We start from the raw sequence: 55121 nt of genomic DNA on the forward strand, positions 1-55121 counted from the left end.
TCATCAATTACCATTTGTCTCACTGATTATTAAAGCATTTATTGAACCCACCTTCACTTGAAGGCATCAAGGCATTGTATAAGAGTAACTTTTTCAAAATTAATTCATTGGTTGTGAAGCACCTGATCCGATCACCATATTTCATAGAACATACAGTGCAGAAGGAGGCCATTTGGCCCATCGAGTCTGCACCGACCCACTTAAGCCCTCACTTCCACCTTATCCCCGTAACCCAATAACCTCATCTAACCTTTTTGGACACTAAAGGTAATTTATCATGGCCAATCCACCTAACCTGCACGTCTTTGGACTGTGGGAGGAAACCGGAGCACCTAGAGGAAACCCACGGAGACACGGGGAGAAGGTGCAGACTCCGCACAGTGACCCAGCGGGGAATCGGAACCTGGGACCCTGGCACTGTGAAGCCACAGTGATAGTCACTTGTGCTACCGTGCTGCCCATTTCATGTGGGTGTTGACTGTAGTTGAACAGCCTGCTTCAGGGGCACTGCAGCCAGATCCACAACCGTTCTCTCTCTCTCTCTCTCTTCTCCCCCGCCACACACATTACTGGTTTAGATCAGCCAACAGTGCAGACAAGGGTAGCTGCAATCCCAATTATCATGCCTCACTGATAAACCATTAATCGCTGTAAAACAAGATAAGTTGCATTGCCAGTTAGGGGTCTTGCGTCAATAAATGGTGTCTGCTGTATATAATTCAGAAAAAGCAACTGATTTACAGGCCAAGCACCCTTAATGTGCATTATTTTTTTAAAAAGCAAGTACCGGTGCAGTGATAAAGACACTCCGGACCAGGCTTTGCATCCCTCCAAGTTAAGTTTTACTATTTCTTAACAAGGTTACAAGATGAGGTAAGAGAATAGAAACACAGTCACACAGGAAGAGACATCGTGTGCACTTATCAGTCAAAATGAATCAACATTGATTAATTAAATTCCATACACACACACACACACATTCGGGATTCAGGGTTTGATTAAAATTTACAGAAAATTAGGAAAATAATTAAAATAAAAATCTGTGAATATTGTTCTAAACTGACAGTGACAATACATATATCATTTCAAGTATTAGACAACATTTTGCACGGTGAAAGTGAAGCACGAGATTTCCAAATAACAAGCAGCAGTTTTGTTTTAGCGAGTCAGTTTGTCAGGGGGCATGAAGCCCGAGTCGCCTAACGTTCTGAGTGCGACCCTGCCATTAGGGCGGATCGTGAGCCAGGTGATACTGCCATTGTTGAGACACATCCTCAACCATCCTTCTGGAGGGAACTGCAAAGCTCTACAGAAAAGAGAGAAAGAAACTGATTACTGGATAATTTATGACCCCTGGTGAATACAGTAATGTTACTAGACAGCTACCTAGAGAGCAAGGCAGAAATACCAGTTCAAGTCCTTCCAATGCAGCTGGTGAATTTAAACGCAATCAATTAACTAATAAAAAAAACCCAACTGGTTCACTAATTAATGTCCTTTAGGGACAGAAATTTCCTGTCTCTATCCGATCTTCACGCGAGTCCAGACCCAAAATAATGTGATTGTGGTCAATGCGTAACTGAGGGTATTGTATTTTAATGCACACAGTAAAACAAGGTCAATGAGCTTATTGAGCACATTGAAATGGGCAGGTACAATGTTGTGGGCATCACACAAGGTCAGGGCTTGGATCTAAACATCCAAGTAAATGTGTCCTATTGAAAGGAGTGGGGTTGGCATTGTTAGTAAGAAATGAGATAGAATCTGTAGAATGGAGAATCGCAAAGGAAAAAATACCCTGATTGGAGTTACGTACAGGCCCCGAGCAATAGCCAGGATGTGGGGCAGAAAAAAATCAGGAGATAGAAAGGCAATATTACAATAATCATGGGGGACTTCAATATGGAGATGAACTGGGAAAATCAGATTGGTAGCTGATCCCAAGAAAAGCAATTTGTGAAATATCTATGAGATTGTTTTCTGGAGCAACTTGTGGTAGAGCCCACTAGGGAACAGGCAATTCTAGATTTGGTGATGTGTGCACGGTAGCACAATGGTTAGCACTGTTGCTTCACAGCGCCAGGGACCCTGGTTCGGTTCCCAGCTTGGGTCACTGTCTGCACGTTCTCCTCGTGTCTGCGTGGGTTTCCTCCGTGCGCTCCGGTTTCCTCCCACAATTCCCGAAAGACTTGTGTGTTGGGTGGATTGGACATTCTGAATTCTCCCTCGGTGTACCCGAACAGGCGCCGGAATGTGGCGACGAGGGGATTGTCACATTAACTTCATTGCAGTGTTTAGCATTGCTGCCTACGGCGCTGAGGCCCCGGGTTCGATCCCGGCTCTGGGTCACTGTCTGTGTGGAGTTTGCACATTCTCCCTGTGTTTGCGTGGGTTTCACCCCCACAACCCAAAAGATGTGCAGGATCGGTGGATTGGCCACGCTAAATTGCCCCTTAATTGGAAAAAATTGGGCACTCTAAATTTAGTTTTAAAAAACTTCATTGCAGTGTTAATGTAGCGTGGCACTAAAAGATTATTATTATTAATGAGGCAGATTTCATTAGGGACCTTAAGATGAAGGAACCCTTAGGGGGTAGTGACCACAATATAATCAAATTTACCCTACAGTTTGAGAGGGAGAACCTGAAATCCGATGTAACGGTATTACAATTAAATTTAGGTAACTACAATGACATGGCCAGGGTTGATTTGGAAGCGGGAACCTAGCAGGGAAGACAGTGGATCAGCAATGGCAGGAATTTTTGGGAGTTATTCAGGAGAAATTCATTCCAAGGAGGAGGAAACATGGCTGACAAGGGAAAGTATTCAAGGTGGCGAGGATTAGTGGGAAACCAGAGGTAAGAATGGACATTGGACCACTGGAAAATGAGGAAGGAGAAGTAGTAATAGGGAACAAATAAATGGCAGAGGAACTGAATTGGTACTTTGCATCAGTTTTCATAGTGGTAGACACCAGTGGGATACCAGAACTTTAAGAGAGTCAGGGGACAGAGAGGCGTGTGTAGTAGCCATCACTAAGGAGAAGGTGCTGGGGAAACAAAGGTCTGAATGTGGATAAATCACCTGGACTGGATGGACTACGCCCCAGGGTTCTGAAGGAGATAGCTGAGGAGTTTGTGGAGGCATTGATGGTGATCTTTCAGGAATTACTGAAGTCGGGTGCAGAATATTTGGAAGTGCATGGTAAAATAGACTGAGCCAGCACGGATTCTTTGAGGAGAAACGAGGAAATTAGACAAAGGTGAACCAGTGGACGGGATCTATTTGGATTTCCAGAGGCCTTTGACAATGGATCAATAAGGAGGCTGCTGAATAAGGTAGGAGCCCATGGTATTCGGGACATGGTACTGACATGGATAGGGGATTGGCTCCTGGCAGAGAGTGGGAATAAAGATGCCCTTTTCAGGATGGCAGCCAGTGACTAGCAGTTTTCCGCAGGGGTCAGTGTCGGCACAGTGGTTAGCACTGCTGCCTCACAGCACCGGGAACCCGGGTTCGATCCGGACCCGAGGTCACTGTGTGTGGAGTTTGCACATTCTCCCCGTGTCTGCGTGGGTCTCACCCCCACAATCCAAAGATGTGCAGGTTAGGTGGATTGGCCACGCCAAACTGCCCCTTAATTGCAAAAAAAACAAAAAAAGTGTTGGGATATATATATATATTCACGATATACATTATCGATCTGGAGAAGGAACTGAAGGCACTGTTGCTAAGTTTGTAGATGATCCAAAGATATGCAGAGGGACAGGTAGTATTTACGAAGCAGGGCGGGCTGCAGAAGGACTTGGACAGGCTCGGAGATTGGACAAAGAAGTTGCAGATGGAATTCAATGTGGAAATGTATGAGGTGAGGAAGGAGGAATGGAGGCACAGTAGCACAGTGCTGAGCATTGTTGCTTCACAGCTCCAGGGTCCCAGGTTTGATTGCCAGCTTGGGTCACTGTCCGTGTGGAATCTGCACGTTCTCCCCGTGTCTGCGTGGGTTTCCTCCGGGTGCTCTGGTTTCCTCCCACAAGTCCCAAAAGACGCGCTGTTAGGTAATTTGGACCTTCAGATTTCTCCCTCTGTGTACCCGAACAGGCGTCGGAATGTGGTGACTAGGGGCTTTTCACAGTAACTTATTGCAGTGTTAATGTAAGCCGACTTGTGACAATAAAGATTATTATTTTTAAAAAAGATCTGGAGACGGACAGTTAGTGTTAAGGAAGCAGGGAGGTTGCAGAAGGATTTGGACAGGCTAGGAGAGTGGGCAAAGAAGTGGCAAATGGAATATAATGTGGAAAAGTGAGATTATGCACTTGGTGGGAAGAATAGAAGCAGAGACTATTTTCTAAATGGGACAAGGCTTCGGAAATATGAAGCACAAAGGATCTTAGTTCCCTTTGGTATTTGGATGCGCGGCAATTACCATCTGCCTGATCATAACATGGGTCCTTTCAGAGGGCTGAGAAGAGTTATAAGACCATAAAATATAGGAGCAGAATTAGACCATTCGACCCATTGAGTCTGCTCTAGGTCTGAAATGTTTCTCATCCACAGTCTCCTGCCTCACGATTCTCTTAAGGTTGATGTGCATGTTCAGTCGGCAGTTAGGAAGGCAAATGCAATGTTAGCATTCATGTCGAGAGGGCTAGAATACAAGACCAGGGATGTACTTCTGAGGCTGTGTAAGGCTCTGGTCAGACCCCATTTGGAGTATTGTGAGCAGTTTTGGGCCCCGTATCTAAGGAAGAATGTGCTGGGGCCTTGGAAAGGGTCCAGAGGAGGTTCACTGGAATGATCCCCGGGATGAAGAGCTTGTCATATGAGGAGCGGTTGAGGACTCTGGGTCTGTCCTCGATTGATTTTAGAAGGATGAGGGGGGGGATCTTATTGAAACTTACAGAATACCGAGAGGCCTGGATAGAGTGGACGTGATGAAGATGTTTCCACTGGTAGAAGAAACCAGAACCCGAGGACACAGCCGCAAACTTAAGGGATGTGCCTTTAAAACTGAGAAGAGGAATTTCTTAAGCTAGACAGTGGTGAATCTGTGGAACTCTGAGCTGCAGAAGGCTGTGGAGACCAAGCCAACGAGTGTCTTTAATACAGTGATAGAGAGGTTCTTGATTAATAAGGGGATCAGGGATTACAGGGAGGAGGCAGGAGACTGTGGATGAGAAACATTTCAGACCTAGAGCAGACTCAATGGGTCGAATGGCCTAATTCTGCTCCTATATTTTATGGTCTTATAACTCTTCTCAGCCCTCTGAAAGGACCCATGTTATGATCAGGCAGATGGTAATTGCCGCGCATCCAAATACCAAAGGGAAACTTGACCACAAGTAGATAGGTTTACTGAATTCAGAAGCCAGAAATTGGGATGTTAAACATTAAGTATTAAGAAAAGAAAACTTAAGGACACAAGATTACAATTACACAGTTAAAATTAATCTTACAAACATTCCCCCCAAAAGACTTCCCACTTTGTGAGACTCACAAGCAAACACTCTTTAGGCAACAATCCCTTTATAGATGTTTAATACCACAAGGCAAACACACTGCCGTTGTAGGAAAGGTCTGTTTATTACTGGAATGGTTGCCTGAGCTCTTTTTTCCATCATGGAGCAACACCAGGAGGTGTCACACGCCCAGTCCCAAACACAGCTCTCAACTACCTTTATTTCTTTCATCTTTGCTTCCAATGTCCACTCTTTGAAACTTCACTTTCCCAGAATATAAAAATCTTTCATGTTCTTCCTATTTCATCCACACTAGGGTCAAATGAAATTTAATAACTTTGTCGTATAATTTTTTCCAAGTTGTAAACCCTCTTACTCCCTTCCGAAATTTAACAGTTTGAACAATCAAACCCTCATTTATCTCCTCGTGCAAACTTCTACCCGCTTATTTACTTATACAAAATTAACTTGTCGTTGTTACTTCAAATGCATGGCTTTAACACCTATATTGTACACAATCAGTCCCCAGCTTCATTAAATTATGTTCACACACAAGCCTGCTTCACAAAATATTAAATATAATCCCCTTTCTCATCACACCTAGAAAGCCATTCAGTTGCTCTTGACAGAACAGAACATAGATACAATGCAGAAGGAGGCCATTCGGCCCATCGAGTCTGCACCAACCCACTTAAGCCCTCACTTCCACCCTATCCCCGTAACCCAATAACCCCATCTAACCTTTTTGGTCACTAAGGGCAATTTATCATGGCCAATCCACCTAACCTGCACGTCTTTGGACTGTGGGAGGAAACCGGAGCACCCGGAGGAAACCCAGGCAGAGACGGGGAGAACGTGCAGATTCCGCACAGACAGTGACTCAGCGGGGAATCGAACCTGGGACCCTGGCGCTGTGAAGCCACAAGTGCTACAAGTGGATTGAGCTGCCCAGAGGCAGCTCACCCTGTGTTAGTAATAAAAGTTTGTTTCAATGCACCATGTCCCTATTTGTGCTTGAAATCACTCCTGGAGCAAGGATCCTTTCCTCACAGTCTTACCAATGCAATAAAATATTGGTGGTTCTGTCTGATATCCTAGCAACTGTGTGGTCTTGTCCAGGATCATCTACGGACTAAGTGCTGAAAAATGGGATTAGGATAGGTGTTCGATGGTTGTCACAGACACGATGGGCCTTGTGTTGTTCTTTAAAACTCTTTGACTCTATAATCCAGGTGGTCCACTCCCAGAGCAGTACTGAGACAGTGCTGCACTGTGGTCTTTAGGGCAAGAGATTAAAATTGTGGCTCCTCATTACCATTCCTCCCACTGGAAACAGTTTCTCATTTACTCTATTAAATCCCTCAAGATCTTGGAACACTTCCATCAAATCTCCCCTGCAGTGGTCAATCCCAGTTTCCTCACATAACTGAAGTGCCTCATTGCTGCCATAATTCTGAAACAGCATTAAAACAAATTCTAAGCATTACTGAAGAGGCGTGACGCATGTTACAGGAAGTGTGAAGGAAAGACTTGATAGACAGCAGACTTTTAGACGGATACAAATTAAATGCATTTGTCAACATTATCACACTGGTGTTTACATAGAATTTACAGTGCAGGAGGCGGCCATTCGGCACACCGAGCCTGCACCGGCTCTTGGAAAGAGCACCCCACCCAAGGTCAACACCTCCACGCTATCCCTATAACTCAGCAACCCCACCCAACACTAAAGGCAATTTTGGACATTATGGGCAATTTATGTTCTGCACTTTGCATTATGGGGGCAGCAGGGTAGTAGGGGGCAGCAGGGTAGCAGGGGGCAGCAGGGTAGCATGGTGGTTAGCATAAATGCTTCACAGCTCCAGGGTCCCAGGTTCGATTCCCGGCTGGGTCACTGTCTGTGTGGAGTCTGCACGTCCTCCCCCTGTGTGCGTGGGTTTCCTCCGGGTGCTCCGGTTTCCTCCCACAGTCCAAAGATGTGCGGGTTAGATGGATTGGCCATGCTAAATTGCCCATAGTGTCCTAATAAAAGTAAGGTTAAGGGGGGGTTGTTGGGTTACGGGTACAGGGTGGATATGTGGGTTTGAGTAGGGTGATCATGGCTCGGCACAACATTGAGGGCCGAAAGGCCTGTTCTGTGCTGTACTGTTCTATGTTCTATAGGTTTCTGGGCTCCATAATGACTTCCATTAGTTTACTGAAATAGCAAACACTGTTTCCGGTTCAAAAAACACACCATCAGATAAAAGCCTGGTGTGGTGCAGTGAGGTTAGAAATTTGACTGCTACATCTGATAGCGGGTTAAGTGGATTGGCCATGCTAAATTGCCCGTAGTGTCCTAATAAAAGTAAGGTTGGGGGGGGGGGGGGGGGGGGGGGGGGGGGGGGGGGTGGGTTGTTGGGTTACGGGTATAGGGTGGATACGTGAGTTTAAGTAGGGTGATCATGGCTCGGCACAACATTGAGGGCCGAAGGGCCTGTTCTGTGCTGTACTGTTCTATGTTCTATATTATCATGGCCAATCCACCTAACCCGCACATCTTTGGACTGTGGGAGGAAACCGGAGCACCCGGAGAAAACCCACGCACACACGGGGAGGATGTGGAGACTCCGCACAGACTTCATGCAATTGGGACTCAATGGAGCTAATAGTTATTCGTAAATTCACTGTCAAGTATAAACATTTCACACTATCTCCAGTCAGAGCCGTAATAACTCAGAACATTAAACAATTACCTGCAAACAAAATAACGGATAACGTTTGCATGACAGACGATGATCTCGTAACTATCGCTCTCTTGTTTCAGGTCTGCCCGGTGGATGTAGCGACGGAAGGCAGCTTCTATCCTGGCACCATCTTCATGATACTGCTGAGGACATTTTAACAACATGTAAGCCACAGCCTTGCGTGCAGTCTGACTGCTCAAACTCAGAAAATTAATGAAGCAGTATCTGGATACACATGTTAACAAAACCCATTCATGACAACATTTCAACTAAAATAGTGCATAAAATCATAAACAGAAATAGAAAATGCTGGACAATCTCAGCAGGTCTGAGCACCTGTGGAGAGAGAAGGGAGCCAACGTTTCGAGTCTGGATGGCTCTTTGTCAAAGCTGGAAAGAACTGGAAATGGGGTTGAATTTATACTGTAGTGGGAGGGGGGGGGAATGGAGCAGTGGGGCTGGATCAGGGGCCAATGATAAAAGCATATCACATTAGGAAAAGGTATTATCCTGTGTGAAACTCCTGAATCTCATCAGTTACAGAAAGAATTTGCATTTACGCCGGTGCCTCAGAATATCTCCAAACACTTCAGCCAATGAATATTTTCTGAGATCACGTCACCTGTATGCAAACACGGTAGCAAATTTAAACAGCAATGAGATAAATGGCCAATTGACATTTTTGCATTACGTTGGTTGATGCATGGCTGTTTGCCAGGACACCTGAAGTTGCCAGCTTCTTTCAAAAAGTTAGAAAGACAGGTAGATAACACCTAACACCTCAGTTTAACATTTCCCAAAGACAGCACCTCTGGCAGTCTAGCACTCCCTTAGTACCGCACTGGCATCAATCGATTGCGTATTCAAGTTTATGGATTGAGGCTTGAACCAATGAACTTCTGACCTAGGTTTAACAGTGCTACTAGGCAAGGTGTTCTTGGGCAGATTAATGTTATTTTTCCTATTCGTGGACGATAGTTCTCCAAGTTAGCAGGTGCTTGTAAATCCCCATTTCTTGTGCATTTAATGTCAACCAATAGTACTGCCATTATTTTCCTGTATCATTTCATACGGCTCAAACTGTTATCCAGAGACCAGCAGAGCGGCAACAGAAGTCATGGTGGTGCGGCTGGACAGACTCGTTCAATATTCCTTTTGTTACATTTCTAAAACTAACAGGTGTCTGGATTGCTGAATGCTATCCCCAACAGAAATAACAACAGTCTCATTAATTGGTGCAACAGGATTTTGGGGGGCGGGGGGGGGGGCGTACTCCTGTACCTATTTAGTGTTGAGTATTTTTGGGTTAATGAAGACTCTTAGATCCACCTGGCTTTACAACAGCATGAGGCTCTTTAAAAAAGAAACTTGCCAAGAAGTTTATATATATGGAGGCTGAATAACTATTAACTGCACTGTACCAGTGGGGCGAGCATGTTTTGATTTCGATTGGAATTTTACAGCAGAAGTCGTTTAATGGAGATCACTCCAAGCTTCATTCTTACCATAGCCTCGGGTTTCCAATGGCTGACTGGTGGGATTGGTTCAATCGGTGCTCCTTCCCTTAGCAAGTCGCAACTCATAATTTCCAAATCTAGAATCCAGCATAGAATGTTCTCAGTACAAAGATTAATAATATCACATCCAAACAATACAGAATAAACACTACTTGCTCGTTTTTCCTGGTACCTCTCAGAGGGTGGGGGGGTTCAGCGATGATACCTCTTAAAACTGAATAGTTAGCATGCCATTAGAGTAGTTTTACAGAAGTTACTTTATTAAGGATTGAAAAATGAAATGAAAATCACTTATTGTCACGAGTAGGCTTCAATGAAGTTACTGTGTTACAATGAAGCCGCTAGTCGCCACATTCCGGCGCCTGTCCGGGGAGGCTGGTACGGGAATCTAACCGTGCTGCTGGCCTGCTTGGTCTGCTTTAAAAGCCAGCGATTTATCCTGGTGAGCTAGATGAATAATAGGACTGAGTAATCATTATTAACCATTAAACATGTATTTTTTAGGATATAGCAGTAATAAGTAATCAAATGGGATTTAGGATAGCTAACTTGACCAAAAGGATGTCACTTCTGATATCTTGTCTTTGTGAAACAATGCAGGAAGCTGGTTTTGCTGTCCTGCTTTTCGCAGACAATGAATGCACAGAAAATTACTAGTAAGCAGAGCTGTCAGGATGAGGATCAATCCTGCGCTGTTTGCAATTCTATTGGGTGAAGTTTAAACACTGCTTGCAATTCTATTGGATAAGTTTAAACGTAGCAGCTTCAGGGATTGGATCCCGTCCAACTGGGGTGGGCTATTGATTTTTGAACGTGTGTAAGTACTGTGTTCTGATCTTTGTTCGGCAGAACAGATCTTGGCAGATATCCAGTCTGTTCCCCGTGTACATGTAACAAGCTTGATTAAATAGCCATCTTGTCCAGATTGTCCATGTGTTTTTTCCTCTCTGTACTGAGTTAAACCACAGGGAATAACCCCACGTGGAAGCTAACTCAATACACAGGTCTTGAAACTGCTCCTACGCTCCCGCTCCTCGCTGTGGGCCCCATGTCAAGGCCGCACAAAGATCTAACCAGGTTCAGTGACCTGCCATAGGAGGAATCTATCTTCAAACCAAAGCCGTACACAAAACTTCTACCCATAATCCTACCGCTCCAGCACACAGTTTATCATTTCTAATACTTGTTTTGCCAAGGGAGAAAACTTTACAAAAGTCATTTTGAAAGAGGAGATAGCTGAGATATTAGAAGGGATAAAAATGATAAAGCAGAGAAGGTTGACAAGTCACCAAAATTGGAAGGCATAAAAAAAGACTTGCATTTATTTACATGCCACCAGGCAACTCAATAAAGTGTTTCACAGACAAATAGTAACTATTTGAAGTGTAGTCACTGTTTTAATGTAGGTATTCGCGCCAGCCAAATTCTGCACAGCAAGCTCCCACAAACAGCAATGTGATAATGACCAGCTGCTATTTGAGGGTTAAATACTGGCGAGCACACGGAGGACAACTCTGCTCTTCTATAAGTAATATCTCTGAGATATGGCACCTCTGACAACACAGCATTCCCTCCACAATGCACCCGGACGCCAGCCTAGGCTAGGCATTAAAGTCTTGGAGTCGGACTTAAACCAAAATCCTTCTGAACATCAAAGACAAGGATGCTCACAAATGTGACAGGCTGACACTAATGAAATAAATAATTAAGTACCAACTGGAATCAGGTGGTTACCAAATGTCGATGCCCCACCCCAAGATAACGTCGTCCTTTCACATCTAGGAGCAACGGAATTGCTAAACAACAAACAAATTAGACGAAGGGATGGCACAGTGGTTAGCACTGCTGCCATACAGCGCCAGGGACCCGGGTTCAATTCCTGCCTCGGGCAAATGTCTGTGTGGAGTTTGCACGTTCTCCCTGTGCGTTTCCTCCGGGTGCTGCGGTATCCCCCCACAGTCCAAAGATGTGCAGGTTAGGTGGATTGGCCATGATAAATTGCCCGTTAGTGTCCAACGGTGTGTATGTTAGGTTAGAGGGTTACAGGGATAGGACGGGCAGGTGGACCAAGGTAGGGTGCACTTTCAGAGGCTCGGTGCAGACTCTATGGGCCAAATGGCCTCCTTCTGCAGTGTAGGGATTCTAAGGTCCATCTAATTCACCTTCTACAGTCCTGATATTCATTACACAATAATTTTTTTAAAATTAAGATTACCGAATTATTTTTTTTTCAAATTAAAGGGCATTTTAGCATGGCCATCCACCTACCCTGCACATCCTTGGGTTGTGGGGGTGACCTGGGGCCGGGATCGGATCTGGGTCCTCGGTGCCATGGGACAGCAGTGCTAACCACTGCGCCACTGTACTGCCCCTTCATTTCACAATAATAATGATCTCTATCAAGGAGTTCAAAACAGACCCGCCATGACGTGAGGAAAACCTTCATGGGGGAGAGCTTTAGGAATCAGAGCACTAAGTTCTCTTTTTCCTCCCAAACTCATTTTTTAAAATAAATTTAGAGTGCCCAATTTGTTTTTTTCCAATTAAGGGGCAATTTAGCGTGGCCAATCCACTTACCCTGCACACCTTTGGGTTGTGGGGATGAGACCCACACAGACATGGGGAGAATGTGCAAACTCCACACGGACAGTGGCCTGGGGCCGGGATCGAACCCGGGTCCTCAGCGCCGTGAGGCAGCAGTGCTAACCACTGCCTCCCAAACACATTAACGCTCAACAAACATCAGATTTCAAATTACTCCCATTCTCTTTCCCGAAGTTATATTGATCTGCACATCATGGACATGCAAAACAACAACCGTCATTTCCATAGCACCTATACAATAGTAAACGGTCCCACGGCACTTCTGAGGAGTGTTATCAGCCAAAATCTGCCACCGGTAAATAAGGAGATTTAAGGAAGTGATCAAGAGTCAGGTTTCAGAAGCATCTTAAAAGGAGAGAGAGACAAAGTAAATAAACCTAAAGTTACTATGGGGTGTTAAATACGAAGAGTCTGAAAAGACACAACTTCAACATTTTTTGTGTTATAATGGATTATCAAAAATCATTTTTTTTAAAATGCTGGTCAGCAAAGTGCTCACGAGACAGACATTTCAGGGTGATTCACCTGGCAGGTATTTACTGATAATCGCCGCAGTCTCTTTCGCTCTGGTCATACTGGAGTGAATCAAGATGTCGTAATTCAATCCCAGACTTGCCAAACGCTGACCAGTTAACTCCGCCTGTTCACGTCCTGCAACAAAATAACATTTTCATCCTGAATATAACGACCAGGTTATTGCCAACAATGCTGCAAGTTGTTCGATTAATAAATCAAACGCCCTCAAATATATGTCTGATGGACTGCACTTTAAGTACTGATGACAATTAGTGACATGTGGCAAGCACCACATTTCATCTCTCAAGCTGCAACAGTAAATAGTGACCTATCAGCTTCCTTGTTCCTCTGAAGCTACAAAGCTTTGCCCTGAACATTGCTCTGCCTGTTTGAAGGGACACTCCTCCTATTTCTCCTTTAACCCTGGCCCCCAAAACAGTGGAACTTATTCATTTGACAATTGACCTTTTCCCAACAATTAAAATCCACGTTTGGCATCATTGCCACTCTATTTAATCTCTCTAATCTTCTCACCTGTGCTCCAAACTTGCTGGCATTCTTCACTGCAAAACAATATATTGAAAAGTCCCTTTTAACATAATAAAACATTTCAAAGGGCTTCACAGAAGTGTTGTAAACAAACATTACATACTGAGACAGTTAGAGATATTAGGGCCCCTGGCCAAAGCTTGATCAAAGAGATGAATGTTAATTGTGTATCAATTCTGATTCATTATATATCGGTGGAGGACATTATTGGGGTTTCACAGGAAGAGATAGTCATTGATCCGTGGGGAGGTTGATGTGCCGCTCTTTAATTAGATGTAAAACTGAGTAAAGATGGCCCCGGTACCATCTTCACCAACTGGCTTTCCTAGAAAAGTAGGTTTTACAGAAGGAAAGTGAGATAGAGTGTTAGAGGGAATTCCAGATTTTAAGGCCTCAGCATCTGAAGGAACGGCTGCCAATGGTGGAGTGGTTAAAATCGTGGATGTTCAAGATACCAGAATTAGGTGGGTGCAGATGAAGGGTTGCGAGGTTGGATAAGATTATAGACACATGCAGGAGTGAGGTGATGGAGGAACCCGAAAACAAGGGGCGCGATTCTCCGCTCCCCACGACGGGTGGGAGAATCGCGGGAGGGCCGGGCGAATCCCGACACGCCGCTCTGGCAGCCCCCATGATTCTCCCACCCCCCAAAAATGGTGTGTCGCGTTTTTCGACACGCCGCTCGGAGAATCGCCGTTTTTCACGGCGACCAGCGATTCTCCGGCCCGGATGGGCCGAGCGGCCTGACGAACCCGACCGGTTCACGCCAGCGGCAACCACACCTGGTCGCTGCCGACATGAACAGCGCGCGACAGGTAAGTGTGGGGCCTATGGGGGGCGGAGGGAGGATCGAGCACCACGGGCATGCTCATGAGGTGACTGGTCCCGATCGGTGCCCACCGATCGTCGGGCTGGCGTCGCTAAGAGACGCACTCTTTTCCCTCCGCCGCCCCGCAAGATCAAGCCGCTGTGTCTTGCGGGGGCAGCGTTGGGGAAGACGGCAATCACGCATGCGTGGGTTGGAGCCGGCCAACCTGCGCATGCGCGGCTGACGTCACCTCGGCGCCGCCGGCCACGTCATTCCCGGCGCGCCGCTTTGACGCAAGCGCCCCCCGGGGGGGAGAATAGGGTGTGAGGAGCGGGTTGGAGCCGGCCAACCTGCGCATGCGCGGCTGACGTCACCTCGGCCGCGTCATTCCCGGCGCGCCGCTTTGATGCAAGCCCCCCGGGGGGATGAATAGGGCGTGAGGAGCGGCCTCCGACGCCGGAGTGAAACACTCTGGGTTTCACTCCGGCATCGGAACTAAGTCTCCCGTTGGGAGAATTTCGGCCAAGGAGTGGAATTAGAGAATAATACAGCAAAGATGAAGACTATTCAGCCCATTGCGTCTGTGCCAGCTCTTTGTAAGAACTGTCCAGTTAGGCCAAAAGCAAAATATTGCAAGTGCTGGAAATCTGAACTAAAAACAGGACCGTTAGTCATTTAATCTCTCCTGCCCTCTACTCTATTAACGACTTTCCCCCACGTTCTTTCTCCCACTCCCCCACCCCAGTTAGAATAGAATCATTGAATTTACAGTACAGAAGGAGGCCATTCGGTCTATTGAGTCTGCACCAGCCCTGGGAAAGAGCACCCTACTTAAGCCCACGCCTCCACCCGATCCATGTAATCCAGTAACTCCACCCAATCTTTTGGACACTAAGGGAGAATTTAGCATGGCCAATCCACCTGACCGGCACATCTTTGGACTGTGGGAGGAAACCAGAGCACCCGGAGGAAACCCACGCAGACACGGGGAGAAAGTGCAAACTCCAAACAGTAACCCGAGGCCGGAATTGAACCTGGGTCCCTGGAACTGTGAGGAAGCAGTGCTAACCACTACCACCATGCCGTGTTCCTCTCGCTGTTTGATATTGTCTGACCGTTTGGGTATTTCCAGCATTTCCTAATTCGTCCTCTACTCTTTCTCCTAAGACCAGTGCAATCTTTTTTCCAAGATTTGGCCTCTGGTTTCTCTACAACATTTGGACAAGCATTACCAAATAAGACGGAATACAAACAGAAAGATCATTTACAAATGGTCTTGCGTAATAATTTGTGAAGTACAGACCCAGCGATGTCAGAATTCTCTCTTTGTCTGTGGAGGCCGAAAGGTTGTACTGGGAATGTCTGATGAGGAAGATGTGCCTTGTGGCTTTGACTTTGTAATTTTCAAGTTGAGTTGACAATTCATCCGAATCCTCTTTATTTTTCTTGTTGGGTTTAATAAGTGAAATTGGTTCCCGCCTGAAACAAAAGAAATACATTCTGCATTACAATATAACCCACTGTCCTAGCAATCTGCATTACAATATAAACCACTGTCCTAGCATTCTGCATTACAATATAACCCACTGTCCTAGCAATCTGCATTACAATATAACCCACTGTCCTAGCATTCTGCATTACAATATAAACCACTGTCCTAGCATTCTGCATTACAATATAAACCACTGTCCTAGCATTCTGCATTACAATATAACCCACTGTCCTAGCAATCTGCATTACAATATAACCCACTGTCCTAGCAATCTGCATTACAATATAACCCACTGTCCTAGCAATCTGCATTACAATATAACCCACTGTCCTAGCATTCTGCATTACAATATAACCCACTGTCCTAGCAATCTGCATTACAGTATAACCCACTGTCCTAGAAATCTGCATTACAATATAACCTACTGCCCTAGCAATCTGCATTACAATATAACCCACTGTCCTAGCAATCTGCTTTCCATCAACAAAATGCTTCACAGGCACTTCGATTCAAAACTGGTTAAACTCACTGAACAAGAACCAATTCCCTTCAGCACAAATGCTTCCACACAACTGTGTTGAACTCGGGCAGACTTTACCAACAATTTGTGCGGCAAAGTGGAAGAATCTCAGGCACCAGCGCTTGTCAAGGAGACACAGCCGGAGTGAGGCACATCCAGAGTGGGAATTGCAACTTGGTAATTTGGTGCAGTGAGGTAATTCGGTGCATAGTGAGAGAAGGTGCTTTTTCGGAGGTGCTTTTTAACCCTGGTAAGTGACTGGTAGATAGTTTTTCTTTTCATTGTCTAATTTATTTATTTTTATTTTCAAATTGTAGTTGTATAAGTTTACCTAAGGTTTAAGACATGACAGGAGATCCCAGACCCGTGTCATGCTCCTCGTGTGTGATGTGGGAGCTTAGGGACACGTCCACAGTCCCTGGCTTTCACGTGCAAGAAGTGTGTTCAGTTGCAGCTCCTGTTGGACTGCTCGACGGCTCTGGAGCTGCGGATGGACTCACTTTGGAGCATCCGCGATGCTGAGGAGGTAGTGGATAGCACGTTTAACGAGTTGGTCACACCGCAGGTGAAAGTTACTGACGGAGATAGCAAATGGGTGACCAAAAGACAGAGCAAGAGTAGGAAGGCAGTGCAGGTGTCCCCTGCGGTCATCTCCCTGCAAAACAGATATACCGCTTTGGATACTGTTGGGGGAGATGGCTCACCAGGGGAAGGCAGCAGCAAGGTTCATGGCACCGTGGCTGGCTCTGCTGCACAGCAGGGCAGGAAGAAAAATGGCAGGGCTATAGTGATAGGGGACTCGATCGTAAGGGGAATAGACAGGCGGTTCTGTGGACGCAATCGAGACTCCAGGATGGTATGTGCATCCCTTGTGCAAGGGTCAAGGATGACTCGGAGCGGCTGCAGGACATTCTGGGGGGGGGGGGGGGGGGGGGGGGGGGGGGGTGAACAGCCAGCTGTCGTGGTGTACATACAACGATATAGGTAAAAAATGGGATGAGGTCCTACAAGCGGAATTCAGGGAGTTAGGAGTTAAACTAAAAAGTAGGATCTCAAAGGTAGAAATCTCAGGATTGCTACCAGTGTCACGTGCTAGTCAGAGTAGGAATGTCAGGATAGATAGTATGAATGCGTGGCTCGAGAGATGGTGCAAGAGGGAAGGATTCAAATTTCTGGGGCATTGGGACCGGTTCTGGGGGAGGTGGGACCAGTACAAACCGGACGGTCTGCACAAGGGGAGGACTGGAACCGATGTCCTAAGGGGGGTGTTTGCTAGAGCTGTTGGGGAGGGTTTAAACTAATGTGGCAGGGGGATGGGAACCGATGCAGGAAGTTGGAAGATAGTAAAACAGGGACAGAAGCAAAAGGAAGTAAGGGGAAAAGTGCAAGGCAGAGAAGACATAGTCAAAAATCAAAAAGGGCGACGGTACAAGGTACAGTGACTGAGGGGAGCTCAGTGAATAGGCCCAGTAATACTAAAAGGAATAAAACTGGAGATGTTAAGATTCAAAACAAAGGTAAGAAGAAAAAAAAACAACATAAGTGTACTTTACCTGAATGCTCGTAGTATTCGGAATAAAGTAAATGAGTTGATGGCACAAATCATCGTGAATGACTATGATTTAGTGGCCATTACTGAAACATGGTTAAAGGATGGGGGCCTCACGGTAGCATGGTGGTTAGCATCAATGCTTCACAGCTCCAGGGTCCCAGGTTCGATTCCCGGCTGGGTCACTGTCTGTGTGGAGTCTGCACGTCCTCCCTGTGTGTGCGTGGGTTTCCTCCGGGTGCTCCGGTTTCCTCCCACAGTCCAAAGATGTGCGGGTTAGGTGGATTGGCCATGCTAAATTGCCCGTAGTGTAAGGTTAATGGGGGGATTGTTGGGTTACGGGTATACGAGTTACGTGGGTTTAAGTGGGGTGATCATTGCTCGGCACAACATCGAGGGCCGAAGGGCCTGTTCTGTGCTGTACTGTTCTATGTTCTATGGTCACGACTGGGAGTTAAATATCCAAGGGTATCAAACTATTCGGAAGGACAGAGTGGATGGTAAGGGAGGTGGTGTTGCTCTGTTATTTAAGGATGACACCTGGGCAATAATAAGGGATGACATCGGTGCTATGGATGATAAGGTTGAATCCATTTGGGTGGAAATCAGGAATAGCAAGGCGAAAAAGTCACTGATAGGAGTAGCCTATCGGCCACCAAATAGTAATGTTATGGTGGGGCAGGCAATAAACAAAGAAATAACTGATGCATGTGGAAATGGTACAGCAGTTATCATGGGGGATGTTAATCTACATGTCGATTGGTTTAACCAGGTCGGTCAAGGCAACCTTGAGGAGGAGTTTATAGAATGTATCCGCGATAGTTTCCTAGAACAGTATGTAATGGAACCTACGAGGGAACAAGCGGTCCTAGATCTTGTCCTGTGTAATGAGACAGGATTGATTCATGATCTCATAGTTAGGGATCCTCTCGGAAAGAGCGATCACAATATGGTGGAATTTAAAATACAGATGGAGGGTGAGAAAGTAAAATCAAATACTAGTGTTTTATGTTTAAACAAATGAGATTACAATGGGATGAGAGAAGAACTAGCTAAGGTAGACTGGGAGCAAAGACTTTATGGTGGAACAGTTGAGGAACAGTGGAGAACCTTCCAAGCGATTTTTCACAGTGCTCAGCAAAGGTTTATACCAACAAAAAGGAAGGACGGTAGAAAGAGGGAAAATCGACCGTGGATATCTAAGGAAATAAGGGAGAGTATCAAATTGAAGGAAAAAGCATATAAAGTGGCAAAGATTGGTGGGAGACTAGAGGACTGGGAAATCTTTAGGGGGCAACAGAAAGCTACCTAAAAAGCTATAAAGAAGAGTAATATAGAGTATGAGAGTAAACTTGCTCAGAATGTAAAAACAGACAGTAAAGGTTTTTACAAATATATCAAACAAAAAAAGAGTGTCTAAGGTAAATATTGGTCCTTTAGAGGATGAGAAGGGAGTTTTAATAATGGGAGATGAGGAAATGGCTGTGGAACTGAACAGGTTTTTTGGGTCGGTCTTCACAGTGGAAGACACAAATAACATGCCAGTGACTGATCGAAATGAGGCTATGACAGGTGAGGACCTTGAGAGGATTGTTATCACTAAGGAGGTAGTGATGGGCAAGCTAATGGGGCTAAAGGTAGACAAGTCTCCTGGCCCTGATGGAATGCATCCCAGAGTGCTAAAAGAGATGGCTAGGGAAATTGCAGATGCACTAGTGATAATTTACCGAAATTCACTAGACTCTGGGGTGGTCCCGGTGGATTGGAAATTAGCAAACGTGACGCCACTGTTTAAAAAAGGAGGTAGGCAGAAAGCAGGAAATTATAGGCCAGTGAGCTTAACTTCGGTAGTAGGGAAGATGCTGGAATCTATCATCAAGGAAGAAATAGCGAGGCATCTGGATAGAAATTGTCCCATTGGGCAGACGCAGCATGGGTTCATAAAGGCCAGGTCGTGCCTAACTAATTTAGTGGAATTTTTTGAGGACATTACCAGTGCAGTAGATAACGGGGAGCCAATGGGTGTGGTATATCTGGATTTCCAGAAAGCCTTTGACAAGGTGCCACACAAAAGGTTGCTGCATGAGATAAAGATGCATGGCATTAAGGGTAAAGTAGTAGCATGGATAGAGGATTGGTTAATTAATAGAAAGCAAAGTGGGGATTAATGGGTGTTTCTCTGGTTGGCAATCAGTAGCTAGTGGTGTCCCTCAGGGATCCGTGTTGGGCCCACAATTGTTCACAATTTACATAGATGATTTGGAGTTGGGACCAAGGGCAATGTGTCCAAGTTTGCAGATGACACTAAGATGAGTGGCAAAGTGAAAAGTGCAGAGGATACTGGAAGTCTGCAGAGGGATTTGGATAGGTTAAGTGAATGGGCTAGGGTCTGGCAGATGGAATACAATGTTGATAAATGTGAGGTTATCCATTTTGGTAGGAATAACAGCAAACGGGATTATTATTTAAACAATAAAATATTAAAGCATGCCGCTGTGCAGAGAGACCTGGGTGTGCTAGTGCATGAGTCACAGAAAATTGGTTTACAGGTGCAACAGGTGATTAAGAAGGCAAATGGAATGTTGTCCTTCATTGCTAGAGGGATGGAGTTTAAGACTAGGCAGGTTATGCTGCAATTGTATAAGGTGTTAGTGAGGCCACACCTGGAGTATTGTGTTCAGTTTTGGTCTCCTTACTTGAGAAAGGACGTACTGGCACTGGAGGGTGTGCAGAGGAGATTCACTAGGTTAATCCCAGAGCTGAAGGGGTTGGATTATGAGGAGAGGTTGAGTAGACTGGGACTGTACTCGTTGGAATTTAGAAGGATGAGGGGGGATCTTATAGAAACATTTAAAATTATGAAGGGAATAGATAGGATAGATGCGGGCAGGTTGTTTCCACTGGTGGGTGAAAGCAGAACTAGGGGACATAGCCTCAAAATAAGGGGAAGTAGATTTAGGACTGAGTTTAGGAGGAACTTCTTCACCCAAAGGGTTGTGAATCTGTGGAATTCCTTGCCCAGTGAAGCAGTTGAGGCTCCTTCATTAAATGTTTTTAAGGTAAAGATAGAGTTTTTTGAAGAATAAAGGGATTAAGGGTTATGGTGTTCGGGCCGGAAAGTGGAGCTGAGTCCACAAATGATCAGACATGATCTCATTGAATGGCGGAGCAGGCTCGAGGGGCCAGATGGCCTACTCCTGCTCCTAGTTCTTATGTTAATTCAAATTCCACCAGCACCGACCTCTGAATGTGTCACTATCAGCACCCTTCTGAGCCATGATCATCACCGTTTACATTCCCTGTCTTTTTGTCCATGACATCTCTGTCAATCTCTCCCCAGCCTCCACCTATTGCTGGCCCTCGATCCAGCCTTGCTGCTGGACCGCACCCCACCCACTAGCAGTATAAATCTCATCCTATTCCCAGTTCTCTCCAGCTCTGAAGAGTCATCCAGACTCGAAACGTTAGCTCCCTCCACAGACGCTGTCAGACCTGCTCCAATTTTCCAACATTTTCTGACCTTCTTTCCACCGACACCATATTATTTTAATAACACAATAATAGCTTGGGGGTGGCACAGTAGCACATTGGTCAACACTGTTGCCTCACAGCACCAGGGTCCCAGGTTCGATTCCCGCTTGGGTCATTGTCTGTGCAGAGTCTGCACATTCTCCCCGTAAGTTTCTCCGGGCCCTCTAGTTTCCTCCCACAAGTCCCGAAAGTCGTGCTGTTAGGTGAATTGGACATTCTGAATTCTCCCTCTGTGTACCCGAACAGGCGCCGGAATGTAGTCTGTTAACGTAAGCCTACTTGTGACAATAATAAAAAATGTTTTAAAAACTAAAACATTTCCCTTTAGAACAGCAACATTAGTTGTATACATTTTAATATTTTTCTTTCTGGAAGTACGAGCAGACGGTCATTCTGCCCCCTGCACGACCATTCTGCCATTCAATTAGATCATAGCTGATCTGCATTGTGATTCCCATCTCTCTGACTTGGCTCTATATCCCCCGGTAACCAACAACTTTGATACTAAGAGAAATCTGAGTCTCCAGAGGAGGTGAATGAGAGATGATCTACGAGGGACTTAACAACAACTTTTATTTATTAATAATAATAATAATAATCTTTATTGTCACAAGTAGGCTTACATTAACACTATAATTAAGTTACTGTGAAAACCCCTAATTGCCACACTCTGGCGCCTGTTTGGGTACACAGAGGGAGAATTCAGAATGTCCAATTCACCTAACAGCACATCTTTCGGAACTTGTGGGAGGAAACCGGAGGAAACCCACGCAGACGCGGGGAGAACGTGCAGACTCCACACATAGTGACCCAGCAGGGAATCGAACCTGGGACCCTGGAGCTGTGAAGCAACTGTGCTAACCACTGTGCTACCGTGCTGCCCATATAGTGCCTTTTATGAACTCGGGTGTAAAACACCCGAAAAGTGTAGCTGCTGTTCTAATGGAGGACACAGGGCAGCCAATTTATACAGCAACCCCCGATTTACACAAGCCTCCAATTAACGCAGCAAGCCCCCAACGTACCCAGCAAGCCCCCAACGTACGCAAGCCCCCCAACGTACGCAGCAAGCCCCGATGTACGTAGCAAGCCCCCCAACGTACGCAGCAAGCCCCCCAACGTACCCAGCAAGCCCCCAACGTACCCAGCAAGCCCCCCAACGTACGCAGCAAGCCCCGATGTACGTAGCAAGCCTCCCAACGTACGCAGCAAGCCCCCAACGTACACAGCAAGCCCACAATGTATGCAGCAAGCCCACAATTAACGCAGCAAGCCCCCAATGTACGCAGCAAGCCCCCAATGTACGCAGCAAGTCCCCAATGTACGCAGCAAGCCCCCAATGTATGTAGCAAGCCCCCAATGTACGCAGCAAGCCCCCAATGTACGCAGCAAGCCCCCAATGTATGTAGCAAGCCCCCAATGTACGCAGCAAGCCCCCAATGTACGCTGCAAGCCCCCAATGTACACAGCAAGCCCCCAATGTACGCAGCAAGCCCCCAATGTACGCAGCAAGCCCCCAATGTACGCAGCAAGCCCCATGTACGCAGCAAGCCCCATGTACGCAGCAAGCCCCCGAAGCCCCCAATGTACACAGCAAGCCCCCAATGTACACAGCAAGCCCCCAATGTACGCAGCAAGCCCCCAATGTACGCAGCAAGCCCCCGATGTACGCAGCAAGCCCCCGATGTACGCAGCAAGCCCCCAATGTACGCAGCAAGCCCCCAATGTACACAGCAAGCCCCCAACATACGCAGCAAGCCCCCGATGTACTCAGCAAGCCCCCGATGTACGCAGCAAGCCCCCGATGTACACAGCAAGCCCCCAATCTACGCAGCAAGCCCCCAATCTACGCAGCAAGCCCCCAATGTACGCAGCAAGCCCCCAATCTATGCAGCAAGCCCCCAATGTACGCAGCAAGCCCCCAATGTACTCAGCAAGCCCCCAATCTACGCAGCAAGCCCCCAATCTACGCAGCAAGCCCCCAATGTACGCAGCAAGCCCCCAATGTACTCAGCAAGCCCCCAATGTACACAGCAAGCCCCCAATCTACGCAGCAAGCCCCCAATGTACGCAGCAAGCCCCCAATGTACGCAGCAAGCCCCCAATCTACGCAGCAAGCCCCCAATCTACGCAGCAAGCCCCCAATCTACGCAGCAAGCCCCCAATCTACGCAGCAAGCCCCCAATGTACGCAGCAAGCCCCCAATGTACACAGCAAGCCCCCAACATACGCAGCAAGCCCCCAATGTACTCAGCAAGCCCCCAATGTACACAGCAAGCCCCCAATGTACGCAGCAAGCCCCCAGTGTACGCAGCAAGCCCTAAATCTTTGCTGCAAGCCCCCAATCTACGCAACAAGCCCCCAATCTACGCAACAAGCCCCAATCTACGCAACAAGCCCCCAATCTACGCAACAAGCCCCCAATCTACGCAACAAGCCCCCAATCTACGCAACAAGCCCCCAATCTACATAGCAAGCCCCCAATCTACGCAGCAAGCCCCCAATGTACGCAGCAAGCCCCCAATGTACGCAGCAAGCCCCCAATGTACGCAGCAAGCCCCCAATGTACGCAGCAAGCCCCCAATGTACGCACAAGCCCCCAATGTACGCAGCAAGCCCCCAATGTACACAGCAAGCCCCCAATGTACACAGCAAGCCCCCAATCTACGTAGCAAGCCCCCAATCTACGTAGCAAGCCCCCAATCTACGCAGCAAGCCCCCAATGTATGCAGCAAGCCCCCAATGTACACAAGCCCCCAATCTACGCAGCAAGCCCCCAATGTACGCTGCAAGCCCCCAATCTACGCAGCAAGCCCCCAATGTATGCAGCAAGCCCCCAATCTACGCAGCAAGCCCCCAATGTATGCAGCAAGCCCCCAATCTACGCAGCAAGCCCCCAATGTACACAGCAAGCCCCCGATGTACGCTGCAAGCCCCCAATCTACGCAGCAAGCCCCCAATGTATGCAGCAAGCCCCCAATCTACGCAGCAAGCCCCCAATGTATGCAGCAAGCCCCCAATCTACGCAGCAAGCCCCTAATGTATGCAGCAAGCCCCAATCTACGCTGCAAGCCCCCAATCTACGCAGCAAGCCCCCAATGTACGCAGCAAGCCCCCAATGTATGCAGCAAGCCCCCAATGTATGCAGCAAGCCCCCAATCTACGCTGCAAGCCCCCAATCTACGCAGCAAGCCCCCAATGTACAAAAGCCCCCAATGTACACAAGCCCCCAATGTACGCAGCAAGCCCCCAATGTACGCAGCAAGCCCCCAATGTACACAAGCCCCCAATGTACACACGCCCCCAATGTACATAGCAATTCCCCGATTTACACAGCAAGCTCCCACAAAGAGCAATGTGCTAACGATCAGTTGTTTAGGGATAACTATTGGTCAGTTCACCTCCCACAGAGCAGCCCTCTCGCCCTGGGGCCGGGGACTAGGGGACTCGGACCCAGGGGGAAGGTCACCGGGGCCGGGGTCTCGGTGGGAGGGTCCCCGGTCTCGGGGGGAGGGTCCCCGGTCTCGGGGGGAGGGTCCCCGGGGGGAGGGTGCACTGGGCCTGGGGCCTGGGCCTCTCCCGCACTCACTTGTCCCAGTTGGAGTCCCAGCCGGCACCGCCTCGCTGCTCCAGGCCCACACTCGGGCTCCAGCTCGCCGCCGCCTCGACCCTGCCCTCGCCGCGCCGCTGGCTGGTGGCCGCCGCCGCCACCACCACGGCCGCCGTGCCGGCGATGCCGCAGGCCACCTGGAAGGCTTTCCGGAACGCCATCGGGGGAAAGAGAGAGCGGGGCCCGGAACTAATCTACCCGGCCCGGGTTACCGGGGGAACGGGAAGCAGAGGGCACACTTCCGGCTGCGGAGGCGGACAAATGACGTAAGGGGACTTCCGGTGAATTTTAACCGCCGCCTCCTCCCCCTTCCATCCCCCCCATAAACTCAAATTTCCCCCTGTGGGCCCAGGACTGATACAGGAACCCCCCTCCCCCCCCCAGGAACCCCCTCCAGCAGGAACCCCCCCCCCCCCCCCCCCAAAGCTGAAATTCGGCGGACCCCTACTCCCCCCCCCCCCCCCCCTCACCATCTACGGCCTCACGACCCTCAAGGTCGATCCACCTTCCCTGTTTGCGAACCTCACCCCAGACTGCAAACCCGTCGCCACTAGGAGCAGACGGTACAGCGCCCAGGACAGGACCTTCATCAAGTCTGAGGTCCAACGGCTTCTGTGGGAGGGGATCATTGAGGCCAACAACAGCCCCCGGAGAGCTCAGGTAGCGGTGGTGAAGACTGGGGAGAAGCACAGGATGGTCATTCACTACAGTCAGACCATCAATCGGTACACGCAGCTCGACGCGTACCCCCTCCCATGCATTTCTGACATGCTCAATCAAATTGCGCAGTATCGAGTCTTTTCCACAGTCGACTTGAAGTCCGCCTACCACCAGCTTCCCATCCGCCCGGAGGACCGCCAATACACTGCGTTTGAAGCAGATGGACACCTCTATCACTTCCTTAGGGTTCCCTTCGGCGTCACCAATGGGGTCTCGGTCTTCCAGCGAGAGATGGACCGAATGGTTGACCAGTACAGGCTGCGGGCCACCTTCCCGTACCTAGATAACGTCACCATCTGCGGCCACAATCAGCAGGACCACTACACAAACCTCCAAAAATTCCTCCATACTGCCAAACGCCTTAATCTCACATACAATAAGGAGAAATGCGTGTTCCGCACCAACCGCTTAGCCATCCTTGGCTACGAATTGAAAAATGGAGTCTTAGGGCCCGATCCCGACCGCATGCGCCCCCTCCTGGAACTCCCCCTCCCCCACTGCCCCAAGGCCCTGAAACGATGCCTGGGGTTTTTCTCATATTATGCCCAGTGGGTCCCTAATTATGCGGACAAGGCCCGCCCACTCATCACGTCCACAGTTTCTCCCCTGTCGGCTGAGGCCCGCCAGGCCTTCAACCACATCAAGGCGGACATCGCCACGGCCACGATGCATGCGGTCGACGAGTCCCTCCCCTTCCAAGTGGTGAGCGATGCATCGAACGTGGCCCTGGCCGCCATGCTCAACCAGGCGGGCAGGCCCGTGGCCTTCTTTTCTCGCACCTCCATGCCTCCGAAAGATCAATAATGACAAGATCTTGAGGTGGAGGATCGAGCTCTCCACCTACAACTATGAGATCTTGTATCGCCCGGGGAAGCTCAATGAGCCCCCCGATGCCCTATCCCACAGTACATGTGCCAGCGCACAGGTGGACCAACTTCGGGCTCTCCGCTATGACCTCTGCCAACCGGGGGTCACCCGGTTCTTCCATTTTGTCAAGGCCCGCAACCTGCCCTACTCCATTGAGGAGGTCAGGACCGTCACCAGAGACTGCCAAGTCTGCGCGGAGTGCAAGCCGCACTTTTACCGACCAGATAGAGCGCACCTGCTGAAGGCCTCCCGCACCTTTGAACGCCTCAGCATGGACTTCAAAGGGCCCCTCCCCTACACCGACCGCAACATGTACTTCCCCAACGTTATTGATGAGTATTCCTGGTTCCCCTTCGCCATGCCCTGCCCCGACATGCCTTCTGCCACGGTAATCAAAGCCCTGCACAGCATCTTCACTCTCTTCGGTTTCCCTACCTACATCCACAGTGATCGGGGATCCTCTTTCATGAGCGATGACCTGCGTCAGTTCCTGCTCAGCAAGGGCATCGACTCGAGCAGGACGACCAGCTACAACCCCCGGGGAAACAGGCAGGTGGAGAGGGAGAACAGGACGGTCTGGAAGGCCGTCCTGCTGGCCCTGTGGTCTAAAAATCTCCCGGTATCCTGCTGGCAGGAGGTCCTCCCCGACACGCTCGACTCCATCCGGTCGCTCCTCTACACCGCCACTAATGAGACCCCTCATGAACGTGTGTTTGCCTTCCCCAGGAAGTCCACCTCCGGGGTCTCGCTCCCAACATGGCTGACAGTTTCTGGACCCGTCCTCCTCCGGAAGCATGTGCGGAGACATAAATCGGACCCTCTGGTCGGGAAAGTCCACCTCCTACATGCAAACCCGCAGTACACCTACGTGGCACACCCCGACGGGGGCCAAGACACCGTCTCCCTCCGGGACCTGGCACCCGCTGGGTCCCCAACCAAGACCCCCGACTGACACCGCTCCTTCCCCACCCCCCCTTCTCGGTTGCCTCATTCACCCCTGCGCCACTCACCCTCCCTCCAGCGAACCTCACCATAGCCCCCACCCCAGCAGGATCCGTTCTCCCACCGGATCCACTAAGGGGTGACGAAGACGAGGACAACACGCTCCCAGAGTCGCAGGTTACCAGGTTGGCACCCACATCACCACCAGGACTGAGGCGATTGTGGCGGAGGGTCAAAGCCCCCGACAGACTTAATCTGTAATGTTTCAGTCATCCCCATCGGACTCTTTTTTTAACGGGGTGAATGTGGTAAACACCACTTGTAGAATATTGCATGTATTACGGCACTGGCCGTATATTACAGATACAACGGTAAATCCCTGCCTGCTGGCTCCGCCCAGCAGGTGGCGTATAAAAGTGTGTGCTCTCCGGCGCTGCAGCCATTCTGGTTCCAGCTACAGGAGGCACAACATCTTGCTCAATAAAGCCTCGATTGTTCCACCGTTCTCGTCTCATGGTAATTGACGGTACATCACCCCTCCAGCAGGAACCTCCACCAGCAGGAACCCCCTGCAGCAGGAACCCCCTGCTGCAGGAACCCCCTGCAGCAGGAACCCCCTGCAGCAGGAACCCCCTGCAGCTGCCTGTGAGAGTGGTGGAGGCGGATTCCATCGGAGGTTTCAAACCAGAGTTGGATATATATTTCAAAGTGATTAATTTAGAGGGAAATAGGAACCCTCTCCAGCAAGAAACCTTTGTAAGGGCCGGTGCAGACTCGATTGGGCCGAATGACCTCCTCCTGCACTGTAAATTCTATGATGAGACGGAGATAAGACCACAAGACAAAGGAGCAGAATTAGGCCACTCGGCCCATCGAGTCTGCTCCTCCATTCAATTATGGCTGATACAGGGCTGGGGAATGGGACTAGCTGGGTTGCTGTGTTGGGAGCCGGTGCAGATACGATGGGCCGATTGACCTCCTTCTTCTGAGCTGTAAATAACAAAAACATAATAATAAGCTTTAGTTGGTTGTTTCAAGACATTTTTTTTATTTGGACTGTGCAGTGAGATATTCTCTTTCCTACGCCTCCCCCTTGTCCATTGGTTTGAATGGCCTGCAAGGAAAAATACAAATGAATTGTAATTCCTTGAAATAACTCACTGACTAATCATAAACTCATATCTAGCGCCCTTCAAAGAATGTTAACTATTGGCGAGGGCTTCGTGACTTGTCCCTCCCGATCTCTCTAATCGCCTATAATGTTTCATCAGCGCGATGTCATTAGCCCCCACCCAAGGCTATAAGCTTAAAATGCCTCTCCACCTCTGAAGGAAAAAAGTTATCTGGTGCCTTTTAGGACCTCGGGCTGTTCCCAAAGCACTTGTAATCAATGGTCTAATTGTGAAGTGTCGGGGATGGTTTAGCACAGTGGGCTAAACAGCTGGCTTGGAAGGCAAAACAATGCCAGCAGCGAGGGTTCAATTCCTGTATCGGCCTCCCCGAACAGGCGCCGGAATGTGGCGACTAGGGGATTTTCACAGTAACTTCATTGAAGCCTACTTGCAACAATATGAGATTATTTTCTATGAGGTGTTGCTAGTCAATTTGCCCACAGCAAAATCCCACAGCAGTAATGTGATCATGACCAAAACTATTTCAGTGAAGGTGATTGAGCGATAAATATTGTACAGGATACTCGGAGTAAGTCCTCAGCTCTTCAAACCAGCGTTAGGGAATCATTTACACCAACGGAGAGAGCTGACAGGGCCCTCCATTGGATTGGATTGTTTATTGTCACGTGTACCGAGGCACAGTGAAAAGTATTTTTCTGCGAGCAACTCAAACAGATCATTTAATACATGAAAAGAAAAGAAACTGCATAATTAGGCAACACGAGGTCCACAATGTAAATACATAGACACCGGCATCGGGTGAAGCATACAGGGGTGTAGTGTTAATGAGGTCAGTCCACAAGAGGGTTGTTTAGGAGTCTGGTGACAGCGGGGAAGAAGCTGTTTTTAAGTCTGTTCGTGCATGTTCTCAGACTTTTGTATCTCCTGCCCAATGGAAGAAGTTGGAAGAGTGAGTAAGCCGCGTGGGAGGGGTCTTTGATTATGCTGCCCGCTTTCCCCAGGCAGCGGGAGGTGTAGATGGAGCCAATGGATGGGAGGCAGGTTTGTGTGATGGACTGGGCGGTGTTCACGACTCTGAAGTTTCTTGCGGTCCTGGGCCGAGCAGTTGCCATACCAGGCTGTGATGCAGCCAGGTAGGATGCTTTCTATGGTGCATCTGTAAAAGTTGGTGAGAGTTTGGATAATATCTTCTCCAAAAGACAACACTTCAAATAAGATAGTACTACAAAAAAAAAATCAAGGCTACAGGCCTGTTAGATTCATGCAGACTGCTCTCTGGAGTGGGATCTTAGCTCCTAGCCTTGAGAGGCTGCAATGGGAGCCACAGTTAAGATGCTGTTTAAAGCTACCACTTTTAGTCACCTATTATCATAGAATTTACAGTGCAGGAGGCCATTCAGCCCATCGAGTCTGCACCGGCTCTTGGAAAGAGCACCCTACCCAAGGTCAACACCTCCACCCTATCCCCATAACCCAGTGACCCCACCCAACACTGAGGGCAATTTTGGACACTAAGGGCAATTTATCATGGCCAATCCATGATAAATCCATGATGTGCAGACTCTGCACAGACAGTGACCCAAGCCAGAATCGAACCTGGGACCCTGGAGTTGTGAAGTGATTGTGCTGTCCACAATGCTACCGTGCTGCCTAAATTGATGATATCCTTGAAGTTTGGTGTCTTAAATTTTTAAGAGGAGATTTACCAGGATGCTGCCTGGTTTGCAGGATAGGTCTTATGAGGAAAGGTTGAGGGAGCTAGGGCTTTTCTCTTTGGAGTGGAGGAGGATGAGAGACGACTTTAGTTTTATAAGATGATGAGGGGGATAGATAGAGTGGACATTCAGAGACTATTTCCTAGTTGTTACAAGGGGGCTATAAGATTCAGGGTGGGAGATATAGGAGGGATGTCCAAGGTAGGGTCAGAGAGTGGTTAGGGTGTGGAATGGACTGCCTGCTGTGATAGTGGAGTCGGACACTTTAGGAACTTTCAAGCGGTTATTGGATAGGCACATGGAGCACACCAGAATGACAGGGAGTGGGATAGCTTGATCTTGGTTTCATCTCGTGTATCCGTCGAGGTGAAAATGACCACGTTGATCATCTGGGATGTTTGGTCGGGGTCCAGTGGGTACAGGTGACTTCCGAGGCCAATCTGTGCCCAGAAAGTTCAGAACGGAGTTCTGGACGAGTTGCTGGCTCTGCATTTCCACTCGCGTTTTCGTTTTCTCTCTGATATGTGCTTGCTTTCAAAGGAAACCACCCCGGTGTTTATTTAGTTGCACCAGGCTCAGCAACCGTAGTCGAGCTTCTCCCAGTATTCAGAGGTTTTTAATTGTGTTTAATGAGAGGCTTCACAGGAGCGGCAAAGTGTTTTACGACATTGAAGGTGCAATGTAATCCCGGCGAAGGATCTTGCTACAATGGAAGGATGCGAGGCCCCCAAGCGTGGAGACCTGGATCAATGACATGGCGGGTTTCATTAAGCTAGAGAAGGTCAAATTCGCCCTGAGAGGGTCGGTACAAGGGTTCTTTAGGCGGTGGCAGCCTTTTCTCGACTTTCTGGCTCAACGATAGGGTACGGGGACAGCAGCAGCAGCAACCCGGGGAGGGAAAAGGGGGGGGGGCCGACAATGACTATGTTTGTTTATTTAATTTTAATATTTTTTAAGTTCTTTTGTTGTTCATTAGGGTTGGGGGGGTGGGGGGATGTGATACATGCGCCGATACGGTCTGGGGGTGTCACAGTTATTATGGGTTATTGTGTTGCATTTCATTGTTTGTCGTTATGTTTTATATTTTCTGTAAAAAATTCCAATAAAAATTATATTAAAAAAAAAGAAGGTGCAATGTAATTCAAGTCGTTGATGTCAATGTATTCAAATTCACATCCAAGTCTGACAGGAAAACTCTATTATGTGGTGGAATATTTCACCCTGCTGAAGAGGCAGGAGATATGACCCAATTAAGATTCTGATGACAAAACTGTTCTAAAATCGCAGTGTTCAACAACTTGGTTCAAATTATAAACACTGCCAATTTACTTTTTTAATGGAATAAAGTGGGGAGGGGGAGCCATTTAATGACAAATAGACAAGTTATTGTTGTCAATAAGTGATATTTTAGGAAAATGACATGGAATATTAGCATTCCACTCACGACATAATTACATTTTGTCCTCCCCCACCAGAAATAAGGATGTAAACATTAAGAGCTTGTAGAACTCAATCTAAATTAATAATGGAAAATGGGGCGGCATCTGGCGCAGTGGTTAGCACTGGGACTGCAGCACTGAGGACCTGGGTTCAAATCTCGGCTCTGGGTCATTGTCCATGTGGAGTTTGCACATTCTCCCCACGTTTGCGTGGGTTTCACCCCCACAACCCAATCCCGTACCAGCCTCCCCGGACAGGCGCCGGAATGTGGCGACTAGGGGCTTTTCACAGTAACTTCATTGAAGCCTACTCGTGACAATAAGCGATTTTCATTTTCATTTCATTTCAGATGTGCAGAGTAGGTGGATTGGCTACACTAAATTGCCCCTTAATTGGAAAAAAAATAATTGGGTACACTAAATTTATTTTTAAAAATTAATAATGGAAAATGATCATTCCATTTCCATCTATAATGAAATTTTTTTTTTTTTTTTTTTAATTAGAGAAATACAGCACAGAACAGGCCCTTCGGCCCACGATGTTGCGCCGAACTTTTGTCCTAGGTTAATCATAGAATTTTGGACAATTTGTCATGGCCAATCCACCCAACCTGCACATCTTTGGACTGTGGGAGGAAACCGGAGTACCCGGAGGAAACCCACGCAGTCACGGGGAGGATGTGCAGACTCCACACAGACAGTGACCCAAGTCGAAATCGAACTTGGGACCCTGGAGCTGTGAAGCAATTGTGCTATCCACAATGCTACCGTGCTGCCCTTAAGAAGTTAACCTACACTCCCTTATTCTACCCTAATCCAAGTACCTATCCAATAGCCGTTTGAAGGTCCATAAATTTTCCGACTCAACTACTACCACAGGCAGTGCATTCCATGCCCCCACTACTCTCTGGGTAAAGAACCTACCTCTGACATCCCCTCTATATCTTCCACCATTTATCTTAAATTTATGTCCCCTTGTAATGGTGTGTTCCACCCGGGGAAAAAGTCTCTGACTATCTACTCTATCTATTCCCCTGATCATCTTATAAACCTCTATCAAGTCGCCCCTCATCCTTCTCTGTTCCAATGAGAAAAGGCCCAGCACCCTCAATCTTTCCTCGTATGACCTACTCTCCATTCCAGGCAACATCCTGGTAAATCTCTGCACCTTTTCCAAAGCTTCCACATCCTTCCTAAAATGAGGTGACCAGAACTGCACACAGTACTCCAAATGTGGCCTGACCAAGGTTTTGTACAGCTGCATCATCACCTCACGGCTCTTAAATTCAATCCCTCTGCTAATAAACGCTAGCACACCATAGGCCTTCTTCACAGCTCTATCCACTTGAGTGGCAACTTTCAAAGAACAATGAACATAGACCCCAAGATCTCTCTGCTCCTCCACATTGCCAAGAACCCTACCATTAACCCTGTATTCCGCATTCAGATTTGTCCTTCCAAAATGGACAACCTCACACTTGTCAGGGTTAAACTCCATCTGCCACTTCTCAGCCCAGCTCTGCATTCTATCTATGTCTCTTTGAAGCCGACAACAGCCCTCCTCACTATCCACAACTCCACCAATCTTCGTATCATCTGCAAATTTACTGACCCACCCTTCAACTCCCTCATCCAAGTCGTTAATGAAAATCACAAACAGCAGAGGACCCAGAACTGATCCCTGCGGTACGCCACTGATAACTGGGCTCCAGGCTGAATATTTGCCATCCACCACAACTCTCTGTCTTCTATCGGTTAGCCAGTTTGTTATCCAACTGGCCAAATTTCCCACTATCCCATGCCTCCTTACTTTCTGCATAAGCCTACCATGGGGAACCTTATCAAATGCCTTACTAAAATCCATGTACACTACATCCACTGCTTTACCTTCATCCACATGCTTGGTCACCTCCTCAAAGAATTCAATAAGACTTGTAAGGCAAGACCTACCCCTCACAAATCCGTGCTGACTATCCCTAATCAAGCAATGCCTTTCCAGATGCTCAGAAATCCTATCCCTCAGTACCCTTTCCATTACTTTGCCTACCACCGAAGTAAGACTAACTGGCCTGTAATTCCCAGGGTTATCCCTATTCCCTTTTTTGAACAGGGGCACGACATTCGCCACTCTCCAATCCTCTGGTACCACCCCTGTTGACAGTGAGGACGAAAAGATCATTGCCAACGGCTCTGCAATTTCATTTCTTGCTTCCCATAGAATCCTTGGATATATCCCGTCAGGCCCGGGGGACTTGTCTATCCTCAAGTTTTTCAAAACGCGCAACACATCTTCCTTCCTGACAAGTATCTCCTCAAGCTTATCAGTCTGCTTCACGCTGTCCTCTCCAACAATATGGCCCCTCTCATTTGTAAATACTGAAGAAAAATACTTGTTCAAGACCTCTCCTATCTCTTCAGACTCAATACACAATCTCCCGCTACTGTCCTTAATCGGACCTACTCTCACTCTAGTCATTCTCATATTTCTCACGTATGTGTAAAAGGCCTTGTGGTTTTCCTTGATCCTACCCGCCAAAGATTTTTCATGCCCTCTCTTAGCTCTCCTAATCCCTTTCTTCAGTTCCCTCCTGGCTATCTTGTATCCCTCCAGCGCCCTGTCTGAACCTTGTTTCTTCAGCCTTACATAAGTCTCCTTCTTCCTCTTAACAAGACATTCAACCTCTCTTGTCAACCATGGTTCCCTCACTCGACCATCTCTTCTCTGCCTGACAGGGACATACATATCAAAGACACGCAGTACCTGATCCTTGAACAAGTTCCACATTTCACTTGTGTCCTTCCCTGACAGCCTATGTTCCCAACTTCTGCACTTCAATTCTTGTCTGACAGCATTGTATTTACCCTTCCCCCAATTATAAACCTTGCCCTGTTGCTCGCACCTATCCCTCTCCATTACTAAAGTGAAAGTCACAGAATTGTGGTCACTACCTCCAAAATGCTCCCCCACTAACAAATCTATCACCTGCCCTGGTTCATTACCAAGTACTAAATCCAATATGGCCTCCCCTCTGGTCGGACAATCTACATACTGTGTTAGAAAAGCTTCCTGGACACACTGCACAAACACTACCCCATCCAAACTATTTGATCTAAAGAGTTTCCACTCAATGTTTGGGAAGTTGAAGTCGCCCATGACTACTACCCTGTGACTTCTGCACCTTTCCAGAATCTGTTTCCCAATCTGTTCCTCCACATCTCTGCTGCTATTGGGGGGCCTATAGAACACTCCCAACAAGGTGACTGCTCCTTTCCTATTCTAACTTCAACCCATATTACCTCAGTAGGCAGATCCCCCTCGAACTGCCTTTCTGCAGCTGTTATACTATCTCTAATTAACAATGCCACCCCCCCACCTCTTTTACCATCCTCCCTAATCTTGTTGAAACATCTATAACCAGGGACCTCCAACAACCATTTCTGCCCCTCTTCTATCCAAGTTTCTGTGATGGCCACCACATCGTAGTCCCAAGTACCGATCCATGCATTAAGTTCACCCACCTTATTCCTGATGCTTCTTGCATTAAAGTATACACACTTCAACCCATCTCCTTGCCTGCAAGTACTCTCCTTTGTCATTGTTACCTTCCCCACTGCATCACTACGTGCTTTGGCATCCTGACTATCGTCTACCTTAGTTGCTGGACTACAGATCCGGTTCCCATTCCCCTGCCAAATTAGTTTAAACCCTCCCGAAGAGTACTAGAAAACCTCCCCCCCAGGATATTGGTGCCCCTCTGGTTCAGATGCAACCCGTCCTGCTTGTACAGGTCCCACCTTCCCCAGAATGCGCTCCAATTATCCAAATACCTGAAGCCCTCCCTCCTACACCATTCCTGCAGCCACGTGTTCAACTGCACTCTCTCCCTATTCCTAGCCTCGCTATCACGTGGCACCGGCAACAAACCAGAGATGACAACTCTGTCTGTCCTGGCCCTTAACTTCCAGCCTAACTCCCTAAACTTGTTTATTACCTCCACACCCTTTTTCCTACCTACATCGTTGGTACCAATGTGCACCACGACTTCTGGCTGCTCACCCTCCCCCTTCAGGATCCTGAAGACACGATCAGAGACATCCCTGGCCCTGGCACCCGGGAGGCAACATACCTTTCGGGAGTCTCGCTCGCGACCACAGAATCTCCTATCTATTCCCCTAACCATTGAATCTCCTATTACTATTGCTTTTCTATGCTCCCCCCTTCCCTTCTGAGCCCCAGAGCCAGACTCAGTGCCAGAGACCTGGCCGCTGGGGCCTTCCCCCGGTAGGTCATCCCCCCCAACAGCATCCAAAACGGTATACTTGTTTTGAAGGGGAATGGCCACGAGGGATCCCTGCACTGTCTGCCTGTTAGTTTTCTTTCCCCTGACTGTAACCCAGCTACTCTTGTCCAGTACCTTTGGTGTGGCTACCTCCCTGTAACTCTTCTCTATGACCCCCTCTGCCTCCCGGATGATCCGAAGTTCATCCAGCTCCAGCTCCAGTACCTTAACACGGTCTCTGAGGAGCTGGAGTTGGGTGCACTTCCCGCAGGTATAGTCAGCGGGGACACCAGTGGTATCCCTCACCACCCACATCCTACAGGAGGAGCATGCAACTGCCCTAGCCTCCATCCCCTCTTACTTTACAGTTTATAATCAATACATTTGTGAAGAATTGCCTGTTATTTATGAACACAGAGTAAACGAGTTGTGTGAATGTTGGTGATCTCACAACCCCAATGATAGAGTACTTGGGCAGTACAACACAGAACAGGCCCTTCGGCCCTCGATGTTGTGCTGAGCATTGTCCGAAACCAAGATCAAGCTATCCCACTCCCTGTCATTCTGGTGTGCTCCACGTGCCTATCCAATAACCGCTTGAAAGTTCCTAAAGTGTCCGACTCCACTACAGTAGTCCCCCGTTATACCGCGCTCCGCAATACCGCGGTTCGCGATATACGGCGGGGGGGCTTATGGACCCCAACTGTCAGCTAACCTCTCCGGATCAAAGTGAGCCGGCCGCTGAAATTGGAGGGAGAGAGCAGCCGACAGTGTCAATTTCAGCGGCCGGCTCACTTTGACCCGGAGAGGGAAGCTGCTCTCTCACTGAAACAATCAGCCGGCCGCTGAAATTGACACTGCCGGCTGCTCTCTCCCTCCAATCCAACTTTTAAGTTTTAATGTTTCTGATTGGAGGGAGAGAGCAGCCGGCAGTGTCAATTTCAGCGGCCGGCTGATTGTTTCAGTGAGAGAGCAGCTTCCCTCTCCGGATCAAAGTGAGCCGGCCGCTGAAATTGACACTGCCGGCTGATTGGAGGGAGAGAGCAGAGAACAGAGGAGGAGGTCATACGGGCCTCTGCAAGACCAGCATGGTCTCACATCGCCCCTCCCCTCTGTAGCCCTGTACTGTATTCTAAAATTAACCCCCATCGTGGATATCCGCGGCTCGGATGCAACGCGGGTGGCTGTCTTGGACCCCAACACCTGCGTTATAACGGGGGACTACTGTATCACAGCAGGCAGTCCATTCCACACCCTAACCACTCTCTGAGTAAAGAACCTATCTCGGACATCCTCCTATATCACCCACCCTGAATCTTATAGTTATGCCTCCTTGTAACAGCTACATCCACCCGAGGAAATAGTCTCTGAACATCCATTCTATCTATCCCCCTCATCATCTTATAAAACTCTATTAAGTCGCCTCTCATCCTCCTCCGCTCCAAAGAGAAAAGCCCTAGCTCCCTCAACCTTTCCTCATAAGACCTATCCTGCAAACCAGGCAGCATCCTGGTAAATCACCTCTTAAAAATTTAAGACACCAAATTTCAAGGATATCATCAACTTAGGTGACTAAAAGTGGTAGCTTTAAACAGCATCTTAGCCTGGCTACCATTCCAGCCTCTCAAGGCTATGAGCTAAAATCCCTTTCCAGAGAGTAGTCTGCATGAATTTTGTAGTACTACCTTTTTTGAAGTGTTGTCTTTAAACTCTCACCAACTTTTACACATGAAAAAAAATGTGCAGAGTAGTTGGATTGGCCCCTTAATTGGAAAAAATAATTGGGTAATCTAAATTTATTTAAAAAAACTTTTACACATGCACCACAGAAAGCATCCTATCGGGCTGCATCACAGCCTGTTATGGCAACTGCTCGTACCAAGATCGCAAGAAACTACAGAGAGTTGTGAGCACCGCCCAGTCCATCACACGAACCTGCCTCCCATCCATTGACCCCATCTACACCTCCTGCTGCCTGGGTAATTGAAGAGCAGCACATGGGGATGCCAAAGATCGACTGGAGGGGGCTTTGCTTTCAAATGTAGTGAGAATGGCATTGGCATGTTGGGTGGCAAGATCGATCTGTGCCCTGTTTGAGACATTCCAATTGGACCTTAACCCTACGTTGCAGAGATGGCGCAAAGTCACAAAATAGTACTGAGAGACTGCAGCCATGGCTTCTTCTTCTTTATCATCCTGTCCACAACCTTTAACTCGCTACCATTTAGGATTTGGTAATTCCAATTAGACATATTGCTATAGGTTTCCACATCATCTACTGCTTCCAACCTCCCTCCTGCTATTAGTCACCTGACTTGTCCACCCTCACTATGCCCAGCGTTCCCAGAACATAGGGGAAGTGGTATTGTCATAGAATCCCGACAGTTAGCTGGAGAAGGTCAAATTCGCCCTGAGGGGGTCGGTACAAGGGTTCTTTAGGCGGTGGCAGCCTTTCCTCGACTTTCTGGCTCAACGATAGGGAATTAGGTCAGCAGCAGCGGCAACCCGGGGGGGAGGGGGGTATTGTTTATGTTAATTTAATTATTGTTAATTTATTTTGTTGTTTATTGGGGTGGGGGGGTTCGTTATATGCGTTGTTACGGGTGCCAGGGGGTGTTTATTATTATTATTATTGTTGTGATGGAACTGGAATTTGGGGGCTTCTCGGGCTATAAGCTGAACTTAGGAAAGAGCGAGGTATTTGTAGTGCACCCGGGAGATCAGGAGGAGGGAATTGGGAGGCTCCCCTTCAGGAGGGCAGTGAAGAGTTTCAGGTACCTGGGGGTGCAGGTGGCCAGGAGTTGGGGGGCTCTTCATAAGCTTAACTTCACCAGACTAGTGGAACAGATGGAGGAGGAATTTAAAAGGTGGGACATGGTGCCGCTATCGCTGGCGGGCAGAGTGCAATCCGTCAAAATGACGGTTCTCCCGAGGTTCTTGTTCCTCTTCCAGTGCTTGCCCATCTTTATCCCTAGGGCCTTTTTTAAAAGGGTGACCAGCAGCATCATGGGATTTGTTTGGGCGCATGGCACCCCGAGGGTGAAGAGGGTCTTCTTGGAGCGGAGTAGGGATGGGGGGGGGGCTGGCGTTGCCCAACCTCTCGGGGTATTACTGGGCGGCCAACGTGTCGATGGTGCATAAGTGGGGGATGGAGGGGGAGGGGGCAGCATGGAAACGGATGGAGAGAGCGTCCTGTGGGGATACAAGCCTGGGGGGCCCTGGTAACGGCGCCGTGGCCGCTCCCTCCCACGAGGTATACCACGAGTCCGGTGGTGGCGGCTACCCTCAAGATTTGGGGGCAGTGGAGACGACATAGGGGAGAAGTGGGGGGCTCGATGGAGGCTCCGTTAAGGGGGAACCATAGGTTCGTCCCGGGGAACATGGATGGGGGATTTCGGGGATGGTATAGAGCGGGCATTAGACAGCTGAAGGACCTGTTTATCGACGGAAGGTTTGCGAGCCTGGGGGAGTTGGAAGAGAAATTTGGGCTCCCGCCGGGAAACATGTTTAGATATCTGCAGGTAAAGGCATTTGCTAGACGGCAGGTGGAGGGATTCCCTGCGCTCCCCGCGAAGGGGGTGAGTAACAGGGTGCTCTCGGGGGTCTGGGTCGGGGAGGGGAAGATATCCGATATCTACAAGCTTATGCAGGAGAAGGAAGAGGCGTCAGTAGAGGAGCTGAAAACGAAGTGGGAGGGGGAACTGGGGGAACAGATCGAAGACGGGACATGGGCTGATGCCCTGGAGAGGGTAAATTCTTCCTCCTCGTGTGCGCGGCTTAGCCTCATCCAATTCAAGGTGCTGCATAGGGCCCACATGACTGGGACGAGGATGAATAGGTTCTTTGGGGGTGAAGATAGGTGTGCCAGGTGCTCGGGGAGTCCAGCGAACCATGCCCATATGTTCTGGGCATGCCCGGCATTGGAGGAGTTCTGGAAGGGGGTGGCGAGGACGGTGTCAAGGGTGGTGGGATCCAGGGTCAAGCCAGGATGGGGACTCGCGATCTTTGGGGTTGGGGTAGAGCCGGGAGTGCAGGAGGCGAAAGAGGCCGGTGTGCTGGCCTTTGCGTCCCTAGTAGCCCGGCGAAGGATTTTGCTACAGTGGAAGGACGCGAGGCCCCCAAGCGTGGAGACCTGGATCAATGACATGGCGGGATTCATTAAGCTAGAGAAGGTCAAATTCGCCCTGAGAGGATCGGTGCAAGGGTTCTTTAAACGGTGGCAACCTTTCCTCGACTTTCTGGCTCAACGATAGGGTACTGGGACAGTAGCAGCAGCAACCCGGGGGGGGGGGAACGTTGATTATGTTAGCTTATTTTATTTAAATTTGATTTATCTAATTTTAATTTATGGTTAAGTTCTCTTGTTTGGGGGGGGGGGGGGGGAATGTGATACATGTGATGTTATGGTATGGGGGGAATTGTGGGTGTTATGGGGCTGTTAGTTGCATATTACTGCTTTTTGCTATACTTTTTGTTATATTTTCTGCAAAAAATTCCAATAAAAAAAAATAAAAATTATTATTATTGTTCTGTTGCTATACATTTTTCAAAAAATTTCAATAAAAATTATTTTAAAAAAAAAATAGAATCCCGACAGTACAGAAACAGGCCACTCGGCCCATTGAGTCTCTACCGACCCTCTGAAAGAGCACCTTCACCATGCCCACTCCCCAACTCTACCCCCATAACTCCATCCAACCTTTGGACAATTTGGCCAATCCACCTAATCTACACATCGTTGGACTGTGGGAGGAAACCAGAGCACCGGGAGGAACCCCACGCAGACATGGGGAGAACGTGCAGACTCTACACGGTTACCCAAGGGTGAAATCGAAACCAGGTCTCTGGCTCTGTGAGGTAGTAGTGCTAACCACTATGCCACCGTATCGCTTGACTACTAATCCAGGGACCTTGGTTCAAATCTGACCACAGCAGATGTTTGAATTTAAACTCAATTTTTAAAAATCTGGAATTAAAGAAAAAAGTCAAATTGATGGCCAATAAACCATTGTTGTAAAAAACCCAATTGGTCACTAATGTCCTTTTGGGAAGGGAACATCCTTACCTGGTCTGTCCTACATGTGACTCCAGACCCACAGCAATGTGCTGGACTCTTAAATATCCCAGCGAGCCAGTGAAGAAGACACAAAGGAATGAAACCAGACGGACCACCCAGCAGCAACCTCGGCATCGCAAATGACAACAGTAAACTCAGCCCCGGTGACCCACCTTACTAACCTCTATGGGGGGGGGGGGGGGGGGGGGGTTGTGCCAAAAGTGGGAGAGCGGTCTCGCAGCTCACAGACTAGTCAAGCAACATCCTGACATAGTCGTACTCACAGAACCATACCTTATAGAGTAGTGTCCCAGACACCACTTGCACTATCCCAGGGTATATCCTGTCTCACCGGCAGGACAGACCCAGCACAGTGGTGGCACTGGGAAATACAGTCAGGAAGGAGTCCTGGGAGACCTTAACATTGACTCTGGCCCCCATGTGATGGTACCAGGTCAAACATGGACAAGGAAACCTGCTGATTAACACGTACCCCCCCCCCCCCCACCCCAGTTGATGAACACCACTCAGAGGAAGCACGGAGGGTGGCAAGGACACAGAATGTACTCTCGGTGGAGACTTCAATGTCCATCACCAAGAGGGGCTGGGTAGTACCGCCACAGACTGAGCTGGCCGGGTCCTAAAGGACATCGCTTTTTAAAATAAATTTAGAGTACCCAATTCATTTATTTTCTCTATTAAGGGGCAATTTAGCGTGGCCAATCCACCTACCCTGCACATCTTTGAGTTGTGGTGGCAAAACCCACGCAAACACGGGGAAAATGTGAAAAACTCCACACGAACAGTGACCCAGAGCCGGGATTGAACCTGGGACCTCGGCACCATGAGGCAGCAATGCTAACCACTGCGCCACCATGCTGCCCATGGGAAAAACTTACTTGACCTCATCCTCACCAACCTGCCTGCCACAGATGCATTTGTCCATGACAGTATCGGTAGAAGTGACCACTGCACAGTCCTTGTGGAGACAAAGTCCCAACTTCACATTGAGGATACCCTCCGTTGTGTTCTGGCATTACCACCTTGCTAAATGGGATAGACTTCGAACAGATCCAGCAAGTCAACACTAGGCATCCATGAGGTGCGAAGCATTTGTAATTTTCATAGTTTAACACAGTAACATTTCTTAAACAACCGTGCGGGCCGACACACGCAAAACATCAAAACGAACAAAAAACAGAAAACAACATCCCCTACAACCCCCGCCCTATTCCTTAATTAACCGTACACCAGGTTCCCTGTCCTTATCTAACATTGCCGTGCCTCCTGTTTCCCCCCCCCCCCCCCCCCCCCCTTACTGCTGACATTCAATTTTCCTTGAAGTAGTCGATGAACGGTTGCCATCTCCGGCCGATCCCCTGAATTAACCCTCTCAGAGTGAACTTGATTTTTCCCAGACTGTGAAACCCTGCCATATCGCTGACCCACACCCCTGACTTCGGGGGCTCCGAGTCCCTCCATCCCAGCAAAATCCGTCTCCAGGCCGCGAGGGAGGAGAAGTCCAGGACATTGCCCTGCACCCCCCCCCCCCCCCCCCCCCCCCCCCAGCCCTGGGATCTTCCGATACCCCAAATATCACCAGTTCTGGACTCTGAGTTACCCTCCCTTCCAGGACCTCTGACATAACGGCAGCAAATCCTTGTCAGAATCCACTCAATTTCGGACATGCCCAAAACATATGTACATGTTTCGCCGGGCTACACCCACACCGCCCACCTCCTCAAAGAACCTGCTCATCAGGGCTGCCATCATGTGGACCTTGTGGACCACCTTCAACTGGATCAAGCTAAGCAGGGCACATGACGAGGATGAATCGACTCTCTTCAAGGCTTTTTCCCCACAGTTCAATTTCCAACTCTTCTCCCAGTTCCTCTTCCCACTTCCTCTTCACCTCCCTGATAGGGGTCCCTTCCCACTCCATCAACTCCAGTGCTGGTTTAGCACAGAGCTAAATCGCTGGCTTTGAAAGCAGACCAAGGCCAGCAGCATGGTTCAATTCCCGTACCAGCCTTCCCAAACAGGTGCCGGAATGTGGCAACTAGGGGCTTTTTACAGTAACTTCATTTGAAGCCTACTCGTGACAATAAGCGATTTTCATTTTGTATATCGCCGAAACCCTCCCCTCTCCAACCCCTGTTTCTGACATCACTTTGTCCTGTAGTCCCCTCAGAGGGAGGCGAGGAAAGCTGGGAACCTGCATCCGTACAAAGTCCCGCACCTGAAGATACCGAAACCCATTCCCACCGGGCAACTCAAACTCCTCCTCTAGTGCCTCCAAGGTCAGAAAGCCCTCCTGGATGATTAGGTCCCCAAATCTCTCAATCCCTGCCCACTGCCATCTCTTAAAGCCCCCATCCAGCCACCCGGGGCAAACTGGTGGTTGTCACAAATCGGTGACCACACTGATGCCCCCTCCAAACCCATGTGCTGCCTCCATTGCCCCCACACCCTTAAGGCTGCCACCACCACAGGGCTTGTAGAGTACCGAGCCAGCAAGAACGACAGGGGTGCCGTTAGTAGAGCCTCCAAACACGTACCCTTGCAGGATGCCACCTCCACTCGCTCCCAGGCCGACCCATCCCCCACTACCTGACCATTGATATGTTGGCCACCCAGTAATAGTTAATAAAGTTCGGGAGAGCCAAGCCCCCTTCTCCGCGACCACGTTCCAGAAGTGCCCAGCACGGTAGCATTGTGGATAGCACAATCGCTTCACAGCTCCAGGATCCCAGGTTCAATTCCGGCTTGGGTCACTGTCTGTGCGGAGTCTGCACATCTTCCCCGTGTCTGCGTGGGTTTCCTCCGGGTGCTCCGGTTTCCTCCCACAGTCCAAAGATGTGCAGGTTAGGTGGATTGGCCATGATAAATTGCCCTTAGTGTCCAAAGTTGCCCTTAGTGTTGGGTGGGGTTACTGGGTTATGGGGATAGGGTGGAGGTGTTAACCTTGGGTAGGGTGCTCTTTCAAAGAGCCGGTGCAGACTCGATGGGTTGAATGGCCTCCTTCTGCACTGTAAATTCTATGATTTATTCGGGGTTTTATCTGCCCACGCAAAACCCAATATTGCCACGTTCATTTTCCTGAAAAAACCTTTGGGACAAAAATCGGAAGACATTGAAAAAAAATCAGTCTCGGAAGGACCGTCATCTTTACCGTCTGGACCCTCCCCGCCAGCGTCAGCGGGAGCATGTCCCATCTACGGAAGTCCATTTTCATTTGATCGACCGCTTTGCCCAGATTTAACTTATGAAGCTGCCCCCAATCCTGAGCCACTTGAATCCCCAGATTTCTAAAACTGCTCTCAGCCACTGTAAAAGGTAACTCCCTCAGTCTCCTTTCCTGCCCCCGTGCCTGGATCACAAACATCTCGCGCTTTCCCATATAAAACTTGTAACCTGAAAATCGCCCAAATTCTCCTAGTATCTCCATGATTTTGGCCATACCCCCCACCGGGTCTGTGACATCGAGCAGCAAGTCGTCCACATAGAGAGAGAGACCCTGTGCTCCTCCACCCCACCACCCTCATTATCCCCCGCCAGGCATTCGATGATCTAAGGGCTTTATGGCCTTGTCCCCCTACAGAGACCAAAGTATTCTGACCAGACTCGGTTGGTTCTTGCATTTGCCACCGGAGCCTGGTACAACAGCCGGACCCAATCCACAAATCCCTGTCTGAACCCAAACCTGCCCAGGATATCCCATAGGTACTTCCACTCCACCCGGTCAAAAGCCTTCTCCACGTCCATGGCAACTGCCACCTCAACATCGTGCCCCTCCGCTGGTATCATTATAACATTAAGAAGCCGTCTGATATTGGACGTCAGGTACCTACCCTTCACAAATCCTGATTCTCCCAGATTATCTCCGGGACACAATCCTCTAATCGGGTGGCCAAGATCTTTGCCAACAATTTAGCATCGAATTTCAAAAGGGAGATTGGCCTGTACGATCCACAGCTCTCCGGATCCTCGTCTCGCTTCAGCATGAGAGAGATTGATGCCTGTGATAGCATTGCGGGGGGGGGGGGGGGGGGGGGGGGGGAGTACGCCCAGCTCCTCGGACTCATTAAAAGCCTTGACCAGAAGCGGCCCCAGTAGCCCAGAAAGCCTTTAATAAAATTCCACTGGAATCCATCAGGTCTCGGGGCCTTACCCGATTGCACTACCCCCAATCCGTCTATCGCCTCCCCAAGCTAATTGGGCCCCCCAGGACTTCCACCAGCTCCTCATCTACCTTTGGGAACTCTACCCTCTCCGGGAATTGAATGTTGGGGAGGTTGAATGGGCCAGTTAAACGGTCGCGAGTGTTCACGCATTTGAGGAGTCTGAAGGCGGATGTGGCTTTTTTGCACGAGACGCATGGAAGCTGGGGGACCAGACTAGACTCAGAAAGGAATGAGCTTGGACCAGTCGACTCCCAAGACAGGGTGTTGGCAGTGGCGAAGGAGCTGAGGGGGGTTATGGAGCGCATGGGGGGGTAGATCCATGGAGGTTCGGAAGGCCGAGGGCGCAGGAGTTTTCATACGTCTCTCATGTGCACTGGGTGTACTCCTGGGGGGATTTTTTTGTGTTGTACGAGACATTGCTGGTGGGGGTGGCCGATTCGGAGTATTGGGCGATTGTGGCCTTTGACCTCCTGCCGTGTATTTGAGTAGCTCAGGGGTGGGGGTAGTGACCCAGTGGAGGCTGGATGTGGGTTTGCTGGTGGACGAGGAGGTGTGCGAGCGGTTGCTCACAGCCATTCAGGGCTACATGGAGCTAAACGACACGGGGAGGTCACAGCCGCCATGCTGTGTGAGGCCCTCAAAGCAGTAGTCGTGGGGAATTCCTATCAATTCGGGTGCGTAGGGAGAAAACGGAGCGGCAGGAAAAGGCTAGATTGGTGGACGAGATTTTGAGGGTGGACAGGAGATACTGCCAGGGGCTGGATTGCTGAAGGAGAGGCAGAGGCTCCAGATGGAGTTTGGGCTAGTTTTTACAGGGAAGGCCGTAGGGAAGCTGCGGAGAGCCAGAGGGGCAATGTTTGAGTACGGGGAAAAGGTGAATAGGATGTTGATCCATCAGTTGAGAAAGCAAGAGGCGGTGAGGGAGATCGCCAGAGTTAGGGATGATGAGGGCAAGGTGGTGATGGGCCCAGAGGGGGGGGGGAATGGGGTGTTTGAGGTGTTTTATTGGAGGCTGTATGAGTCGGAGCCCCCAGCCGGGGAGGAGGAGATGTGACGGTTCCTGGGTGGGTGAGAATTTCCCAAAGTAGAGGAGGGGCTGAGTCAGGGACTGGGGGGTCCAACTGGTCTGAGGGAGGTGATGGATAGCGTGGGGACGATGCAGGTGGGGACGATGCAGGCGGGCACGGCCCCGGGGCCGGACAGGTTCTGGTAGAGGTTTATATAAAATGTGGAGTGGAGCTGGGGCCTTTACTGGTGTGGGTGTATAATGAAGGAAGGGAGAGGGGGGATCTCCTCCTACATTGTCACAGGCTTCCATAAGGATAAGGATTCAGAGCCCGATATCAGTATTGAACATGGGCGGCAAGCAATTGGCGACAGTGTTGGCATCGCGAATTGAGGACTGTGTCTCAGGGGTGATAGGCAAATGGGTTTTGTGAAGGGGAGGCAGCTGTCGGCGAATGTGAGGCGGTTACTTAATGTCATTATGATGCCTCCGGAGGGCAGGAGGTGGAGGTAATGGTGGCGATGTAGAAGGCATTTGATAATAATAATCTTTATTATTGTCACAAGTAGGCTTACATTAACACTGCAATGAAGTTACCGTGAAAAGCCCCTAGTCGCCACATTCTGGCGCCTGTTCGGGTACACAGAGAGAGAATCCAGAATGTCCAATTCACCCAACAGCACGTCTTTCGGGACTTGTGGGAGGAAACTGGAGCACCCGGAAGAAACTTGGATGGAGTGAAATCAGTGGGGTGGGCATATTTGTTGGAGGTGCTGGGGCGGTTTGGGCAGGGGTTTGTAGATTGGGTCCGGCTGTTATACAAGGGACCCGTTATGGGTTTGCGGACAAACCAAGTGAGTTTGGGGTATTTCGGGCTGCATCGTGGGACAAGGTAGGAGTGCCCACTCTCCCCGTTGCTCTTCACCTTGGCGATGGAGCTGCTGGCAATGGTGCTTAGAGCATCGAGGGACTGGAGAGGCATTGAGCAGAGGGGCATCGAGCACAGGGTCTCATTGTATGCGGACAATCTGTTACTGTACATTCTGGACCCAGTGGGCAGCATCAGAGGCATCATGGGAATCCTGGGGGAGTTTGGCCTGTTCTCAGGATACAAATTGAATATGGGAAAAAGGGAGATGTTCCCGATTGAGACTAGAGGACAAGAAAGGAGACTAGGGGGGCTACCGTTTAGTGCGGTGGGGGCGAGGTTTAGATATTTGGGTATCCAGGTGGCATGAAACTAGAGGCTGTTGTACAAACAGAACCCGACTCTGTTGGTGGAGCTGATGAGGGGGACTTTAAGAGGTGGGATGTGCTGCCACTGTCGCTGGGGGGGGGGGGGGGGGGGGGGGGTACAGACAGAACAAATGATGGTGCTGCAAAGGTTTCTGTTTGTGTTTCAGAACCTCCCAATCTTTGTCCCAAGTAATTTTTTAGGAAGGTCAATGTGCTGATCTCTGGGTTTGTGTCAGTGGGAAGATCCCGTGGGTTTGGCGGGCTTTCTTGGGGGGGGGGGGGGGGGGGGGGGACTGCTGAATATGATGAATTACTGCTGGGCAGCAAGTAGTGCTATAGTTAGGAACTGGGCCGTGGGGGAGGGGTTGGCGTGGGATCGGATGGAGGTGGCATCAGGAGCTGGTTTAGCACAATGGGCTTGTAATGCAGAAGAAAGCCAGCAGCACAGGTTCCATTCCCGTACCGGCCTCCCCGAACAGGTGGCGGAATGTGGCGACTAGGGGCTTTTCACAGTAACTTCATTGGGCAGCAGGGTAGCATGGTGGTTAGCATAAATGCTTCACAGCTCCAGGGTCCCAGGTTCGATTCCCGGCTGGGTCTCTGTCTGTGTGGAGTCTGCATGTTCTCCCCCTGTGTGCGTGGGTTTCCTCCGGGTGCTCCGGTTTCCTCCCACAGTCCAAAGATGTGCGGGATAGGTGGATTGGCCAGGCTAAATTGCCCGTAGTGTCCTAATAAAAGGTTAAGGGGGGGGGGTTGTTGGGTTACGGGTATAGGGTGGGTTTGAGTAGGGTGATCATGGCTCGGCACAACATTGAGGGCCGAAGGGCCTGTTCTGTGCTGTACTGTTCTATGTTCTATGTTCTATGAAGCCTACTCCTGACAATGAGCGATTATTATTATTTAGGGGAAGGTGTTTAAGGGATTTGTTGTTGGCACCGTTACCATTTCTGCCAGCCAGGTACTCCGTGAGCCCAGTCATGATGTCGGCCCCTAGGGTGTGGAGGCAGTGGTAGCACCACCTGGGGCTGGATGGTACCTCAGTGTGGCGCTGATTTGTATTAACCATAAGGTTTGTATCGGCGCAGTGGGACGCCAGGTTTCGGAGGTGCCGAGAGGCAGCGATTGAACGCTTTGATAATCTGTTTATAGGGGGCAGATTCCTGGGCTGGAGGACCTGGAGGAAGCAAACGAGTTGCCCAGGGGGAATGGCTTTAGGTACCTGCAGGTTGGGGTCTTTGTAAGGAGAGAGGTGCCGTCCTATCCTGGGCTGCCGCCCCTGGGGTTGCCGGACAAGGTGCTGCCGAGGGACGAAATAGGGGGTCAGATGTTTCTAAAGAGTGGATGGATTGGGAGGGAGCCCTGGTGAGGGGCATTAAGAGGAAATGGGAGGAGAGGAGATGGGGGCTGAGATGTGGACAGAGGACTTGCGGAGGATGAACAAGTCCTCATCACACGCGAGGCTAAGCCTCATCCAGTTTAAAGTGGTACCTAGGGCTTATATGGCAGTAACAAGGATGAGTAGGTTCTTTGAGGGGGTAGAGGATAGGTGTGGGAAGTGTTGCTCATTCTGGTGAGTGTGCTTTACACTCAATTGGCTCTGTTTTATTACCTTGCTCTAGAGTCGCCAGGTATCTTTATGATACCACCACGAGTTTCAAGTTCAAGTGCTGATCAATAACTCGGTACACCAATTAGTAAGATTCAAATCAAAACACGTTTATTATATACACAGTTAATCGCTACCCATGCATAAACACTACAAACTAGACTATCTCTACCACTACAGGCCAATACTTATCTTTGGAAAAGAACCCACTGGGTCAGGGAACAATGGCCTCTTGTTCAATCCTGGGGCTGCGGGCTTCCAACTGGTATGGACTAAGGGTCAGGAGCGTCTATCTCGTAGCGTGCATTGACTGGACACTTACTTGTCAGTGTAGCTGTTAGCTAGGCCTCTCCTTCTCATGGTCAAGAGTTCTCCCAAGCTGCTAAGATGTTCTGCTGGGAGGGTCGGCTAAGAGAGTGAATTGAACTTGGGACCTGTCTTTTACAGGCCCCAGGGGCTTCGCGCCCTTTTGGGCGGACCCTGTACCTGCCTCCAATCGATTGGATCACGTACCAATCGATCGGTTTGAACTCCCCCAATACTGGGGCTGTTCCCTGATTGCTGGGCGTTCCTTGGGTGCTCGTTAGCCTCTTTTGTCTTGGACTCCTGCTGGTGCCGAGGAGTCTGACTTGTTTTGACCGTTCTCGATTGTTACCATTGTGCCCGGGAATCGCTCATTAATATTCAGATCGCTGGTTTCAATGCTGTCTGCTTTCTGCGAGTCGAATATACAGGAAATTTTTGCAAACTGCTTGCTTCTCTGAGCCTGTCCATTTTCCCTGCGTTCTTTGCGAATCCTCATTTTAAACTAGGGAAGAGGTCCATAAATCACGTCCAAATGTTCTGGCCATGTCCATGACGGAGGGGGATCTGGCAGGGGTTCTCAGACGTGATGTCTGAGAGGCTGGGTGTGGAGGTGGTCCTGAGCCCAGAGGTGGCGATATTCGGGGAGTTGGGGGAGGGATTGGGGAAGAATCCAGGGGATGAGAGAGGTCGATGTTTTGGCCTTAGCCTCCCTGATAGCCCGGAGATGGATTTTGCTCCGGTGACGGGTCTCGGAGTCACTGGGTGAGCGACCCTGGCGGAATTCCGCAGGCTGCAGAAGGTTAAGTTCGCTTTGTAGGGATCGGCAGATGGGCTCATCCGGAGGTGGAAGCCGTTTATCAATTTCTTTAACAAGATTTGCGGGGCCAGCAAGGCAGGGTGGGGAGGGGGTGACGGGATGTGAGGAGGGGTTAGCGACAGAAGAGGGGGTGGGGATGTGGTTGTTTGTTTTTTTGATTCTTTTTGTATGTATGAAAATGCCTGGAATAAAAATATCTTCAAAAAAAAAAATATGGTGTGAACGGGGGGAGGCCATTCAGCCTCTCAAGCCTAGCCCGCTATTCATCGACACCATTACTGATCGGTCCCCAAGTTTTTTTTAAAATCTTTTTTATTGGCTTTTCTCATATTTATAAACAGTTGTTGTGTATATACATTACATTTTTCTTGCCCGCGCTAATTTACTTTATTTTACAGAGAGGTTTATTTTGTCCTTCATTTGACTAACTCTATGTACATTTTGCTGCTCCCTTCCTCTTCTCTTGTGGTTTCCCCATTATTCTTCCCTCCCCCCTCCCCGGGTTGCTCAGTCCTTTGGTTCTTCATCTTTGTTATTTCTTAACTTACTCCTCGCTGCTGGCCTCGAACAGGTTTTGGAACAGGCCGACAAACTGCCCCCCCGTCCCCCCCGTCCCCCCGTATCCAGGAAGCCTCCCTCTGACCCTCGGATGGCGTACTTAATCTTCTCCAGGTGGAGAATTCCGAGAGGTCAGCGAGCCAGTCTGCAGCTTTGGGCGGTGCTGCCGATCGCCAGCCCAGCCGGATTCTCCGGCGTGCGATTAGGGAAGCGAGGGCGTTGGCCCCCTTCCCCATGTGTAACTCTGGCTGCTCCGATACCCCGAAGATTGCCACTATTGGGCATGGCTTCACCCTCACCCCACAACCTTGGCATTGCCTCGGAGAAGGCTGTCCAGAACCCAGCAAGCTTGGGGCAAGCCCAAAACATGTGGGTGTGGTTGGCCGGGCCCCTCTGGCGGTCAGGTGGAGAATTCCAAGTCTCCACATCCTTCTGGTAGTGTGGTGCCCAGAATTGTGCACAATATTCCACGTGCGGCCTGCCAGTTTTCATATTCGATGCCCCGTCCAATGAGCAAGCATTCCGTATGTTTTGTCCACTTGTGTTGCCACTTTCAAAGATCTGTGGACCTGCCCAGATCTCTCTGACTTTCTATATTGCTAAGAGTTTTGCCATTTACGGTATATTTCCCCTCTATGTTAGACCTACCAAAATGCATTAATTCACATTTGTCTGGACTAAACTCCATTTGCCATTTCTCTGCCCAAACCTATCTATATCCTGCTGTATCCTCTGATAATCCTCAACATTATCTGCCACTTCATCAACCTTGGTGTCATCCGCGAACTTAATAATCAGCTACATTTTCCTCCAAATCGTTTATGTACACTACAAACAATAGAGCCCTCAGCACAGATCCCTGTGGAACACCACTAGTCACAACCTTCCATTCTGAAAAACACCTTCTATTGCTACTCTTTGCCTTCTGTGACTGAGCCAGTTCGGTATCTATCTTACCACCTCACCTCTGATCCTGTGTGACTTCACCTTTTGTACCAGTCTGCCATGAGGCACCTTGTCAAAGGCCTTACTGAAGTCCATGTGAACAACATCCACCATCTTCCCCTCATCTATCATCTTTGTCACCGCCTCAGAAAACTCGATCAAGTTAGTGAGGGACGACCTCCCCAGCACAAAACCATGCTGTCTATCGCTTATGTGTCCATATGTTTCCAAATGGGTATAAATCCTGTCCCTGAGAATTCTCTCCAATAATTTACCTCCTACCGACATGAGGCTCACCAGCCTATAGTTTTTAGGATTATCCCTGCTACCTTTCTTAAACAGCGCTACCACATTAGCTACTCTCCAGTCCTCTGGGATCTCACCTGTAGCCAATGAGGATACAAAGATGTCAGTCAAGGTCCCAGCAATTTCCTCCCTTGCTTCCCTCAGTATTCTGGGATAAATCCCATCCGAGCCAGGAGAGTTATCTATCTTAATGTGTTTTAAAAGACCCAATATCTCTTCCTTTTCGATGTCAACATGACCCAGACTGTCCACACACCCTACCCAACAATTTTCTTCCACAAAGTCCTTTTCTTTGGTGAACTCTGGTACAAAGTACTTATTTAGTACCTCGCCCATTTCCTCTGGCTCAACACATAGATTGCCCCCACTGTCCTTCAGTGGTCCAATCTTTTCTCTGGCCACCCTCTTGCATTTTACATATGAATAAATAGCTTTGGGATTCATCCTAATCCTACTAGGCAAGAACTTTTCATGACCCCTCCTAATTTCCCGCTTAAGTACCTTCCTACAGGGCCAGCATGGTTCCGCATTGGTTGCACTGCTGCCTCACTGTCCCAGGTTTGAATCCCGGCTCTGGGTCACTGTCTGTGTGGAGTTTGCACATTCTCCCCATGTCTGCGTGGGTTTTGCCCCCACAACCCAAAGATGTGCCGGGTAGGTAGATTGGCCACGCTAAATTGCCCCTTAATTGGAAAAAGTGAGTTGGGTACTCTAAATTTACTCTCTTTATACTCAAGGGTTTCGACTGTCCCCACCTTTCTAGACCGTACAAAAGCCTCCTTTTTCTTTTTGACGAGGTTCACAATATCACTCGTTATCCAATGCTCCCGGAACTTCCCATGCTTATTCTTCGCTTTCTCAGGAACGTGACTTTCCTGACTCCTAATCAACTGTTGCTTGAAAGACTCCCACGTGTCCGATATTGATTTACCCTCCAACAGCCGCACCCAATCCAGGTTCTTCAATTCCTGTCTAATGTTATCGGAATTTGTCTTTCCCCAGTTTAGCACCTTAACGCCCATCCCTATCAAAAAGTATCAAAATGTGCAGAATTGTAGTAAATACTCCTAAAATGTTCCCCTACTGAAACCTCAACCACCTGTCCAGGCTCATTCCCTAATACCAGGTCCAGTGCTGCCCCTTCCCTAGTTGGACTATCTACATATTGCATAAAGAAGGCTTCCTGGATACACCTTACAAACTCTGCCCCATCCAAACCCCCAGCACTGAGTCCCAGTCAATATGGGGGAAATTAAAATCCCCAACCACAACAACCCTGTTAGTTTGCACCTATCCAAAATCTCTCTCCCTATCTACTCCTCTATCTCTCGCTGGAAGTTGGGGGGGCCTGTAATAAATGCCCAACATTGTGATTGCCCCCTTCCCGTTCCTAAGCTCTACCCAGATTGCCTCATGTATGAACCCTCCGAGGTGTCCTCCCGCAGTACGGCTATAATATTCTCAACCAGTAATGCTACTCCCCCACCTATTTTACATCCCCCTCTATTTCTCCTGAAGCATCGATATCCTCCTACGTTCAGCTGCCAATCCAGCCCTTCCTTTAACCATGTTGCTGTGATAGCCACAACATCATAATTCCAAGTACTAATCAGTGCTCCAAGTTCATCTGCCTTACCCACTGTACTTCTGGTGTTGAAACAACTACACTTCAAACCACTGCGTTTGAGCAGACAGGGTGATGTTGTTCTCTTGCATTTGTTCTCCATTTCCCCTTCCGTTATCACACCTTCTAAGCTAATGCTCTGGTTCCTCCCGGGTGACTCCAGCAAACCTCCCAGCCAGGATATTGATGCCCCTCCCAGTTTAGATGCAACCCGTCCTTCTTGAACAGGTCGCACCTGCCTCGGAAGAGATCTCAGTGGCCCAGAAATCTGAAACCCTCCTTCCTACACCACTGGTTTAGTCACGTATTTAGCTGCACTATCCCCCTATTTCTCGCCTCACTGGCACGTGGCACAGGGAGTAATCCTGAGATTACAACCCTAGAGGTCCTGCTTCTTAGCTTACTGCCTAACTCCCTGAACTCCTTCTGCAGGACCTCATCACTCTTCCTGCCGATGTCATTAGTCTGCAGGACTATGTATAACTACAACCTCTTCACTCTCCGCCTTCAGGATGTCCTGTGTTCGTTCAGAGACATCCTTGACCCTGGCACCAAGGGGGCAACACACCATCCTGGAGACTCTTTCACGTCTACAGAAGTGCCTATCCGTGCCCCTTACTATAGAGTCCCCTATAACTATCGTTCTCTTGCATTTCCTCTCCCCTGCTGAGCAACAGAGCCAGTTGTGATGCCACTGTTCTGGCTGCTCTTGTTTTCCACTGATCGGCTATCCCCCCGAACAGTATCCAAAATGGTATACTTGTTAGAGAGGGGGACAGCCACAGGGGATTCCTGCACTGACTGCCTGCTCTTTCTAGTTATTACACATCTGTCTGCCTGCACCTCGAGTGTGACCACGTCTCTATAACTCCTATCTATGATGCTTTCTGCCACCTGCATGCTCCCAAGTGCATCGAACTGCTGCTCCAACCAAACCACGTTGTCTGTGAGGAGCGGCTATTGGTTTAACTTCCTGCAGACGTAGTCAACCGGAACGCTGGAAGTGTCACGGACCTCCCACATATCACAGTTAGAGCACCCGTTGAGTGACATTTAAGCACTAGTTAATTAATTTAAAATGAATACTTAAATCATTATTAGATTAAGTTACAATTAACTATATGGTCCCTGGCACTAAATTTTTACTGTAAAATTAAATGCTGAATACTAATCTCTTCCCTCAGATTTAGTTACTCCTATACCTAGTTAATTAATTAGTTTTAATTAGTTTTTCAATGCTTGGTTTTCAAATTTAACACATTCCCTACCAGCCAATCTGGTCACAGCCTTACTGTGATGCCACATCTCAGTTCCCACCCCCCCAATTTGAAAACACAAACACCACTTACCTTCCCAGCCTGCATTCCGGATCTCTCCCACACACAGACACAGAGAGAGACACAAACACCACTGTGCGACCATCAATTCACTCGAGAAGGGAGTAGAAGTAAACTATGGCTTTAATCAACTTAGAACAGTGCCTGCCTGCGACTGATC

The 55121-nt window shown here is 48.9% G+C and overlaps 1 protein-coding gene across 2 annotated transcripts; it reads right to left on the bottom strand.

Moving 5' to 3' along the window:
- Window positions 1-655: 655 nt before the first annotated feature.
- Window positions 656-25083, bottom strand: pgam5 (PGAM family member 5, serine/threonine protein phosphatase, mitochondrial). 2 transcript variants are annotated; one of them, XM_038807831.1, is made up of 6 exons: window positions 24864-25083; window positions 15486-15661; window positions 12835-12960; window positions 9694-9782; window positions 8198-8328; window positions 656-1306 (listed from the first exon to the last, which is right to left on the bottom strand). In XM_038807831.1, exons 1-6 carry the CDS (start codon window positions 25043-25045, stop codon window positions 1159-1161), a joined length of 852 nt encoding a protein of 283 aa, XP_038663759.1. In that variant the 5' UTR covers window positions 25046-25083; the 3' UTR covers window positions 656-1158. The 2 variants fall into 2 exon arrangements, with proteins under 2 accessions (XP_038663759.1, XP_038663660.1); XM_038807732.1 differs by having other exon boundaries at window positions 8198-8331.
- Between the last annotated feature and the right edge of the window lie 30038 nt (window positions 25084-55121).

Source organism: Scyliorhinus canicula, chromosome 1 (genome assembly GCF_902713615.1).
Source record: "Scyliorhinus canicula chromosome 1, sScyCan1.1, whole genome shotgun sequence".
NCBI classification, from domain to species: Eukaryota; Metazoa; Chordata; class Chondrichthyes; order Carcharhiniformes; family Scyliorhinidae; genus Scyliorhinus; species Scyliorhinus canicula.

What these genes read in the sequence shown, in the direction of transcription:
- pgam5 (XM_038807732.1), bottom strand. Translation starts at nt 25,045, where the DNA reads ATGGCGTTCCGGAAAGCCTTCCAGGTGGCCTGCGGCATCGCCGGCACG. An exon ending in GAGAATTCTGACATCGCTGG is followed by an intron (nt 12,961 to 15,485) that starts GTCTGTACTTCA and finishes ATTTTGTTGCAG; the next exon opens with GACGTGAACAGGCGGAGTTA. An exon ending in ATCCGTTATTTTGTTTGCAG is followed by an intron (nt 1,307 to 8,197) that starts GTAATTGTTTAA and finishes TCTTTTCTGTAG; the next exon opens with AGCTTTGCAGTTCCCTCCAG.